This window comes from Python bivittatus, unplaced genomic scaffold, assembly GCF_059951505.1.
Source record: "Python bivittatus isolate LINGU-HERP-01145 unplaced genomic scaffold, Pbiv_v1 ctg000610_np1212, whole genome shotgun sequence".
NCBI classification, from domain to species: Eukaryota; Metazoa; Chordata; class Lepidosauria; order Squamata; family Pythonidae; genus Python; species Python bivittatus.
Genome location: NW_028277088.1, coordinates 24582214 through 24653485, shown reverse-complemented (window position 1 = coordinate 24653485; position 71272 = coordinate 24582214). Strand labels below are relative to the sequence as shown.

Below are 71272 nucleotides of genomic sequence, written 5' to 3'. Positions count from 1 at the left end.
TATATATATTTGTAATATTGGTCCTGTCAGCCAACCTGAAAGGGCAAGACGAAATGTATTAAATGTATTGGTTTGGTATTTTTGTTTTGTTTTGTTTTGCTTTTTATTTGTTTTTAACTTAAAAAGAAAACAGGAACAAGAAGAACAGGATAGTATGTATAATCATGCACAGTGTGGAAAAAATTGATAACGTTAACCTGCAGAATTCATTGCCACTAGATATGGTGATGGTCATTAAGGTAAAGAGTCTTAAACTAGGCATAAAGTCACAGACAATAGAACTATTAGTCTTAATGAGGGCATACTACCTCCAAAATCATATCCTAAATATTATCTTCATTTCTGACATATCAACTTCCTGGGTGCATCTTGCTTGCCACTTTGTAGCACAGGCTGCTGGATCTTTTATTTGATCTAGAAGGGATCTTTGGATACTCTGAAAATATTGCACCACATATTGGCCAATGTAGCAGCAAGGTGAAGTATTCTTAAGGTGAAACATGTTCTGATTCCTCACCTAAGAATTGTTCGGCTTTTGGGCCTCGCTAGCTTGGAAAGACTAAAAGGCCTTCCACATAAAACTGGACCAAACTTTATTTATTTATGCAAGTTATAGGCTCTCCCAAAGCTTACAAATACACAGTAAGAAAACAATGCAAATACACACACACAAAAAATCAAAAGTCCAGAAAAATATCAACAATCATTTAGAGAAACCAAAGCATCACACAAAGGGTCCATCACCTACTCTAACTCAGGAGGGGATAGAGCCAGGTTTTAGGGACTCATTTAAATAGAACCAGGATGGGGACCGGACCAATCTTGGTGGGGATTGGTGTTCCACAGGGCAGGCCCCATAATGGAGAAAGCCCCTTCCTCGGTTCCACTAGGTGGCCTTGTTTAATTGATGGGTCCAGAGCATGCCGACTGAGTCAGACCATGTGGGATGGGCAAAAACTACAGGCGATAGATGTTCTTCAGATAACCAGGCCTTATGGCATGAAAGGCTTTATAGGACATGAATAATAATTTCATTTGATATTTCTGATTCTTGACTCTTGGCGTAGGCACTGTTCTCCTTGACTGCCAGGGTGAAGTAATACACAACATTCTGGCCTGATTTAGATTCACAGTGAATGACCCTCTAGAAACTAGCTTTCAGAGCGTGTGGCATCAGACAAGAATTCTGTGAGACTTGTCTTTGGCTGCAGTTAAAATATTACTAGTGAATTGGGGAATAAAATTAGATTCAGAAGATGATTTCCCTTGATCATTAAAAAGCTACCAGTTTATTTCAAGTCCAAATCTGTTATTAGGAGCAAGGCATCACTATCCTCATCCAACCAGTCCAGAAGTACATCTGAACACCAATTATTTTGAAGAATCTTCTAAATGAAGCTGCATCTTCCAAGGGAAAGAGTCTTAGGTGCCACCGCAAAGAAGTCTCTTTATCATATTCTGCACCTTGGGATTTTGTAAAACCAATATACTCTTGCGTATGACGTGAGATTTCATATCCCCTAACATTTTTGCTTCAAATATAACTGCCACATGTCCATAAATAGGACAGCTAGGCTGTGAAAACTTTTTATTTATTTTTTCATTCCCCAAGTTACAATGCAGCCATTCAGCACTAAAATATCAAGAGGCCATGTTCACCAGCTCAGTACATACATACACACACATTCCTGCTTTGTTCTTCAGCTTTTGGAATGCTGTTGGTAAAGGAATCAGAGAGAAGCTAGCTTTGAAGGGACTCTGCTTCACATTTCCCCAGCTGCTTGTGCTACTGCAGTTACAAACAAGATCCTCAGTTAAATTCAACCCTGAGGCATATAGAATGGAACCTCACATTTTGCACCAGAATCCTCTGTAGCCTTTCCAAAATGATGATCAGTTATTACTATTCTATTATTTTTATATCAGTAAATTCCAAAAGTTGAGGAAAAACACACAAGGCACCAATCACTGTTTCTTATTGCTTGCTTTCTAGCTTTCTCCCTCTTCTTTTAGTTTTAAGAACAATTCAGCATATTGAGAAATTATGTCACTTCATTTGGTGACATCATTATAATATCAGTTGCAGTCCACTATCTTGTGCCTTTGACTACGCAGCGTTTTCAGTAGGGAAGGCAGGATAATCAGCAAGACTGCAAGGCACACTCTGGATGTCTTCAACAATCAAACTGCATTTTGACTATGCATAGATAGTGCCACTATAGTTTAATCACTAGGTGAAACTCAAATGTAACTGGATGGAATCTGGTACTTTCACTTGTTAACCTGTTGTGTGACTTCCTGTTAGTTCCAAGCTTCCCATGAAGCCACATTTTAAACCATTCCCTAAATATTATATTTGCTTGCTTAAATCTTATATATTAATAATAGCACTGCAAATGACTGCAGTAATAAAAGCAGATTCCAAGAAAGTTCTTTTCAGGATAATGTAGCTCTCCTTTGTCAATCTAGATTTGCCCCCTGGTTTGTGTGTGTATATGTATGTATTTTTTGTTTGCTTGTTTGTTTGTTTGTTTATTTTGTGTGTGTGTGTGTGTTCAAGTCATTTTTGACCCCTGGCAACTGCCTGGACAAGGAATGACTGGCCCAAGGTAACCCAGCTGGCTTTGTGCCTAAGGTGGGACTAGAACTCACGGTCTCCCACTTTCTAGCCTAGTGCCTTAACCACTACTCCAAACTGGCTCTTTCTAATGGGCCCTACACATAGTAAATAAGGACAGTCCTGTTGGACAGCGATCCTAACCAAGCTGGATTGGGATTAGCAACATGGCAGAACATTTAATGCTAGAGTAGGTAGATGACTCTGATTCAGCCACAGGGAAAGGCCCAAAGTAGCTAGAATTACATTACTATGAAGTCAAATGTATTAAAAGATAGATGTGATTTCTTCAAAGAGTTGATCACCTCATTATTTCCCCCAGAGTCATCATTTCCACTGAATGCCAGCATTTCAACTCTCTTGTATATTTGCAGAGGGAGGGAGGGAGGGTGGGCAGAATTCTACTACTTCTATATTCTAAAAAATAGGTATTTTGTGACTTGCAAGAAAAATCATGGCAGCCATTCTGTAAATGTGACAGCCTTCTCATGGTACTAATTTTACAAGTACAGATGCAACAAATTCTCAAAATACCAAAAGTATCCAGTGGCTTAGAAAAGTTGCTTATGTCTATAGCAGCTTCTATTACAGAAGTGTTTTTTTTTCCTCTCTCTCTCTCTTTAAAATGTTATTATATCAAAGGCAGAGAAATAAATAACAATGTTTTAAATACGTGTATTTCTGTTAAAATATGATAGACAAAAATTAAATGAGAAGAAGTAGGGAAGGATTGGAAAATCATGTCCTAAACAAACAATTCCAAAGTCTGACCACACTGCCAGAAAGTCCTTTCTTAAAAAAAAACACCAGTGTTGATAAACCATATAGATATAGAACTGTAGTTTTCCAGTGATATATAATAATTACTTTATTCAATCCCCATGCCTGAAAACTGCACAATTCCTGAGGTCCTGACAGATTCAACTACTGTACTTATCTCCAAGACAAACAGATGCATCTTTGACATGAAATTATCTCTTCTCTTACATGTAGCTTTCCCCAACCTCTTGTGTTACCCTCAGCACCACAGCCACCCTGAGGCATAACAGTCACCCTCTGGGGGAAATAGGTGGCATATAAATGAAATAAATTAATTAATTAATTTAAACAATTTAAAAAAACATTCTCTTGCTATAGAGCGCGGCATAACCTATTTCACGTATAGAAGCATCTCTTATGCCCAACAACAACAGAAACTTTAGTCCAATTCTGGGGGAGTGGAGGGATCATAAAAGACTTATTGTTAGGGTAACAAATATTTAGTTTGAAGCATACATGCAGGGTCACATGTTAAAGTTTCATACAAGGATATGAGATACAGTGGTACATCGGTTCACCAACTTAATTCGTTCCGTGACTCTGGTCACGAACTGAATTGGTCGTGAACCAAATCAAATTTTCCCATAAGGTTCAATGTAAATACAGTTAATCCGTTCTGACCCCTCCGAATTTGGTCGCCAACCGATTTTTGATTGCTTCCGGAATCAAATTTCCCCATAAGGTTCAATGTAATTACGGTTAATCCGTTCTGAACCATATGTTGTTGTTTTTTTAACTGCAAAAATATGACACAAAGTACAGTACGAAGAGAGAGAAAGCTAACCTTGCTCGACGCGACTTCTGGCATGGAGGACAGGAAGGTGGGTGGGGAGGTGGTTACTGCTTGGAGGGAGAGTCCCCCTCCCTACAGGAAGCCGCGACCACATGTCACGGGAGGGAAAATGGCCGTGGATCCTGTTCGTCACCCGATGCGGAGTTCGCGAACAGAGGCAAAATTTTGCGACCGGAGCTGTTCGTGAACCAAATTGTTCGTGAACAGAAGCGTTCGTGGACCGAGGTACCACTGTATGGGGAAAGCAGGTCAATTTTTAAGTTTTTCCCTCTCTAAAAAATGAAGTTGAATGGTGGCTGGTTCCCCCGAGAAAAAGGAAGGGGCTTCTTCATGCAGTGCTATGGAATTAATGATTATAAACCACAGTGGCAGCTTTAAACAGGGTAAGCAAATGCATGTAGGATCACACTATTAATAGCTACTAGTCATGAGGATTTTATACTAACTCCAGCATCAGAAAAAATATGCCTCTCAGTGCTAATTGCTGGAGAATGCAGGCCATAGGGAGCAACCTCCTATCCTAGTGAAGTCTTCCCGCATTTTAAGTTGGCCTCTGGGAGAGCAGAATGACTGCTGTACAGGAGCATCCATGGGTGTGTCGGTATGTGTCAAAAAAGTCAAAGTGGCAGCTGAAACAACACAATTGAAGCCTAACTCCTTTTTTATGAGTGCTGTATGTGTGATGCATATAAAAAAGGGCCACGGCTTTGATAGCACAATTGTGGCGACCACCTTGAATTTTTTGATCTACCCCCTCATAAGCATACTTGCTGCTGTGCTAGGCTGGCCTTTAGTCTGATCCAGCCCAGTTCTTTCACTGTTCTCCCATCTGTGCTGGATCACATCTTCCCATTCATAAATCCAACCAATTTCCATTAGTAAATCAATTGTATCATCTGTGATCTTTGGTCCAAACATAGGCTGTGAGTCTATGTTTGCCTCTGTATGATCAATAAGGCCTGTGTGAATTATGTACTTTGATCTAAATGTCAGCTGGGTTTAGAAATTTCTTCAATTCAGTTTGAATTGGCTCTGTTTTGTTTGGATTTCCAAACTGACTGGGAAAAAGTAATACAGTAGAGTTTCGTTTAACCGACCTTCGCTTATCCGATATTCCGTCTTATCCGACACTCCTAAAAAAAACACAACACGCATAAATCGGTGACGAGAAAAGTGTGCCGCTTGTTTGCAAGCGTGAGTGTACTTTCTTGTTGCTCCTGACGGTGTGGTGCCGCAACACAAAAATCGATTGCAACAGGTGCAGCGGATCGGGGTGTTTTTTTTTTTTTACCGCACTCAATCGTTACTGTGTGTTATCCGACATTTTCGCTTATCTGACGTTCTGCCAGCCCGTTTATGTCGGATAAGCAAGACTCTACTGTATCTGTGCAGGCACAGTATTGTCTAAATTGATTAGGAGGCATCCTGCTGGATTCAACAATTCAAATGTTCCAATCATCTGACAGAATTTAATTCTGAGATCTAACTGAACTGCCTTTGATGTTAATCTCTATAGCGGCTATTCATACAACCCTAACATACATTTCTACATGTGTATCTATATCTACCATCACACACACATTCACTGGTTTGTAAGTGGAGGAATGTTTAAAAGGAACTCACACTTACTCAGGTATGATTCCTTTAGAAAGAAGAAGCTGATCTTAATTGATTGATTGATTGATTGATTGATTGATTATAAACACATGGATAAAAGAAATGGAGACATGGTTTAAACAATCTAACAACCAAATCTATTACCTCACATCAGATACCCCAAAGGCTCCAAACTAACAGAACCAAATACTGACTGCTTACACAAAGGCCTGTGCAAGCTCTGTGTTTCCCTGAAAAACTGCATTTCAATTACGTCCAATTACATTGCCTTTAGCTAAGACTTGGGGCGGTGGGGGGGGGGGGAATCTTTCAATCTTTGAGAAAACTTGAGGAAGACCCAGCTATTGTGAGCATATTGCTATTTCCCTAACAAAAAAGGTGCCTAGCAATGTAGTCACAACTATTAACATAATCTGTAGTTACACTTTATAAAACATTGTAAGAGAAGAGCTGTGTGAGTCTATAATAGCCGAAAATCAGAAATTAGTCTGAAAAGGTACTATTAGACACTTTCTGATTTTGATATTTATTTATTTGATTCTGTCAATCTGAGCACATATGTGACTAGCAATTAATAAAATGAAAAATGCAAGTTGAAATAAAATAGAATAGAATAAATTAATCAATGAAAATATTAATTTAGCCTGGTGAAAGAGATGTGTGAGTTATTTTGCTAGTTGAAGAGTGTGTAGGACAGGTGCAATTCCCAAGAAAATGCATTCCACAGCCTAGTTCCTACAAGGTTGACATTTTTCCTCTCCTGATATATTTGAACTGTGCAGCTCCTCAGATGTTATTCCTAAAAGGTGCTTTGGAGCATGCCAGAGCGAGAATCTCCACTTGTCTGCAACTCTGCGTCAAGGTGCAGTTTCTTACAGAGTGGCAGACATACCTCTGTATGCTCCAGAGTCGCTTTCTGAAAACAAATCTGAAGTGTTGCAGAAACCTAACATATGCCTGTGAGAGCACACAGATATACATTCTGATTTAATGTCAAATTATATGCTCTACTTCATTCTTTCAACAGTAGTTGTTCCTGTATTTCATTCTGGAAGAGTATATTTTGTAATATAAAGTGATTGATTTTAACTGACAAGCTTCTGGAGGATTATATTTGAAATGAAAGCCATATATTGAGAAACCTCTTTTTAATGGGGAGAGGGACCTGACAGTTCACAAATGCCCATTAAATATAGAAGTTGTAGATTTTCTGTCTCTGAAGGTTTTTAAAAAAAGGCTCGACAGTTGCTTCTCAAGCGTGGTTTAATTGGTTTTCCTGCACATTCCAGAAGGGTGGACTAAATGCTACTTGTGGTCCCTTCTACCTCCACAGTTTTATGATTCTATGAAATCTGATGGAGGATGCTATTAAAAATCAGAAAATCTGGCAGAACAAAAATACAGGTAGTCCTCAGTTAATGACCACTCCTTCAGTGACCATTTGAAGTTACAGCAGTGCTGAATGAGTAGTACTTACGACTAGTCCTTGAAGTTGCAGCCGCCCCAGCACCCCTGCGGTCACATGACTGCAATTTGGGCGCTTGGCAACCAGCTCACACTTATGACGGTTGCAGTGTCATGGGATCGCCATTTGCGACCTTCCCTGCTGGCTTCCCACAAGCAAAGTCAATGGGGAAGCCAGCAGGTTGCAAGTCACTCCAGTAAGTTACTCCTGCTCCCACCGCTTTTTCTGCCAAGGAGCCCCCAGGTGGCACGGCAAGTGTGGGCCAAGGCAGGTAGCCACCCGCCTGGCCACAGTCATGCTGTGCCATGCACCTCCTGGCCTTACTGCACTTGCACTGTGCCACAGAACCCCCTTCCCCCACTGGCAGCACTCTGTAGCACTCACCCCCTTGCTGGCCTGCTTGCAAGCTGCCTAAGGAAAGGTTTGTTGTGACTGGGACTTGTGCTTTCTTGCCAGCTTCCCTATTGACTTTGCTAGTTGGAAGCCAGCAGGAAATTGCTGTGGTTGCTGTCACTAAGCGATGCGGTCACGTGACATCGCGCTTTACAACTGCATCGCTTAGCAATGGAAATTCTGGTCCCAACTGCCGTTGTTAAATGAGGACTACCTATAGCTTTTGTTGATGTTGCAGCAGGCAGTGATATATGAAGTAGGCAACTAAAAATCAGCCAGAATATGTTTTAAAAAATACAGTGGCTACTGAGATCAAGAAACCAGTTTTCAACTACAGCCACGTTTCCATGGGTCAGATTGAAACAGAGATTCAACTTTTCTCTTCTCAGGGGTGGGCTAAGAGCAACCATCTCAGGTGAGCTGCACCTAGGAGACATACTGTAGGTCAACCCAGTAGTCAAGATTAGAAAGCAAGCCAGGAGCAAGTCAGAAGCCAGACCCACCAAGGAAGAACTAAGGATGCAACAACAGCAATATATACAGTATGGTTTAATTGGTTTTCCTGTATGTTTTGCATATGCATTTGTTTTATCTTTATTATTGTTTGCTGGCCTGAGTTGTTGTCAAGATGGATGGCTATATAAATTAAATAAATAAATAACAAAATAACAAAATAATAAAAATAACTATGTTGCTGGGTAAACAATGCTCAGCTGGACTGAGAATTTGACATGCTTTCCTATCCAGGCAGATTCAAGGATCAATATAAGTAGTGGAGTCAATGTAGGACTTCACTAAGAAGCTCCTACCTGCACCACACAAGCAGATCCAACAGGTCCTGGCAATTCTTTAGCAAAGCACTTCCCTTAGCCTGGGGAATAGGCAATTTCTGATCTTTTAGATATTTCTGAACAGTGACTTCCAGCATCCTCACCAAAGATCATGTGGTCTGAGACTGCTGGGAGCTGAAGTTCTGCAACTTCAGGTGGGTCAAAGTTTACCAAGCCCTGTCATAGTCAAACACTTTCTATACTGTACTGATTACACTAAAAGCACACATAACCATACCAACACACTCTCAACAAAGGTTCTTTCTAGTATCAATTGAATATATCCTGTTTATATGTTCTTCTCATTCTATTTATCCTAGTCAAGAGGCTGGAGGATTTGTGAATAGCTACTATATCTTTCATAAGCCAGCCGGCCTGATAGGCTGAGACTGTGAAAACTGTTCAAAACATATGAAGACTTTAACATCTGCCAAAGCTCTCCAATCCATATGATAGAGAGAGAGAAAGAGACAGACAGACAGACAGACAGGATGGGATCTGGAAAGCAAAAAACTGATCTTCTCTCTCTCTCTCTCTCTCTCTCTCTCTCTCTCTCTCTCTCACACACACACACACACACACACACACACACACACACCACCAATTCATAGAATCACAGAATTGAAAGGGACTATTTAGGTCATTTAGTTCCATCCTCTTTTCAATGCAGGAATCTAAATCAAAGCAATCCCATAGGGATGCTTGTCCAATTTCTGTTTGAATATATTCAGTGAAAGAGAGACCCCACCCCACGCCCCTTACTGGGTATTTGGTTCCACTGTTGAACTGATCTTACTGCTAGAATTGTTTTCCTTGAGTTTAATTTGGAATCTGCTTTCCTGCAATTTAAAACCACTATCCCATTCACTGTATTCTGAAATAATTGAGAAAATGTCTATCTTCCCTTGTATGACAATTCTTCAGATACTTGATAATAAATAAACTTTTTTTTCTGTTGTTCCAGTATCTCAAACATCCTTGTTGCTCTTCTCTATAGCTGTCTCATTTTTCTCTGAATCTTCCCATAAAAGATTATGCCTAGGATTGAACATCATACTCTAAGTGACGTCTGACCAATATAACATCCCAAGATATAATTCTGCTGATAAAGATTAAAATTATATTTGCCTTTTTTGATGACACATGGTGCTGCTGACTCTTCCACTGTTTAGTGTGAAATTGAGGAAATGTGTGTTCTTTGAGCCAGTCTCTATTCTTCAGCCCAACCTACCTCATAGGACGGTTGTTATGGAGGAAAAATGGGAAGATAAAGTATGTATATCATCTTGTGCTCTTGTTGGAAAGGTGAAATCCAAGTCTAAGGAATAAAATGATGAATAATGCTCTTGAAGATAAAAGAAGGCAATTCTGACAGAATATTAGGAAAAATTTCCTCACAGTGAGAGCAGTTGGAATTCGTCCTGCTTGGCCACTCTTCTCCTGTTCCACCTCCACCCAAGAGAAGTGGTGGGCTCCCTTATCCAATGGGTCTTCGAGCATGAGGCAGAAAACTGGACCTTAAATGTCTTCAAACTATAATTCTGTGATTAGTTGTGGTGATAATGCTGATGGACAGTCTTTTTTTGTACCTTTTTTTTGAGAGACAGGTGTAATAGTGATGGCATTTTGTGACTTTCCATATTATTTTGCTCAGATGCTATTACTTTACCATGGCATCAATAGATGTACCTGCTGTCATCAGCGAGAGCAGAAATGCTGACATTTCTTACTGCTCTTTCTTCATTTGCAGTTTACTTGAGTAAAAGCATGATCTGGCAACTCAGTTATCTCCCTAGATAGCAAGCCATTGGCTTATCCTGCTCCTTATTAAACAGTTTTATGCCCGTCCTTTGAATTCTGACAAATAACCAGGTTTTGTTCCTGCTTAATCCATCACAGAGCCAACATGTGTAAAGTTTATTCCAATTCCTCCCTTTGGGGAGAGGGATGTTCATGTGACCAACCAGCCTTGATCAACCCAATGGTAGATTTCGAGAGGAAGTGCTTAACTCGGGGGCAGAGAGAAGAGTAATACATGCTATTAGCTACAGTATTCATCAGCCAATCAGCCTCCTCAAGGTTCCCCTCCGTAAAGGAAAATACATTTGTTAGCTAGGCAACACCGCAAGCAAAGTCAAGGCAGCTATTCTGGCAAAATAGGATGTCCATACGGTAAAGCAAAGGCTGACCTGTGTTGTGGATCCCTTATAAGGAAACCCGCTAACAAAGGACTTTGTTTATTCCGCACTTCCGGTGCTTCCCCGGAGCACGCAGGAGCGGTTCACCGCGTGACCACAAGATGGCACTCTTAGTAAAGACTTCAACGTCCAGCTTTGGTGGTGCTGAAAAGAAAAAAGCGTGTTCCTTGAAAAAGGACCATGACTCCCATTTTTCCTACGTGTCATGCCGTTCGGATGGCACTGAGGTTCCTTCCCTGTCCCGAGTGAGCGCCTTCTTTGCGGAGAAAAACGGCGGCGGCGGCGGCGGCGGCGGCGGCGGCTCGCCCCAGTAAGGCAAAGTACCGACTCAGCAGAAGCCGAGCTGGGGTTGCCTTGAATGCTTTTCCAGCCCAGAGTGCCGTCGCCACAGGCTCCTGCCTTGACCACTTCAGCCAGCAGCCCCCGCCCCCGCCCCCGCCCAGGATCCCCGAGCCCTAAACAATGGGTGGATTGTGCAAGATCAACCCGGCTCTGGCTTTCTTGCTGAGAGCTCCCTGGACTCTCGGCTCCGGATGTGCCAAATATAAACCGCGTAGTGAAGCAAACGAAAAAGTCCAGAAACCGAGTTGGAGAGGGGAGGAGGGGGAACAGGAGAAGATCGGGCGAGCAGGGGGAATTATCAAATTTAAGCGGAGGACTGTTGCTGTGTCCTTCTGAAAGGCCCTCGTGGCTTTTTTCCCCCGAAGAGTTCTACAAGAAAAAGCAGAGCAAACAGAGTTCTCCACGTTACATACAACCTCCGTCCCTCCAGGGCCTCTTCAGAGCCAAATTCTCCTTAAACGACATCGACCACTTAAGCCGGGGTAACAATCAACGGAACGTCCGGATCTGGCCCCCTTTTCCACCCCGCCCGATCTCCTCTCGCGAATCCGCGCCCGACCGGCTCTCTAAGCTAAGGGATGGCCAAGCTCAAAGCACGTGCCACTCCAACTCTGTCGCCGCTGCTCGGACGCCGTTCCTCTCTCTGAAATCTCCCCTCTCCCCGGAGAAGAGTGTGTGAGGTTCAGCTTGAATCCAACCTTGTCCCACCAGGTAGCTTTGGGACTGCTGGGCAAAGCAGCCTTCTTTGAAAGCAAGGCACGCTGGAACCTCTTGAGCTCTGGCCCCCACAGTGATTGGGACCCGGCTGCATCCAAGCGATTCAGAGACGTCGTAGCCGGTCCTTGGGGACAGTAAGGGAAATGCCCCAGGTGGCTTAGAAAGAGCGACTGGACTGAAGCTGCAGAGACCAGGAGTTCAAGCGCACACATCAGAGGTCTGTTTAAAGCAGATTTCCCCAACTTGGTGCCCTCCAGATGGGTTGGGACAAGAAATCCCCAGATGCCCATTCAGTAAGTCCCCTCCCACGTTGGAGGGCACCACGTTGGAGAAGCTTGAGTGAGAATATCGGGGGCAGGCCAAGGGAGTGTTCCTGTGCAGTTGTGCTCTGGACTTCAGTTGCCTGGCTGGCTTCTGTCCCTTCCTGTCTTGTGTTGGTCGGTGCGAATTCCCTTCGCCAGGATTTATGATATTCGCGGTTTCCCCAGCCTCTCATCTGTCCCATCCCACCTTCCGCTCTGACTAAATGGGTGCAAAGTGGACATTTCAATAAACTTCGCTGTCATAAAGAGGACTGACCGTCAATTGGTGGGTGGGTGCCTGTGCGTTTGGTAAAGTGATTTTCCATTTATTTAGATCAAGTGATTCCTATAATTAAACGATTAGGGATTTGCTTAATGTGATTTTATAAGGGCTGTGGCCATTTCCAAAGCAAACAAGGCGCTCGAGTCTCCTGCACACGCAGCAGACTCGCAAAAGTGCAGTTACAGGGTCTTCGCAGAGCAAACAGTCCTAAATCTGGAGAATAAACAGCTTGCAAAAGAATCTGTCGCTCCAGGCCACTGAAAACAGCGCCGGATTTGTTTGCCTGATGTTGAGTTTAAAAAAAAAAAAAAACCCATTAATTTATACCACCTTCATTTCCATCTCCTTCCTCAGCCCTCTTCCAGGAGATCCCTCAGTAACTATACAAGGTATCTGAAGCAATTTCTGAATCGCTGTCCAAACCTGGTGCCCTCCCCACCACAGATGATGAAGAACATCTACCATGAGCAGAAAATTATGGCTGCAATGGGGAAGTGGCAGTCCTAAAGATGTGGCTGAATGAAGCTCCCACCAGCTTTAGCCAGGAGGGTCAGTAGTGGATGCTGAGAATTGTGTTCAGTACACAGTCCCAGCCCTAGTTCTTCAGTAATTATGGGTCCCATGGTAGATTTTTGGTTAGACAATCTCATAGTAGGTAGGAAGTTTCAGACAGCCTTTTGTGCTTCTTTAGAGGTTGTTCCCTCAACTGCAAAGGGCCTCCACTGATCATGCCTAGGATCACAATATAAGTGGGCCTTATATTGAAAATAGTAATATTGAAAAAATCCAGCTGTTGAAGGCCAACACATCTGGAGAATATGAGGTTGGGGAAGGCTGCTGGCTGTAAAGAGGGTTATGGGAGTTGTAGTCCAACATACATGGTGGGGTAGACTGGAGAAAACTGTCTTGGAGAAGAAGAGGAATGTAAAGGATGAAGCTGGTGAGGTGGGTACCAGCAGTGTTCAGCCCAGACAGAACGGAGAAGAGAAGTCGGCATACCTTTGGCTGCAGCAAAGCCTTGAAGGGAATGGCAAAGGACCATTGACTAGGAGACAGGGAGGAAAATGCTTAAGACTGAAACCCAGGGTGTTGATGGTGGCCAACTGTTGTAGGCAGATCTCCTATGGATGGGTGTTTCTGTCTTGCCTGCAATAAAGCAACTAATCTGGGAAGCTACTTCTGTTACTGAATGCAGGGCTGAATTTCTGGAGAGTAAATGTTTTTTGCCATGCCTGGTGAAGACTGGCAAGGAGGAGAAGGAAGAGGAGGAGGCAGAGAACCTCCTTGGGGTATACAAATTCAGGTTCTCACCCTGCATACTTGAAGAACAGCCCACTTCCAGGACTCTGGGCTAGATGGACCTCTCCTGAGCATGCCAGGGACTGCCTTCACAAGACTTGCAGAACCACAAATAATTGGGCCATATCTTAAATTAATCTCCCATGTAGATAGGGTTTAAAGTGCCCTGAGGGAGTCCCCTCCCTCATACATGCATTAAATAAGTCCTGGTTACTACTTTACAGCAAGTATGAGTCAGTTTCCTCTACTTGATTCAGGAATAAATCTAACATTAAAATAAAGAGCCCTGCTGGCACCAACATTCAGCTCAAGATGAACAACTGGCTAAAAAAAATGACTGTTATTTGGAGGGGCCGAAAGTTTCACCACGCTACGTGATTCTCTAACAGAAGCCCACCCGCGCCTTTCCTCGTGGTCACCCCGCATTGAGATGGGAAGGTTATGACCCCAGCTGACCTCAGCAAGCCAAGGCTGGCGATTCTGGGGATGGGTCTATCTTTACACCAGAGTCACTGATGTCCCTCCTCGGAGGAGACACCTTCTGAAAGGAATAGCACCATTGGACTCTTACAAGCTGATTTGATAAAAGCCTCTGAAGATCCACAGCTTCCAGGAAATAGGTGCAGGAGCACACCAGAAAGTAGAAGATATCCCGTGCCAACTAGATTTTTCCTCCTATTGACTCCAAAATAAGACACAAATACAGCATTATACTATGGCATCCATTAAGAATATGGTCATCGCCTTTGAAATGAAACTTTAGTTCATTTCACAGAAATTTCCCTGCCTTTAAAAATAATGGGAATAAACTTGGGAATACATTATTGAAATCCGGAGAAATTGCCCCAAAGACTCCCTTGTTACAATATTCCTGCACTGAGCCATTTCAGCCTTGATCTGTTACCCTCACGATTAGCCCCATTTTGTGGATAGGAAAACTGATGATGAGCATCAGAGGCTTGTCCAATGTCATGCCTGTAGGAAAGAAAATCTTATTTCAGTTGTGACCCCTTTCTACCTCCAGCCCGCATATCCTGCTATGTGTTTGTGCAGTTTGCATCTCTCTCCCTCCTTCCTTCCCTCCCTCCCTCTTTCAAGACCCATTAATTTCACATTTGCCAAGAATCACCCAAGGGAAGGGTGAAGGCTTCCGCTCGCGTTCTGAGAATTGACGTGCACCTCGTCCATTCCCCTTTCTTGGACCTGAGGCTGCACAACGATATGGAAGGACGCGGGCCAAGCGTTCACACGTGGGGAGCGGGAGAGAGAAGCCCTTAGCCCCCAGGGCACTGTTTTCCTTGTCTGTGAATTGCACAAACTTGACGGTTTTAAACGCCATTCCTGCCCCTCCCCGCCGATGGGCTACAGGGCGCAGAACCCCGAGATAATGGTGACGTTCGAATGCCCTCCCCTCCGTTTTTTAAGGGAGCGTGAATGGAACTTTCAAAGAAAGCCAGCCAGCAGAGCGCTTTGTTGTGCTAAACTAGTTGGACGAGTTAGGGTGTCGCTGCTCCTGATTGCTCTGGCCAATGGAACCCGATCCACCCCGCTGTGCGTAAGAGCGCAATTAAGGATTTAACCAAGCCTCTACGCTCCCTGCTAGCAGTCTGCCAGAGCTATAACCAGCCCCAGAGAGCTCCCAGCCGCCGCCGCCGCCTCCCTCCCTCCCTCCCTCCCTCGCTCCCCCCGCCATGGCTGCCTAGAAGACCCAGCCGCCCGCCCGCCCGCCCGCCGCTTGCCTGCTTGCCTGCCAACCAGCTATGACAGGGGTCTTTGACAGAAGAGTGCCCACCATCCGATCTAGCGATTTCCAGGGCCCCTTTCCGAGCAGCGCGGCGGCCGCCACCATGCACCACCCGCCCCAGGAGTCGCCCACTTTACCCGAGTCCTCGGCGACGGACCCTGACTTCTACAGCTCGCCGGGAGGCGCCCCGCACGGCTACGCTTCGCCTTCCTCGGCGTCTTACGGCAAAGCGCTCCATCCTTACCAGTACCCCTATCAGGGCATGAACGGAACCGCCGCCAACTACCCCGCCAAAGCCTACGCCGACTACGGCTACGCCGGCCCCTACCACCAGTACGGCGGAGCTTACACGAGGGCGCCCAGCGCGGCCAGTCAGCCAGGTGAGAGGCGCCGCCGCCGGCAGGGGACGGGGGGCGGGCGAGCGGTGCTTGGAGAGGACGAGGGGCGCGCCCGAGGAGCTGGAGCGGCAGGTAGGGGACGCGCCGCTCCTCTCGGGCCGTCGGGGGTCGGCAGGGAGCCTTCGGGGCTTGGGAGGGAACCGTCTTCCAGCCCTGCCCTGTGGCTTGCTCCCGCCCGAGGATCCGAGGCTGGGGGAGTGAAGAAGGGGGAGGGGGGTTGAGAGAAAGAAGCTTTCTTCGTCGTCCCCCAAGTCCGGACTGAAGGCAGCGAATTCGGAAAACGGAAAGCGGGGGATCAAAGGATTCCCACCTCCTCGTAGGGCTGCAGCATTAACCAAAAAAAAAATAGGGCTGTAAATGTAAAGAGTTGGGCTATTCGGGAGAGAATGACCCGATTTCTACCTTCCTCCCCCACATTTTATACACAATTTTTATCGCAAAGGGACTGGAAAACCTCCTAAATTTCTGCAGGAAGACGGGCCGAGTTTGAGGAGAGAAAGCGAACAGGGGGAGATTCTCATTTAATCTTTTTTTTCCTTCTTCCCCGCCTCCCTCCTGTGGGAGGAGGGGGAAGGGAGGGAAGGTCTGCTGAATAGCGCTAATATGAACTTCCAAATTCGGATGAGGGTTTGCTCCCACACACGGAGAAGCGCGGTTGAAACGGTTTCCTTGTGGTTCCTCGGGAAGCAGACTCAAGGAAAATGAAGCGCTTCTCCTGGAGGCAGTTCGGTCTCCCTCCTCTCCACCCCCACCCCACCCCACCCCGCGGCCCAATCTTTGGGAAACCGCGGCGTTGCCTTCTGCGAATCGAAGGCGGGGGAACTTTTGCGGCCGCTTGCAGACCTTCGCCTCGCCTTCCCTGTACTTTACGCGGAACCTGTGCATATCTATGTGTCTCTCCGTGTGTGCGTGTAAGTGTGTGTGTGTGTGTGTGTGTGTTATACAAACACACACATACACATACACACATATACAGAAAGAGAGAGAAAGACACCGATACAGACACGCACACACATTTTCCCCCTTCTCCGTCCACCACCCTGGTACTTCTGACTGTATATTTCTTGGGCTGGCCGTCGCTCTCATCAAAATAGAGGAAAACTGCCAGTGGCGCGTTAAGTCTTCGTAAAAGAAACCAGACGCAACCGCGCCTCTCCTCTCCCCCTACCCCACCCCCGGCCGATCGGCGGCGAGATTATTCTGTATAATCGACTCTCTGTCTGGGCCGGATTTGGCTACTTTCGGCTCAGATGGAGGGAAACGCTTTTTTTTTTCCACTTGTGGTGGGGGCTTTGAACTCTGCAGACCTCAGAAGTTCTGATCTCCGGTCAGGGTTGAATTCATGAAGCTCCCAGTCAAACGGGGAGAGGGAGAAAGAGGGCGAGGTGGGGAGGAAGCAGGATCTGGAATTGAGAATGCTGCAAACTTTGTTGATGCCGTGTACTCAAAAGGCTGCTTTAAGACGACATCTTAAACGACCACCTCTTCTTCCAGCCCCATGCGGACACGCACATCCCTGCCCCTAGCTTCCTGCGCTCTTCCTTCACTAAAACGCTCAGCCAAATAAACACCATCCCTGGAGATCTCTCTTTCGGCAGAGGAGACGCTGCTTAAATGTGCTCTCTCCCCCGCCGGCATGCAATTGGCCCGTCGGTTTCCACCACCCTCCCGATCTTCCAGGGTCCCTGCAGGCCAAACGCTTCGCGTTTGCCTGTAAACTTGGCTAGAGCCAAGTCCGGGTCAGCGGGAGAACTGCTGGCCCATCCGCCAGATTCGGGGGAGGGGGAGGGGGCGTGGTGCCTAGTGTTCATCTCCTCCTCCTCCTCTGCTTCCTAAGCCTGTTTTTTCCTCCCCTTCCCTGCACCCCGACTGTTTAGAAAAAGAGGTGGCTGAGCCAGAGGTGCGGATGGTGAACGGCAAGCCAAAGAAAGTGCGAAAGCCAAGGACTATTTACTCCAGTTTTCAACTGGCGGCGTTACAACGGAGGTTCCAGAAAACCCAGTACTTGGCTCTGCCCGAGAGAGCCGAGCTGGCCGCCTCTTTAGGCCTGACGCAGACTCAGGTAAGGACCGGCGGCCGGCCCTGGGCCTCCCTCTTCCCTCGCGGCGGGCGAAACGCCCCCAGGAACCCCGAATTTGGAGTGGTCCTCGTTTCGTTGCGGTGCTGCTGAGGAGCTCGTGGGGTGCTTCTGTAGGCCGGAGGGCACGAGAGAAGGCAGGGGAGGGAGTGCGAGCGCGCGGACGTGTGTGGGGTGTTCGTTCGTTTCATCTTCCCCCGCCCCCGCCCGAGCATTTCTCCTGCGAGATTGCTGGTGAATCCAGCTTCCGCGCCAAATGGGCGCCTGATTCCACCGTCGGCGGCATCAGCTACATCTCTCCGGGGGCGGGGAAGAGGATCTCAGGGCGAATTCAGAAAACTCTGCCTCGCCGAGTGGAAATTAATCGGGCTTCACTTCGTGCGCAGGGCGCTCCGATTCGATCTCCAGGTGCTTTGTTTACACCCCGCCGCATTCGAGGGGTGTGCTGTTCAAAAGCCCCCGAGCTTTTCGGCCTTCTCGGACAAAAGAGGGGAGGGGTAAAGTGGGAGGATCTTCTGCCTGATCAGCTCAAGGGAGGTGGGGGACGGCTTGTCAGAGAGCTACGGCGGACCGTGGAGGTTTGGATCACAAAACGGGTTATACGTGCATCAGGTGTCAGCTCCGTTTTGTTAGGAACGGTGTTCACCAGGCGCCCCCTTTTCGTTTATTTTTTTCCCCCTTTCTGTTTTCCTCCCCTACCCTCCATGTTTTCAAAACTATTTGGGGCAACTGCTCAAGGGTTTAAAAGTCAGCCCCATGTCCAGAGACGCGGGAAAAGGAACGACACTCTATATTGTATCACATTTTTAATGTTATCATCCCTTTAAGGCGATTCGTTTTTCTTTTACATTTCACATTTTCCGTGTTTGTATTTGGAATAAAGTGTGTTTACTGACATTCTCGCCTCTGATGCTTTGGCCCAATGCGGTGGCTGTTTTCGCCTGACCAGGGTCTCGATTCTGCCCAACAGAGACAGGTTCGAGCAGGAAGAGAGGTTGAAGCCTTAGCCCCGCTGGGAAGGATAATTGGCCTTCGGCGTTCTTAAAAGAGGCCTTTCGTGCGGTACCTGTGTTAGGATCACTCGCAATTGGCCTTGAAAGCTACTTGACTTAAGCCCACTCACGGCACTCTTCATACCCGCAAAATCTCTTTGCTGACGTTCGTGCAAATCTGTGTGGAATTGTTCCCCGACTAGCCCCCACATTCCTACTCATTTCCACTTTCTCGGAAATAAGCGCATTGCCAGTGGCCGGGCAAAGCTCAGGCCACTTGGAGCCGAGGTTGAGATCCTAAGCCGGCTGGATAGAGAGGGCGGCTGGCCATCTTCTGCAGGCGTCCTTGGGCGGCGTCCCACCAGTTAAGTCCCGGTCGGGGGAGGAGGCTTCCCGGGGAAAGGTCCGCCTGCCTGGTGCTTCCTTTGCATTTGTGCTAGTACGTTCGGATCAATCCCACCCCTCCTCCCTGACTTCTGACGCCTCTTTTTCTTCCTCAAGGTGAAAATCTGGTTCCAGAACAAAAGGTCCAAGATCAAGAAGATTATGAAAAATGGAGAGATGCCCCCGGAACACAGTCCCAGTGCCAGCGACCCGATGGCTTGTAACTCTCCACAGTCCCCCGCCGTGTGGGAACCGCAGGGCACGGCCAGATCTCTCAGCCACCATCCTCATGCTCACGGGACAACCTCCAACCCATCGCCCGCATCCACTTACCTGGAGAACTCCTCTTCCTGGTATTCCGGCGCAAACGCTCTGAACGGCCACCTGCAGTCTCACGGCTCCCTCCAGCACTCCTTAGTGTTGGCTTCCGGGACAATCTACTAGAACAGGCGATCCTTTTTTAAACCTTCGTTCCTTCCTCTCTTGTTTTGGACTTGATTGCTTTTGTTCATGAAGGGAAATAATAATAATAATTAATAATAATAATAATAATTAATAATATGGGGGACTCTTCTCTTTAAGGAAACTATAACAGGATGAAATGTGTAAAGCTTGTGCATGTAATTTATTGCATTTCAAAGGAAACTTCCCCCCCATGCTTTCCTTACGTTGTCTTTTATTTCTGAAGACGGACTTTGGATTTGCGTTTGTTCTCATCAGCCTGGACACTTTCAAAGGTGCCTTGAAATCTTATGACCTCAACTTTTTTCAAGAGACTTTTTTTCAATGTCATTTTAACCCTGTACATACGTGTAGATAGAGGAATTAAACTGTATATTCTGAATAAATAAAATTATTTCCACCGTGAAGACAAAAACAGGAGAGAGAGAGAGAGATATAAAAGGACAGGTTACCAATTTTTCCCCCTTTCACTTATCGAAATGAAGTAGAGGAGGGTCCTGACTCTTAATAACTGCTCACTCCTTCCTTCCTTCCTTCCTTCCTTCCTTCCTTCCTTCCTTCCTTCCTTCCTTCCTTCCTTCCTTCCTTCCTTCCCTCTTTTTCTCCTTTGTGATCCATCCTTTGTTTCGAGTGCAGCCCCCAAGGCCAGGCCAGTTATTCAGAAGCAGCCCTTATTTCTTCCTAAGCCTAAATTCGGAGCAGTCCTGTCTCGTCCAGGTTCCTTTTGGGGTGAGACCCGATTCTCCCGCCCGCCGTAGGGAGGCTCCGAGACTCCGAAAACCTGGGATCTCTACCGGGGTCTTCGAACCTGCCAGAACGTCTCGTAGGTTTGGAGGTGGGGGACTAAAGCAGTGACCTCAGTCTGCTCTGCCGAACGAGAGCAGCAAAGGCGAAACGGTTCCCAGGGAAAAACGGCCTGAAAAAGACGAGAGGGAGGGTTGCAGTTGGTGGAGTCTGTCCCTGAGTAAGAACGCGGTATTTTCACCTGGGTTTCTGCTTCCTCGTGTTCTCTTGAATTTTCGGGAAGAAGCCAGAAATAGTAGGCGGGCACCGCAACACGGTGCATTTCCTTCCAAAGGAGCTCCGAAACTGGGCAGTGGCCGACCGAGGCGAGGGCACGGACCCTCTGCGCCTCCGGGCTGGAAACAAAGGCGATCTGCGAACGAGGCCGGCTTTGAACGTGTCTTCGTCCCCTTTGCCTCCCCTTCTCCGCGCCACCAGTTCCGAAATTAAATCCTGAACAAACCCCAGAAGGCGATCGGATTCTGGGCAGGTAGCTGGCGAGGGAGGGGTGTGTGTCCCGCCTTTTGCACCTCCCAAGCCAAGCGTGGCCACGGCGGGGCAAGTGAACGGCAGAGGGGTCGAGGTAGGCGCCTGGCGCGGTTTCTTCTTGCTTTGTGCATCACCCCCCCCCCCTTTTGCGTCTCCCTATCCAGCACCCACCTCCATAACAAGGCATCCTTTCGAAATCTCTCTCATCCATGCGGCAGGGGGTAAGCTTTAGATAGCAGCGGGCAGCTTGAGCTTAGGAGTTGTTTTTATTTTGGAAAGAAAATTAGAACATTAAGAAACCTTGTAAAAATTACATCCTGTCATCCGAGGAGTTCAGCAAGAGATGTTCCAGGACTTGGAGACAAAACCTCAGAAAGGTTTTGCTTTCCTGGTGCCCGTGTGCCTGGGGGCATGACACAAAAGGGCGGGTGTCCCCTCTTTTAATCCTGATCCCCTTCCACAAAACATTGTTCAGGTGCTCATCCTGGCAGTCTTTTTACAGCTCACCCCACCCCACCCCCATTCTTTGCCCTCAGACAATGCTGCACTGTTGACTCTGCTGAGGGCCAAGGCAGCGAGCGATGCCGAGGGGCAGATAGGAGCTGTAGCCCCGCGGATGTTGGGGATGATGGGAATTGTGCTCCACTGCCATCTGGAGGTGATTCAACCTATCTTCTACAGCTTTAGATTGGTTAAGCATCAGGGGTTGTGCATGTTACTAAAACCACTCGATTTTGGCCTATCGCTTGCCATCAAGGTGACCTTTGGAAGGGCTTGCACCTCTTCCTTCCTTCCTTCCTTCCTTCCTTCCTTCCTTCCTTCCTTCCTTCCTTCCTTCCTTCCTTCCTTCCTTCCTTCCTTCCTTCCTTCCTTCCTTCCTTCCTTCCTTCCTTCCTTCTGGTAGAAAAATCCTGTTAGAAGTATATTCTCCTCTGGCTGTCTTTGCTCAATAGATCTTTTTAGGTTGTGAGATAATCTTGGGGATGCAGGGGTGTTTATAAACATGTGCATAGCGGTGTACCGTTTTGATAGCTTAAGACGATTCCCCCACCCGCCCCCTTGTGCGTATCTGAGTCGGCCTGGGCCCTCTTTCCTTTGAGGTTTGCTCCGCTTTTGTCCGGCGTTGTTTTAGTGCCCGAGGCTAAGGAGCGGCTCCTGCAGAGGGACCTCTTGCCCTTTATTGTCGGCCGTCCCAGCTTCATCGCCTCTTTCCCCGGGATTTTATTTTCGCCCCGCCTTCCCCCCTCTCCTTGGAAAAAGGCGCTAGCCCTTAGGATCTCTCTCTGTTCTTTGGGACGGGAGCGAGGGCCTCGTCCTTCCTAACGGCCCAGCCTTCGTCCCGGCACCCGCATGTGTGCGCGTGGGCAGTTATGGCTGGAGAAGAGCGCTCCCTCCAGGGGCCGCGAGGGAGACCAGACTTTGGCCGGGGGGGGGGGGGGGGGCAGGAGACCAGGAATAGGAATGACTCCACCAAGCTCCTTCTCTAACAAAGATATATATAATCAACTGCGCTTTTCAACTCCATTCTTAAAAGGCAGTTCCTCCCCTTCTAAGCGATGATGGGGCAGCCGCAGGGGGCGGGCGGGCGGAGAACCGGGAGAAGAGCATTCCTGTGGGTGCCGAATGGCTCCAGGGCTGCGCCGCAAGGGCTGCCGAGAGAGACCCAGACCGGAGAGAGCGAGAGCCCGCAACCTCCGCCGGCCTTGATCTGGGGCCGGAGCTCCACCCAGGAAATCCCCCCCATCCGCCCCCCAGACACCCACAGGCACATCCACCCAGCAGCTCGTCGCGCGCGCTCCCGGGACGAGGCAGCCGAGGTCACGCGCTCTCCCGACGCGGCACGAGCCGTCGGCAGCCGGGAAAGTTCTCCGTCGGGTCCGCTCGCAGCGTTGCCCGGGAACGTCGGGGCTGTAGCCTGGCGCCTTCGGCGGGCGCGGGAACAGAACGGGCTGCCTTCCTCTTTCTCGGCGCTCGCCTCGCCCTTCGTGGGACTCTCTCTGGCTTCCTTGGCACATCTGCTTCGGATGGCCCGCAGCTCCTAGGCTACTCTACTCTGCCTTGGCGTTTGCAGACCCTTTGCCTTCCCTCCTTCGCCGCCGAGGAGCGCCCTGCAACCTTCCCGTTTCGCTGAAACCCCACTTCGAAGACCTTTTAACTATGGGAAAGGGAGCAAAGCGTTTCACCCCCACCCCCAAACATACTAGAAAAACACAGGCCGTTGCAACGGTTTTTAGGCAGATGGGGAACAAAGGCGCCCCACGCATATGCCTGAGTGGAATCGGCCAACCAGTCCGAGCTCACCCTCGGCGGCGGTTTCCACCAGAATGTGGCCTCCCTCTTGCATCAGAGTTCTGCAAAGTTAGAATGGGTTAGCTTTCCCCATCTAACTATGAGTGCTGGACGGCAACTCCCATCGTTCCCAGCCATCGTGGCCATGTCGGCTGCGGGCGATGAGGGCTGTAGTTCCATCCAGCTGGAGGCCGCCCGTTTCGGGTTTATTTCACCTGTTTGAAATAAAACAGCCATCAAAGCCCACGAATCTTAGGCCCACACCCAGGCAGGGCAACTGTCGAGAAGTGGGCAGGTTTTACCACTTCAGAAAAGGCCCGGCAAAGGTGCAGGACCCCCTTCCTCCAGGCAGCTGAGCCGGCGTTAATTCGGTTATTTGCTTCGTGGGTCAACCCCGAGGATGGAGGCGTGGGCGTGTGCGCACATGGGTGTGCACACGCTGGGAAGCTGATGGCGCAGTAGCAGGCACAGGAGTCATCTTCCTCATCTTCTTCCTCCTCCTTCTCATAGTAATATCGCCTGGCCGAGCTTAATATTAATATAATCGTCTGGCAGAACTATCCTTCTGTCCTTGTGGGGCTCGGTCCTCGCCCCAGACCGACTTTTATGAGCAAATAAACGCCAGCCGTGAAGACCTTCAACCAAAGGAAAACACACCTCCACGAGCCCGGAGCTTTTACGCCTTCTCCGGGCAGGAGGGAGCTCCGTTTGGCCGAAGTCAATGTTCGCGCTCTGCCAGATGGTCCGCAGCGTTTTTTGGGAAACTCTTCATTGGCTTAAACCTGACCGAAGGGCAGCAAAAGGTGGGAAGGAGAAGCGACGGTGAAGGGATCCGAAGACACCCCCCCGCCCCGCCCCCCCTTCCAGCTGTGCTTTGCCGGCGTTCCATTCAGGGCCACCGCGCCCTTCCTGGGCGCCCTTCGGCAGCTCAGGGAGCTCGTCTCTGCACCGCCGCTGCGGCCAGAATCCCTGCGGGCCTTCCCTGGGCGTGCGCCTGGGTCCCCACTCCTGCCGCTGACACGCTCTTCCTTTTTCCTCCAGGTCTGAGCTAGGAGGGCAGCTCCAAGGGAAGGGGTGTCCTCAAGGAAGGCAGGAAGCAGGGACCCCATTCGGAGCCGAATTTTGGAGCCCACCAGCAACAAAGAGACCCAAGGATCCTCCCGTCCTTCGAGAGGATCCACTACTCCTGGTTCAATGGCGGCCACTAAAGCCCCACACGAAGTTGGAAAGGGGAGGGGGGGGCGGTTGTGTTGGAAGTGAGAAAATTGCTTGATCCCAGTGCAGATTCCTAAATCTCAGGCCTTGGCTCAGCATTGCACATCAGTTTCACTTATAGACGATTCATGCCTGCACCTAATTTAGGCTCAAGTAAAGCTGACATTGCCACCCGCCTACATTGGTTAGATAATTTCTCTGGGTCTCATTCTCTCTGGCTCCCCCGTAGGACTGACCCTCGCAGTTTTAGACAACAGCCCTAAGGACCTGATCTGGTAATTTTTTCTTCCTAGCAACCTGCTTAGTCAAAAGGAAGGCGATGTTCTGCCCTTAATGTTCTTTCTTAAATGTCCTCATTGTTATGCCCTTGATTTCACGGGAGCCGTTTGCAAGTCTAAGTGGATCAGGTTCGCGGTGTTGCGTGTGAAAATGTGCAAGTATGCAAACAACGTGGTGGTTAGATCAAGTACCTCCTTTTGATGGTTGGGAATAGCCTTTGCATTCCGCATTTATTCATTACCCCAGACAATAGAAGAGAACTCTAATCTTCAGCAGGCTGCTTTGTTTAATTAATTGCAATTAAGACCTTGCCCGAATAATTGTCCGTTGGGCTCCCGAGGGCTGGTCCAATGAGAGAATGTGCAGGAGGAAAACGGGTCTTTGGAACGTGGAGATAGAATCTCAAGGACATTCTTTCTAAGGATAATAACACCGCCAAGGCGAACAATAGATACCACTGTTCAAATGCATGCATTTGCTTTAAATAAAACCGAATCCCTGGATTATCACGGTCTAATCCTAAACAGTACTAGCGGGTCAGACTGCGATCCGCTTAGGTATGGAAATAAAGCCCCTTCCCTTCCTGAAAGTATGGTTTATAGGTGCACCTGGAGAATGCAAGGACGGTTGGCCAAGAACCATTGGGATCTATGGCAGTCTACGGTAATCGGAATCTCGCATTTGGGAAGGGCCAAGCAGCGGTGAGAAAGGGGGTCCTTTGCTTTCCTGTCTTCAGTGGGCGCTTCCCTGAGGTATCTGACTGTCCGCGTTTGGAGGCAGGATGCTGGACTCTGATCCAGCCCAGCGGGGCTTTCATGCGGTGGTGCCGTCAGAGCAAGACTTTGGGGCAGAAGTCAAGGGTCCTATCGAAGGAATGGCGGGGGAGGGGCGGCCCACCGAGCAGGGCCGGGCTGACCACGCTTCGAAGGAAGAGCCTTCCATTTGGAATCAATAGTACTGAGTTCAGGTTTGACTCAGTGGAAGCAAGATGATTTCGGCTCAGGCCCGGCGAGGAAAAGGACCCGAAACCTGCAGAGACTTTCTCCCTCCCCCCGCCGTTCATTTTCACGGTATATCCGGAATGGAGCTCCGGCGGAGGGTTTCACGCGCTCTGGCACGGGCGCGAGTCCCAAAAGCCACCGCTGTCGTTGGCGATTCCACAACAAAGCTCCAATCGCCCGCTCGCTCGCCCGCCCAGCCTTGGACCCCCGATTTGCTCGGTTTTTAACTCTCGCCCTTCTTCTTCTACCCTGTATCAGCCCAGACTCCCCCCTTCTTTTAGCCCTCCACATTTTGATTTAATCGCTCCCGTTCGCATTTCACTTTTGTATTTCCCCCCTCTTCCTCTATCATTACACATTGAGTGCCCCGTGAAATTGCAATTGTACATTTTCTGCTCAGCAACCCATTTGTAGCGAAGGGGGGAGAGAGGAGAGGGGGAAGAGGTCTAAATAATGGCCGAATTAGCCCTACTGGACAGTTTCAGATGTAACACTCTGTAATAATTATATTGCAGGCTGGATTAGGATGCTATTATCATAATCTGGACGTTTACAATTATCCGTAATTTGCAAAGATGCGCCAGGTCTTGATTACAGCGGTTTTTTTTTTTTTATCAAGCTAACCATCACTAAACAGTGACAGTAATAACAGCTAATTTTGCTGGCAATATAAGAGGTGCTGGGGTGTGCAAACAATTTCACACCTGGATCTGCTCAGTCAACCAAGAATCTAGAGAAAGAGCTTCTGCCCTGAGACACAGAAAAAAATATATCCTCCACTGCTTCTCTTCACTCTAGATTTCATTAGACCCTCATCTCTGCTTTACAGGTTTGCAAAGGGGTAAGTTGTTTGTCTGGGTTGGGTGAGGTTTCTTGGGATTTTAAATCTTCTCTCGACTTCCGCATATTCCTTCAGCTTTTTCCCTTTATATCGAAATGATGGTTGCTTTAAACAGAAAGAAAGAAAAGAAAAGAGTAGTTATTTAGTCGTTCTATGGTTGCTCCCTTCTCCGAAGTAGACCTTACCAAGTCAAGTGAGGACAAGGAGCGTTTGTCTGTGGTTTGTTTGCCCGCCTGCCTTCTCCCCTGATTGGGACATTGGAAGATCGAGGTGGGTACCTCCGGAAGGCAGCCTTCTGCCCACCGCTCCGTTGACTCGACATTGAGGTGCTCCACGATTCACGTGGTGTTCAGAAAGAGTGGCTGCGTTCCCACGACCCACTGAATCCCGAACCAGCCAACCACATTTGAGACTAGGGCCATGGGAATCCAGCCAGCGTGGTGAGTTGATGGTTCAGCGAGTCGTGTGAATCCAAAACGATTGGGTTAATTGAGTAAATCCTGGTTCAGTCCTGCCAACGCAGTCGGTATGGATTTGTGGGGGAGGGGAAGAGGAGTATTGGGGAGAGGAAGAAGGCGCCTCAAAACGGACAGGAGGAGGTCACTATGATTTCAATAGCAAGGGAGGGTCGTTTGCTCAGGAGTTGCCACTTTCAGTTCCGTAAGATTTATATTCCCGATCGGCATTTCGGGGTCCAATCCAGAGTAGCCCCATTGTAAAAGATCGAGTCCACCGTCAGCCGGTGTGCGTGTGCGTGTGTGGAGCATGTTTACAGCTTTCTTATAGTTTCAATGCTCTGCGGATTTATTTCAGAGTAAACCTTACGGAGTTTTTTAGGCATCCTTAATATCTGGCTGTAAATGCCACGGGATTTTTTCCCCAGCTAAATGTGCTTAGGGACGGGGTGTTGAAAGAGGAGCGAGCTGTCATTCCGGATCCTTTTTTTTTCCTTCTTAAATTCTCAGTTATAATGCTCCCCTGCTCCCCCCCAGCCCCACCCACTCAGATACTTTGAAGATGCTGAAATCTCGATTCTCTCTTAAACTGCAGTTCCCTTCTACTCCTTGTTCGAGACTTTTGAATAGGAAATCATTGCCACTCATTTCAGCGGCCTTTCGGCTTGCATTCTTCTCCTGCTCCAAGCCTCTTCTCCGCTGTCAGGCGAAAGTTAAAGGCCGCTTCTGATGGAGGTCATCAGGCAGGTGGCGCGGAATCGGGTTGGTAAAACAAGTTCAACAGATTGCAGAAGTCTTTTTGGTTTTGTTTTGTTGTCGGAAAGTTGGTGAATCTGGCTTGGACAAATTCAGTGGGCCTGGCTCACCTTCCCCTCCCCGCTCTACCCCGCCCCCCCCCCCCCGCTCGATTTCAGTGGAGATTTATTGAATGCTTTTGAGGAACAATTGCTACGCAAGAGCGAGCCGGATTCACAAGGGCGTTTTGCCTTCGGTTTCAATGGAAGACCCATTTTCTTTCCCCGCCCTCAAGTCGGCAAGTTTCCCACTGAACCTTCCTTCACAGCGTTCTTTCCTGTTCAGAAGAATTCTGGAATTAGATAGAGTTTTCTAATTTTTCTGATTCCGAATTCATACCTGACAACTGAGAGGGGCTTCACTACACGGGGAGGGGGCTAGCGTGGGATATAAAGAGGCTGCTGATGGACAGCAGGAAAACTCTGTTCTTGAGGAGTCTTATGTTCTAGTCGAAGGCAGGCTTGTCCTACTCCCTTCTGCAGAAGCCTCTTTAGTGGATCCTGCGCTCTCCCTCCGGCTCTCCCTCAGGGGCAACCTGGGAATCTGTTTGGTGGGTAGAACCTGAATCTCACCAAACTCTTGATGCTAAAGGCCCATTGCAGATTTCCCTGTATCCGCTCCTGCTGATCTAACAGCCCCTTTAAAAAAGAAGCGCATGATATTTCCCACATCCCACTTCGAAACAGATTTAGCCAGGTGAAGAGTGCAGACAGGGGAAAAGGTGCACATCTTTCTCCTTTATTTCCACTCCAGTGAAAAAAAAACGGGAGTTTACCACGACTCCAGTGCTAACCTGATATGTTACCTAGAATAGCCTTCTGTTTTGGAGGAAATAGGCTGCTTTGACTGTGGAGCGGCAGGCGGTGGAGTGTGTGTGTGTGTGGGGGGGGGATATTATTCGTGGCTGGCTGGACCAAATAGCCCTCTCCAGAAACCCGTTGAGGTGAAAAAAACCAACAACATGGCATGAAACTGGTTAAAGGCTGAGGTGCAAAGGATGATCATTCCCTGCAGGGAGTTACGTACTAATTTCAGTAGCATGAATCTGCGCCTTGTATCACCTTGATCCCATAGATATATTTATCTAGCACTGAGGCCTATCCATCGCAGGGGCAGCATGTGAGAAGCTGGGGTCTTTGCTTCCCTATTTCCCTGTGGCTCATCTGGTTTTAAGGATTGTTCATGAACAGGAAAACTTTGGGGATGGGATAGCTGGCTCATCCATCACAGGCATGGATGCCCTTGGTTTAAATGCTTGATAGCTTTTGCTCCCTAACACAAATCAGAACCAGTCAGTGAACCCCACAACCAGCTGTACCTCAGAATTCTCTTCCATTCTTCCTAGCATTATAATTTTGGTTAATTTTCAATTTTAGGTCCTATGTCTCTGCAATTTGTGTATGAATAACAGAATAATTTCCCTCTTTTGTTTCGCCTTTCCTGTTCCTGAATCTAAATAAAGATGGCTTTTTAGTATTAAAAGTGGAAGAAAATTACAGGTAATTATCTTTGACGGTAAAAACGCTGTAATCAGCGGGCTACATGAAAAATTACTCTAATTATGGCTGCATTTAAGAGAATGGGGGGAAAAAACCTTCTTATGGATAAAAACCTTAAATTGTCCCCAATGTCTGCTTCAAATTGGATGGCACTGCAGCTGGGGGCTTTGTTCACAATTGATCCTGGGGAGAGCTGAACCCAAAGTTTCACAGTAGGCATTGGGAGGGGGGAGCAAAAAAAGAAAAGAAAAACATTTTTCCCCCTCCAAATGTAACAATGCGAATGGTAGAAAATGACAAGACTTGATCGGTTTTAAGCCATTCTGAAGACTGACTGAGCGTGGAAGTTACTCAACAAAAAACCGGCGCTGGTATATTGGTAAGTAGTCTTGGCTTTTGTGTCTAATTATAGTGACTGTCCTTTTGCACAACTGTATGTAGCTGTCATTATATGCAGCACTCCGAGAATCTCCATTGACTTCTGATAAATGGCTCAGTGGTTTCAAGGTTCATAATTTGAAGGATGCCCAGGGCTCTAGCCATTAATTCTCGCAGTATGGGGCATCCTGCTTGTGTGACGAAAGGGGCTTTTCATGGTGGATGATTTCTCGCTTTGGCACCACCTAGCAAGGATATCATTTGCGGCGGACCCTGCCTGGAGAAGCCGGGAGTGCTCTCCCAGCCCCGTGGAACAGGAGGCAGCCGTAGCTGTCTGCCCGGGGAACGACCGGCCACAAGGCCATTCCCCCGCACACCAGGGCAGGCGACCGTGGGGCGCGAGTTTGGGGCGAGGGCGGGGGGGGGGGCAAATCAACATCCGAGTAGAACTACCGAAAGTCTTGAGACGGGTGGCCCTAATGTCGACAAGTGTGCGCGTCCGCAGGTAGACCTGGGAGGATCGCCGTGCCAGGTGGCTTACAGGGAGAGAATCCACTCTAACCCAAGCCTCCCTGGAAAGCTAGTCTGGACCGGGGAGGATGGCATCGCCTTAAATCCACCCTCGGTGGATCTTGACAGGCTTCCCACAGGAAAAAATCTTTACCGATAAGAGTGGGCAGGTAGGAAGGCGCTGCGGTCCCCAAAGAGACCCGATTTTTTGACTGGTTTGTGCGCGGGTACGCCTGTGTGTATCTGCCTCCCCACCGACCGCCACTTGCTGCGGGGGTGATACCTCCAGGTAGACCTCCTCATTCCTTACCCATGGCTGTTCTGGCGCTGCTCTGCTTCTGGCGCGCCGTGCAAACCGTCCCTACTCAGGCGAACTCCAGCTGAGCCGGGCCGCAGAGGATGTGGACCGAGAAGCTGCAGTCCTGAATAGGCTACCCCGGAGGAGTAAAACCCCAGTAGAAGGAGTCATAAAGTATCCATCTACATTTAGGAAACGGGGGGGAGGGAGCGGGGCGGGGGGGGGGAGTTGTAATCTTTTCCCCTCTGAAAAACCGGGAGAATGGGAAGCCGAACGAGAAAGAATCTTGTCACCGCACAGAACCAAATGAGGACTCTCGCACATTTTGTGGCTTTTTACTCTATATATGAAAGGAGGAGACAAAACATACAAATATATATGTACAACTAAAATTCAACAATATGTACAACGTGACTGTTCGGCAGCTGAGAAATAATGCAGAAGTGTATGGGGAGGGGGGCTGTGGTCGGAATTTTAGGCTTTGGACTGGGTAAATTTTTGTTACTTTCCCCGGTCCTTCCCTCCCCCCCCCCCCCCGCGTAATCTATTGGAAAGGTTCCCTTCTGGAAGCCCCCTTGAAATAAATAAAGGTGGCGCAAAAGCACAGCTCTAGTTGGTTCCAATGGGGCATGCGCAGGAGAACTTCTGGTCATTTTCAGATGCTTTAATTCGTTTCAAGTGGCTTATTGACTATAGGAAGAAAAGAAAGGGGGGGGGAGAGATTGGGAAAGGAAAGGCTCCTTCATAGCCAGCAGTTCCGACCAAGATGCAAGACTGTGCTGGGGTGTGTGTGTGTGTGTGTAAAATATTCTTATTAAACCAGATTTTCTCCCCTCCTCTCCCCCGCATGCTCCAACCCTCAGTGGTATTTCCTTCTTCCTACAGAAAAAAATCTTCTTGCTGTCCAATTTATTTTGTTAATCTGGGTTTGGCGAATAAAAATAGGATAGCTGTGTTAGTTTCTTTTTCATTCAACAGGATCTTTTTGAAGTTGCTGCGTGGTGGACTAGTGGGGAAAGTCTGTAATTGTTTTTTGCTTTGACTTGTACTCCCAGTAAGGCTTGGTGCCTCTGAATCCCGACAAAATATCCCAAAGAGAAGCATCTGACGTGGGACACGACGCAAATGGTCTCTTTCTGCTCAAGATCAATCGCTGAGGTTAAAGGCGAGGGGAAGACAGAACCGCCCCAGTCCGTCTTCCTTGCCACGCGCTCCCAATTCACCCCAAGACCCACGAGCTGGCCCCTTCGGCCAAGCCCAGCGGTTGTTCTTGGACCACATTCACATCATTTGTGGTCTCTGCATTGTGTCTTGATGTGGAGAAGAGTACCAGTGAGAATAGCCAGACATGTAGCTGTTGGGAGGCATGTTGACTCCTTTGGCAGAGGCTGAAACGTCCCAGACCGGAGGCAAACCCGGAGAACGAGGCGAGAGGGTAGCCGAGCCGGGCAGGGGGTCGTTCTCATGGGGGTTGCTGCCTTGCTTGAGCAATTTCTTAAACTTGGAACGCTTATTCTGGAACCAGATTTTTACCTGCAACCAAAAGGCAGAAGTCATAGAAAGGCCTATAGAGCAGCCAGGGGAGGGAGGACAAAGGAAAGTCCCTCTGAAATCTCCTTCCTTCCCTCCCTCCCTTGTGTTTGGAGCAATAGGGTCCAGCTACCCTGAGCCATAAAGCCCAACATTCTACCCTCCCCACCCCATCTTTCATTCTCATTGCTGCAGTTACCTGCAACGAAGGAGGCTTAGGTAACTGAGCTTTTCATTTTCATATGTTTATTTTTAAGGGCCTTTTCCTTCTATGAAACCATTGCAATGCACTCACTCATTCTGCTTGCTTATTTTGTATCCGTCCATTGAGGGCATCTACGCAGGTACATAAGCTACGACGTGGACGGACTTGATATTCATCAGTATACTACACTGCATAATTAAAAACATGCAACAATCATTTTTAAGTACAGGGGAAGGGAGGGAATGCTCAGGTTTTTTGTTATACTGGGCAAAAGTGACTATCCACAATCTAAATCATAATATGAGTGGTGTAAAAAAAAAAATCTAGGACCTGGGATGAGGGAGGAACTACAAAAGTTAGAGCAGACTTTAAAAGAAGAAAATAACAGATGGAGAACAACAAGGCATGTGTCATTCAAATGGGGTAACTGTTATAACTCTCAGGGATAAAGCTGACAATATCCCTCTTTTCTCTGGTAAGATTAATTTTCTAGTACATTTTAACCTGCTTGATAGAATACAAGTTCCTGTTTTTCCTGGCCACCAAGATCATGCTTATTACCTTACGATATGAAATCTCAATTCTCTGTATTTATCCTCTGTTTGACTTACATTCTTAATTCCAAGTGCTGGACACATATATGATTGATCCTCCCTCCCACCCTCCTGCCCAGAATATAAACGCTGCCAGAACTTAAAAAAAAAAAAAATCAAAACTTTTGTTGGCATTCATGAATTCAATTAATTGCTGTATTTCTCTCTCCCAAGTCAATAGTACTCCATGTGTCATTCAGGCTTAAATTTGCAGAGAAACCAAGAACACATCAACCACATTTAACTGTAGCTTAACTTGTTCTAATTTTGTACACGCTTCCCTTTGATCGTCAGCCTCTATCACCACCTTTTGTACATTTAGCCTAAGGGCACCCACTGGATTCCAGTTACTCATCCAGGATAATTTACTATTGAATATCACTAAGGTAGGTGTGTTTTATTTGGGCCCAGAGGCTGTTCAGCATAGCCAGTACATTTCTACAGTATCAGACCTGGATGGAAAGCCTGTTCTACTGTTCCTACATCTAATACTTCACACATATACTGTATTTCTAAATGATCTTCTGAGTTTTCATCTTAGTGATTATTCTATACTTGATATTTTGACTATATTAAAATAGATAAACAGCTACATTCTGAGTTGGTGGATGTGCCCTTTTCTAAACATACCCTGGGAGGCTTCAGGTAGATCAGAGACAAAGGAAAAGTAGGGAGATAGATAAACTAGATCTAGATTTCCAGATATCTCTATATACAGATAAGTGATATATCATCAATGTATCTTAGCTGATGTTTATGTAGTCCACTGATTCCGATATGATGTTCTCCAGTTTCTATTCTTAGCCAAAGGAAATTATGCATTTCAAAAAATATCTTATTACTGCCACCACCACCACCACATCAGTCCTGACATTGCCTCCTCAAGGTGTCCAGGGCCTGGTCTTCCCTGGGAATTACCTGTGTCTGAGTAAGTCCCAGTGAAGCTGCCAGCTCTGCTCTCTCCGGAAGTGCCAGGTACTGGGTCTGCTGGAAGCGGTGGTTTAATGCCTGCAGCTGCAGACTTGAGTAAATGGTTCGAGGCTTCCGAATCTTCTTCCCCTTCCCATTAAATCGGATCTCCCCATTTTCGATCACCGTGGTTTTTTGTTGATCTGCAATCAAAACGAAAAGCGCGTTGGAAAGGAAGAAGGGCAGCCAAAGACGTCCCACACCTACCTTAGGGTGCTGTTCATGTTGGGAGGGGGGATAATAGCATCTAGTGATAAAGCTGTCCCAATATCATTGCTAAAACTCTACAAGCAGTGGGGGGAGGGCAGGTAAATAAGGCAAGCAGGCCACCAACATAGTAATCTACACAACCTTTTTAATGGTGGATTTGCTTTTACCTGCAAAATAACCTACTAGCTTTCCTAACATTTCTGCAAGTAAAAGCTTGTTATTAATTAATGATGCTTAGTAAACTGCATAGAGATACCCCCCCCCCCACAAGTAAATAAATACTGCTACTTGTGGGAACAATCCAGAGGTCTTCATTCCAGGACAAATTCAAGAATTGCAATAAGGAAATAATTTTAACAAAACACCCATTTTAAACTAGTTTATGATTACTATGGTTATCTAAATACCACTCTAAACCACATCTTTTTTTCTGAACAAACAAGCATATACTATCTGGACATTTCATTTAATATACTTATTCATATGCTTTATACAAACACAAGTTAACTTATACCCTGTCCATATTTCTCTCTCAGTAAATAAATGCAGAGAAATTCCGAGAACCGTTTGGACAGACAGATGTCCACAGTCAAATATAGGAAAGAACCCTTTCATATTGACAATACTGTTGATTTGGTCACTGTCATTGGTTTCTTAAATTATTTATTACAGGTTAGCTGAGTAAATAGATGGATAATGAGTACATATATAAATGGAAATTTTACAGAGTATTTCCCATGGCTGGAGACACATCTTCCCTCTGCTACAAGCCACCTGAGGTCATTTGTGACCTAATCCTCCTCCTTTTCCTTCCTTCCTTCCTTCCTTCCTTCCTTCCTTCCTTCCTTCCTTCCTTCCTTCCTTCCTTCCTTCCTTCCTTCTTGCCTCCCCTCCCCATCTCCCAGCAAAGGAGGAACTGCCACGGCCCATCTGCCTTTGGCTGAGGAGGAATTCCTTTTCATAGGTAGCCTGTCACTTTTGCCCAAGTCTGTTACAGTGCCCACCACTGCAGGAGAAGGCAGATGGCCCACTCTTCTTTCCAAAAGAATTCTGCCGTGCAGGCCGCCGCACGGTAAGGACATCCATGGGCTAAACAAACATTCCTTAAAAACGAACAAACAGTTATGATTCTCCTGAACTGCGGAAGGTCGGTCTGGTCCTAGCGAATGGTCTGCAGGAATACAGGTTGCAGCCCGCAGTCCACTTGACAGTGTTCAAGTGCTTGCAGAGCCCCCGAAACAAAACGCACGCTTCAACATTCTCATGAGGGTTCTGGCTCTCTTACAGGCACTCGTGTGGATCCGAGAGTGAAAGTCCGCGAGCTGACGATCTGGGACGGGCCGGTGCAGTAAAGGAAGTCAGGAAAGGGGGAGGGGGGGCTGCAAATGGCAAGCACACTTACTTAAGAGTAAGTCCCACTGAACTCCTTGCGATTCCCTTCCCGGAGAAACAGGCTCCGGATCGGGCAGAGGAGATGTCATTTCAAAGAGACCTGCTGCGCGAAAGCAGGGAGAGAAACAGCCGGGCATCTCCGTCCACAAACGACGGAATTGGAAGCCAGGTCCCGTGGATTGCCTGGGCGCTCACTTGCCAGGAAACGTGCATCCGAATGGGGAGGACGAGTGAGAAGAAAGCGGGGAAACAGTGAAAAAGAGAGAAGCGAGAAGGAAACGCGCTGCAGGCAAGGAGAAAAGGGAAGCAAGGAACAGGGGCTCCAGAAAGAGGGAGGAAGGATAGACAGAGAGAGGGAAGGAAGGAAGGAAGGAAGGAAGGAAGGAAGGAAGGAAGGAAGGAAGGAAGGAAGGAAGGAAGGAAGGAAGGAAGGAAGGAAGGAAGGAAGGAAGGACAGACGGGAGACAGGCCATCGGGGCGGGCGGCGGAGGCGCGGGGGGCCTTGGCCGAGATCCGCGCGCGCGTCCGTGTCACCCACCTGCGTCGTCCGGCCGCGTCTGGCTGCCCGCGCCGCCGCCGCCGCTCCCGCCGCCACCGCCGCCGCCGCCGCCGCCGTGGTAGGACTGGAGGTAAGGGCTGTGCTGCGAGTGGCTCACGTAGGGGTAGGCGGCGGCGGCGGCGGCGGCGGCGGCGGCGAGCGAGCGGTGGCTATAGGAGTTGGCGCCGGCCGGGCCGGCCGGGTAGGGCGCGGCGTGGTGGTGGTGGTGGTGGTGGTGGTGGTGCGGGTGCTGGTGGTGCGGGTGCGAGTGCGAGGCCGGCGCCGCCGAGTGCAGGCAGTGGAGCGGGTAGTGGGCGCCCGCCATGGCCGCCGCCGGCGAGGTCTGCTGCTGCTGCTGCTGCTGCTGCTGCTGCGCCGAGTGTGAGGAGCCGCCGGGCGCCTGTGCCACTGGAGGCGGCGGCGGCGGCGGCGGCGGCTGGGGAGGCTGCTGAGGCGCCGGCGGCGGCGGCGGCGGCGGCTGCTGCCCGAACTCCATGAAGGCGGATTTGGAAGAGTCCTGCGCTTCCAGCCCGTCAGCCATCGTAGTCATGGTCATCATCCAAGTTGGGCAGCCAGCGACGAGCGCCTCTGCCCGGCTCGGCGCCCCCTCGCGCTCCCGCCACCTTCGAGGGAGCCTATTAGCCTGCGCCGGGCGGGAATTAGCGCCGGGGCTCGCGCGCTATATTTTCCCCCCCCTTTTTCCCTCCTTTTTTCCCCCTCTCTCTCCCCCCTTTTGGCGAGTGTGTGTATCTTTGGGGGGGTTGAGGTGGGAGAAAGGAGAGAGCGTGCGAGAGCAATAGGGGGAGAGGGGCCTTGTTAACTGAGGGAGGGGTGGAGGGGAGGCGTGTGCGAGGCGCTGGGGAGGGAGAGGAGAGAAGGAGAGGGAGAGGAAGGGAAGCGGGGAAGGAGGGGGCAGGAAGAGAGGAACGCGCTGCCGAGTCCCCTTTCCTGGGGCTTCCCCCCTCTCCTCTCCTGCCCTCCAGCCAGCAACTTGGGGGTTTCTCTCCTTCCCTCTCCCTCCCTCACCCTTGGTTTCTTCTGAGTTGGGGTCTGTTTTTACGCCCTCGAGCCCGGTGTCTCTGTGCTTAAAGCTGGTGGAGTTTAAGGCAGAGATTTCTTTCCTTTTTCTTTTTTCTTTTAAGGTGGATTTATTCTCTTAAAGTTGAGCTTCTGCTTTTAGGCTTCAGGCAAGAAAAGGTGGGGGTAAAAAGGAATACAACACGCGCGCGCGCTCGAGCGCACACACCCTCCAAATAAATAAATAAATAAACGCCCCAAGTCGAATGGTTTGTCTCCAAAGGACAGCGGCTCCCCATTGGTCACTCAACCCCTGACGTCACCAAGCCCGGGCACTTCTACTGGCGTCTGCGCCAGCCCACCTTCTGCACAACTTCAAAGCTTGGAGCCAGCTAGAAGCAGCCAGCCAACCAACCAACCAACCAAATGTGTGTGTGTGTGTATGTGTGTGTGACTGTTTCACCGCACCATCACCGCAACAAAGCTGCGCTCTGAAACAGCACCCTCGCTTAGAAAACCAAGTACCTATTCAGTAAATATACCATGATTTGCCCATACCTGTGTATGCTTGAGTAGGTCTGCGTATAGGTAGGTACACATCCATAGTAAGATACCACTCTGTCATTTCATTATACTTCACCTTATGCCTGTGCGTTGGAACCCGCAACAGCTTAAAATGTCCTCTTCAAAACCAAAGCGCAATCGCCCTTGCCCGGTTGATGTGGCCATTGGATTATAGTAGCCCTAATTCTGCACAAAATTAATAACGTTTTCCTTAGTGGGTATTTCCAGAACGAGTCCTCAGGGGAAGCATTCAATAAAAAGGACTCGAATGTTGAAGCATTCTCCTTCATCTGCACAATAGCGTTTACATTTAAGCATCTTGATCCGAAGGCGAATCCTTAGAGATCTGCCAGTAATACATTTTCCCCCTATTGAAAACAGAAGCTCCTGTAATACTTTCAAATATATGCAAATGAGACATGCGGTTAGTGGTTTGGCAAATCTTGATTGCAATATAAACTACCCGAGGAAAAGTGCCTTCGCCCTAAGTTTGCCTTTCGATTACAATTCCAGTTGATTTTATTTTATTGTCAACATTGTTAATGATAAAAATAGAGTCACTTCGCAGTTATTTTTACTTTCCGAAAGGAGGCAATTAGACTTCTAATCAGGAATACACACACAAAAAGAGGGGGAAAATCTCCCATGATTAACTGCACTACTTTGTTCAAATTGCAGCTATAAAATTCAGAACAATTTGCCTGTAATGATTATGGACTGGGTTTATTTTGGGAGGTGAAATAAAAGTGGATATAGCATAAATTATCCTCTAATTATACACCAGTGTCGCCTCAATTATCCTCTTATCAAAATGGTTGTCTAACTGCCGCATTTAGTTTCAATTCTCTCCCATTTTTTCTATAAAAAGAACTTCATACCTTGTTATTATTAATCCATTTATTATTTGCAAGGAGATTTATAGCTGAACAGCCAGGTGGTATTGCCACATCTCTCGCAAAGATGGACTGGGGAAAGACATGAACTGGGAACCGGATCTGCACTGGATCTCTGGCGATCTCTTTCGGGACAAGTCAGCCGTTCCCTGGCGTTATTTTGTTCTCCTGTTTGGCTTTGTTTTAATCTGGCGTCCACTAAGGCAAAAGAATTAGGATCTTTGGCGATTTACAGACGAGCCAGGTAGGAAAATGGAGCATTGGAAAAAGCCAGAAAAAACTGAAGACTGAAGGAAACCGGGGCTCTCGATATAGAATATATCGGTAAAACGGCGGGGAGGAGGAAAACTATTCAGATCAAGAAAGTGCGTGGTGCTACTTTGCAGAGAGATTAATTTTTCTTCCCGATTTAAGATACCGCGTTAAAAAGGACAGATCTCTTTTTTTCCTTCCCTCTCTTTTTCTTTCCTGTGCTTGCGTCTCTCCGACCACCACAAGTCTTAAAAGCAGGCTCTAAAAGGGCTGTACTTTTGCACTCTGCGTTGTGTAAACAGGGGTTGATGTGAATTGTGGCTGGCAAAGCAGAGCCTGACTCGGTTGCAGGGCACCTTGTCCGCGGGACAGTCAAAGCGGTGTGTCTTTTTCAGAGTGGATGGATGTTTTCCACCCCACCCCCACCCCCACCCCCACCCCACCCGTTTTCATCCCACTGCTTTTCTTTCTCGCCGTTTAACTCCTCGAGCTTCTGGAGTCGGTTCAGTAACTCTGAATTCAGCTCTGAGTGTCTTGCCTTGTCCTCGCATTCTTTTGACAAGGGTTCCACTCTAACACGGAGGAGGGTAACTCGAGCAGTACATTTACAAATCTACAACAACTTTTAAAAATGCTCCTACTTATAGGGGGGGGGGGAGCGTGAATGTATGGAAGGGGGGGCGGGTTGTGGCGTGTTCGGGGGAGAGACGTTAAATGAGGTGTCTCCAGCGTTCTTCTGCCAGTTTCCTAAGATGTTTTGTTCCTAGGGGGTAACTAGCGTACAGGTAGATCTGGCAGGTTTATTGCTTTATACCCTGCAGCTGCTTGTTAACAAAGATCAGGAGAGCGGCGGTGTGCAGGTGCCGGGGAACTGCTGTATTCTTCACGCTTTGCCCGCGGAGAGCCAAAGGGGAACCGGCGAGCTCCGATCTCCTCTCCTTCCCCCGACTTCCAGTGCCGCTTCTGACGTTTTCGGGACTCTGATTCCTACGTTCTCTTTCCCGGGAGTAAATCTTACCGAGTTCGATGGCATTCCGTTCCGAGGAATCAGGCATCGTTTTTAAATCAGGAGTTGGATTTTTGAGAATGTACTGATAAGGGCGCTTTCACGGAAATAAATAGGAAAAATAATGTATGTGCGTGGCGGGATTGGGGTGGAGGGAGAGTGTCACACATGAGAACTGCCAGAGCCAGAAGCAGGCGAAATTAATTTGCCATTTAACTGTTCTGCTTCTTCACCCTCCTCCTCCTCTTTTTCCTCTCCTCCTCCTTCCTCCCCTTCTCCTCCATGGAATTCCTATGGGAACTATTTACTATGTGGACAGGAATTTATATGAAATGAATCATTTCTGTTATTTATTTATTTATTTATTTATTTATTTATTTATGCCTATTTCAACACACACACACACACTTAAAAATGGTCTTTGTTTTAAAGTGTAGCTGTCTCATCTCTTTGCGCATGTTCCCACCCAATAAAAAGTGATTTCAGCTATAGGCCCAAATGAGTTTTGGTATAAACATATGCCAGCTTGCCAGCTACACAAGATTCATCAGAATGAACAGTGTGTGTACCTAGAAAGCTTGTATAGCTGGACGTCTAATAAATAAGAGGATCCCATTTAATTTATGGATCTCATTCCCTGTACTTTGGAAGGGACAGCAAATATAGCACAAAGAAAAGCTCACAAATGCATATCATAGAACAGGCTTTGTAGTGAGATTAGTGTGAAATTCTTATTGCTTCAGTTTCCTTTCTTAACAGCTACATGGAGTGACATCCAATACCACAGATCTGATCCAACACCATCAATATGGAATTTTTCATACCAAAATTTTTCTGTTGCAGGTCAAACCTTTATTTTCTAAAATAGACCCTCTTTCTGTCTCTCTCTAACCCATTTTTCATGTTTAGGTCTCCCTCTTTTTTAGCATCAAACTCAGTTGAACACCACAAGTGTTATACTGGCAATTTCCACCAATTTAATTAGCCAAATCCATCAGGCTGTGACTCTTCATTGGCTGGGGTTAATGACTCTTGAGCTGGAGAAGCATCGCTGTTGGGAGTAAATATTTATTGTGTTCAATTTTGTTGTGCAAGAGTCCTTCTGTCCCCCCTCTTTCCCCCTCCACCACTGGTTTGTACCTCTAAGCTGGACCACCATTTCCCTTACAAACCATGGTGGTGTCATCTGGTTCTCGGCCTTCTGTCCATGTGATCTTGTTCCTACAAGGGGCCTCTCCCCAGTGAGGCCTATCCAGGAAGATACCCAAACCCACTTGTTATTCCTATGGAGGTGAAGCTATTCTCATTCCTCCTAAAATGTAAGGCCCCAGGCTTTGGTATGGATAGGTGAGATGGAGAGAGTGTTTTTCAGGGAGAAGCCCCATTTCTCCTAAGGTCATCTCTTTTCATTCCCCTGTCTTTAGAAGAAATGTTGTTTCTTGTCCCTTTGTTCCCACCCTTCCTTCATTTTGTGCTTTCATATCTAATAAATGTAAAGGGAAAGGTTTGGAGTAAGGCTGGTGGTGGGTTTGCTGTGACCATTTCTACACAAGTGATTTATTGCATCTTTACAGTTCCCCAACATCTTTGTGGCGATATAAAGCCGCCTTCATTATTACTAAATCATTACAGTGATGGCTGGAAGATGCTATAAATCACAAGTGAGTTGTACAGAGAATCTTTTAAGGTGAAGTAAATCGTTCCTGCCTTACCATATCCTCAGCCCAGCAGTGATTTCCTCTGAAGTATGGAACTCCACTGGAAGTTAAAACCCATGAAAATTAATTGTACTAATTTCCAAATACAACCACAAATTCCTTATGAAGGAGAAAATCCCATCCAGCATTTGTTAATTCTCCTCAAGGGGTCTTAATTCCTTTGGACTAGGATGTTCTGTGTTTATGATGGGGTGTCTGTCGGAACTATATGAACCTTCATTTCAGTTTGTGAGACTGGACTATGAGGGTGTTTTTTTTTTTTTTAGTATTGTTATTATTTAAGTACTTGATTTAACAAGGTGCAATGGTAAAGAAGTAAACTACAAAGAATTAATAAAACTCAGTATTCCAAATCTTTCCTTCCTTCCTCTCTTGCACATTGACTCTGGCCCCTCCACACTTTTAGTTCAGCCATCCCACTCAATATTGCAAGAAAAAGGTCCAAGTGGGAGGTTTAGTTGCTAAGATGAACTCAGTTGCAAGGCTGATTCTGATGGAAATTTACTGTATAAGGAGTATTTGAATCTGAAGGGATATCATATGCCCATTTTCAGATGATTTGATGATTTCAGATTTGATCAGATGATCAAAAAAATCACCGAAGGTGAAGAGGCCTCTGCAAGTTTCAGGATTTTTAATGCTTTTGAGGAGGCTGGAAAGAACTGAACATGACAATAACGTCCTGCCCCTAACTTGTATTGTTGTAGCAATAACAACTGCAACATGGATGTGCTCATGTAACTATCAAGAATCAAGGTCTACTGGAGGGAAATGTTTACTTACAGAAGCCTTCTCTGTATTTCGTAGAGTCCAAGATTTAAGAACTTGGAAAAAAGCTCTTTTATGATTAGTAGCATAGCAAGCAACCTTGTTACAAGCCAGAAGAACTTACGTTACTTTGACCAGCCTGGACTAGCTTGGAGCCCAAGACTAACCAGTCCAGGACTTCCTCCCAAAACACTTTACCGTTGAGGGAGAGGAAGGAAAGTTTATATCTGCATGCTTAGATACTCTCCTATGTAACACGAATGTCTGACAAGGGGATCCTAAGACCAGGATCTAAAACTATTTGACTAAAAGGCGGCGGGGGGGGGGGGAGGGGGCATTCTCAGTGCTACCTGGAGAGACTAGGATTGAACATTTTGCTTGCAAAGCAGTATTCCATCACTGATTTATAGTGCCTTCTTATCTGGATGAGGTGAGTATCAAATGAGTGCATTGGGGTGTGCACATGTGAACACAACTTCTATTTTAATAATGTGGTAAAGTTACTTCCATGGCTGGAGAGAAAATGCAGTTTAGTTTTCAGTCCGAGTTCTGCTTCTTTTCTTTGCCACTAGTCTATATTCCCTCCATGTATAGAATGGTTGGCTCTTTCATTTCATATTAATGGCCTCAACATTTCCAGTTTTTACTTCACCCTCCTTCAAATAAAATTCCTTTAGAATAAGGTAATTAAGGCAGAAGAGGCAGCTTTCTACCTACAGTTGCAAACCAGGGGCTGGTTTCACTTTCTCAACTTTTCTTTTTGATGTGGCTGCTTCTGTCTGGATGTCTTTGTAACAGCCAAATCTCCTGTCAAGGCCAAAACCGTGTTTGTTGTGTTAGAGCCACAGAACCTTTATTGAGGACAGGTCACCACCGCTGCTGACTCCCTGGTGTTTCAGATATTCAGAGGCAGAATAAAACAAGTGGAAATCATTGATTTAGTAGTCCATTAGGACTTCAGTAGGAATCTGGCAGAATCTGTTTAGGATTGCAGGGACTGCAGAGACTTTTCCACCCAGAGATCCATCACCAACACCTTGAGCTTGCAGGTGGGCCCTTTCTTGCCAGCAAAAAAAGAAAGGAACTCAAAAATATGCTTCGTATGAAGCGTAAACTGTGAGACACAAGTACTGTGCAGCAGATTTGACTCCTTTTCACCAAAGAGATGGTTGTGTATGTGCCACCCAAGGTGTACCTTTTTCTCTCTCACACACCTCCACCCCCCCAACCCCATCCTCTAGCATTTGCAAACAGGATCCCCTGCTCCAAAGGAGTGCAAGGAGGAGGGAGTTCTATTGGTTCTGATGTCCTTGCTAGGTGTGCACAGATCGACACCACCACCTCTATTTTCTCACAGAGTCGAGTATTTCTTGCTGAGATCATGCACTTGGATCCTAATCTGGGGGAGAGAATTAGATTGAAGGGAGGAAACAATGACAGCCATAGAACTTGCAGAAAGGTGGGCTTCAGTTGCATATGAATTTCCCAGTCTAGAATGGGATGAATCCCAAACATTTCTGCTTTTGAAGAAAGTTGGCCTGGCAGCCACCAGCCACCAACACACCATTTAATTTAAGGACTCCATTGATGCCAATGGAGGTGCTGATTCATTAGGAGAGCATCTCCAGTCCAGTTTGCTAGAGCAAAGGGGGACCATTTTCCTTCCTCAAGCACAATCCTTTTCTGCACAGAGTCCAGCTTGAGGAGTCTGAAAACGGAATGCTCTCAGCTCCTTGGTCTCCGCCCCCCCAAGTTTTGCTAACACCTTGCATTCCGATAAGAACACCATTTTTAATGATATTTATGCAGAGTTGGTACAACTCAACCAGGCAGGCTTCCAAAGTTCCTAGGTGCACCACAGTGGTTGCCCAGAAACATGCCTCATTACAAACATGTTTTCATTTCCACGAGTAAAGCTGGTAGGTGCGAACTTGGCAGAAAAACCAGTTCCACCAGCCTTTCCTTATCTTTCTCCAACTTGGCGCCCTCCAGAGGAAGGGCTGGATTATAGCTCTTGTCATTCCCATCCAACATCTCTGGAGGCTTCAGGTGACGAAGTTGTAGGGGTTGGGAATATGATACTGGAAAGTTCTTTTCGAAATTAATCAAAACATAGCAACATGCATACAGCCAGATTGCATTTTAACAGATGTGTGTTTTTATCATCACCTTTGTGTTATTCTTTAAATAGTAACATTACAGTTAATATTCCAATGGAGAACAGGTATTCCCAGCTTTGGTTTGCATGACCGTTTTTTTTTTAAAACAACCCCCCCTCGACTAATTTCCAGAGGGAAAGGAGTCTGAAAAATATTCACAATACTTCATATCCTCATAAACTTGTTCATTTGTTAAGGAGTCCAAAATCTTTTGAGATTGTTTTCCGTCTACATTTCCAAACAAACTATGTATTCTGCTATTGCTTTCTATGAACTAAAAAATAAAAAGGAAGCAAATAAAAGGGGGAAGCACTGGTAGAAAGTTACCTGCCAGTTCTCATGATCGAAACTGCTACTAGAAACTTTAAGAGAGGCTCATGGAGCTGCTTTAACAACAAGCCATCCATATCTGAAAGTTCTATGGAAGTCAGTGAGGCTGAGGTATAACCAGGTATAAATTTGCACCTCAAGTCTTCCATATTCATTTCTAGGACATCCTTTGTTTCTGGGCTTGCTTTCAGCTCCAGGACACCTTCCCCCACCCCCAGCCTCCCACTGCTGCCACAATGAATGAGAAGGGAAAGTAATTTTTGAAGTTCTGAGTGTCTTCGCAACCAAATTGTGTTTTCTCAGAAGGCAAATAATTCATTGAAATTAGTCATCCCCAATCCGGTGCTGTCCAGATATGCTTGGGCTATAATTCCCTCCCTTAACCACCACAACCAATGAGTAAAAATAAAGGATTTTGACCATACTGATTGGATGGATAAAGAGGCAGCGAGACATTAAAGAGAGAGGGAGATACAAAGGTAGTGCTAAAATGGGCTCAAAAAGCTAGAAATGTTCTTTTACATCAAAATGCTTTTATTTTCTTGTCTTAGTCTGAGTCCATATGCTTGATATTATTACTAACTATGCATGAAAAATTGGATTTATAGTATATCTAAGTTACAGTTTCCTTTGTATTTCCTTTCCTTGCCACTCTAATCTAGAGTAAATAATGTTTGGACACTATTTCTTATTCTGAAGGGGAATTTTTATCACAGGGGGAAGGGGAGGAAAAGGGGTGGCACAGAGATATTGGTTGGATGGTGTGGGTATAAAATGTCCATTTGCCCTCACATTCACAGTAATGCCCAATCCTCTGTTGGTGTAACCTCAGGAATCCTGTGATTTATGTCATGCTCTCTGCCTAAATAAATGGTGTACAAATGCAAACAGCAGGTACCTGCAGGGTATGACTTATATACACTGTATGTAATGGATGAAATATGCACACCACTTCTTTGGAGTAAGATCTAGTCATTCTTCCTGAGGCATTGCTACTTCTGCCAAGGAAGGACAATTTCTAACGATTGTGTATAGATTGGAATAGCCTAAGTTCAGAGCAGTCCAGACGTGCTTTTTCAGAATAAATGGGAAGTGAAGTGAAGGCAAGGTGTCTGCTTCATTGTTAGCCACTATATTTATGTTGACAAGGTCAACATAAGCAGTTGGGTCTAGAGGAAAACGGAGTCCGAGTTTGACCTACCTTCCTTCCTTCCTAGCCCATCTGCTCTCGCTGTGTTTCCAGGAAGTCCAATTGCCTCCCCTGAACACCAAGCGAGGGGGAAGCTAGAGAGATGAGCTCCTCCGTATAAAATGAAGCTCTCTTAAGGGAAAGTTCAAATCTGCCAGTCCGAGAAGAGAGACAAGAAAGCAGGCACCCCCCGCCCCCGCCCCTCCCCTCCCCTGCTTTCTGGATAGCAATGGGGACAGACTGGGAGGCGTCAAGCGCTTTCTCGACTGCTGGTGTGAAGGAAGTGGTGAGCGGGGAGAGAGAGGAGCTGCAGAGGGGCGCACCCGCCGCTTCGCCGTGCCGCCCTTTGGGCCGAATAATCGAAGGCAGAAGGGAAGGATCCGCAGCAGCCCAGCCACTGTCTCGTGTTCAGATTTGTCACGTAATTTAAACCGGATCCCCGGTTCAGATGAATTCAATGTGTGCCGCCGCGCAGGCTTTCTGGTTTTAAACCGGCAACCCCGTATCAGAAGTGTGAGTGTGTGTGTGTATTAGGAGCAATGAAGACTCCTTGACCGGGTCTAGTCATGGATTGGTGTGGGAGAGGTGAAGTAAACCCGAGACCAGTCCAGCCGCCCCCACCTCCTTGACCACTAGATGTCTTGAACTCAACCAGCATAGCTACTGGTTCCGGGTCTTCCTGGGTAGAAAGACGCGAGCAGCAGAAGATATGGGCCCCTTGAAAGAAACGGGATTCAGCTTAGTTCTGCTTAACTTGAGCCCCATTGATTTCGATGCGTCTATTCCGAAAAAGTGAGGAGATTAAGATCCATCCGTGTCATTAATAATAACGGCAGGAGGAGTGTTGGCTGACATAACGCAACCCTTCGGTGTGTCTGCTCAAACGAACCGTTCCAGTTCTTCCTTTCTGGTTCTGCTCGAGGGAGCTCCCTGGAACGGGATCGAGAAAGCCCGTTCTCGGGGCAAAAGAGCCCTCCGCGAAGTCGGGCAGCGTGGCTGTAGAGCCTCGGCCGAGGCCAAGAAAGGGTGCTTCTGACCCTCTCGGCTCCTGGTGCGTCTGCAGGGACCTTCCAGAGTCTGCTCTTTCATCCAGACTCATTTTGAATTGGCTTCTGTCGGAACGCCAGGGACCCGTGAAAGATTGGAGGTCTGGCGCGCCTGGGACCCAAACGTCCGGGCAAACTGCTTTGATTCGTGATCGCTGGAAACCTCGCAGGACTCAGGTGGAGCGATCCATCGCCAGGCCTTGAAGTGGCTCCCGCTGATGTGCAAGGGAGAAGCCATACTGAAAACAAGGGCGTGCACTTCACGAGATCGGGCGCAAATCCGATGCGGTCACGCAGCGCTTCTCTTCCCCCGGCGCAGAGCGAAGTTCGTCCCTTGCTCGTCCTTACTGTATCCTCGGTGTTTGCCGTAATCCTGATTTTGCTGAACCAGGTTGAGCGTCATTCTAGAGGCCTTGGCCTCAGTTTTGATGCCATGCGCCTTAACGCTGGTTGACATTGTTTCCCGGCCTGGGCTGTTTCTTCAATTAAAAATAGGGATACAAAAGGAACCCGCCAATCAACTAAAACCACCATCCTTGTTACTTATGCTAGCTTCTGTTTCAAACCTGCACTACCCAGCGTTGTTTCCTTCCTTCCGAGTTCACTACAACCTACTGAGGTAGAAAGCTTGGTTCATACTCACTTCGAGGGATTTCTGGCGAACCACAAACAAGCAGATAGTTCGTCGTGATTGTGGACATTCCCCGCTCCTCTGTTTTACCGCGAGGGGCTGCGTCGCCATCCCCCCCCCCCCCCCGCTTGACTTCCGACCTTTGTGGCCGAATGTGCCCCCGGGATCAGGTGCTCCAGCGGATGTCTGCGTGCCCGTAAGTTTGCTTTAGCTTTGCAGACAAGAGAAAGGAGGAGGAGGAGGGGAGCCTTGCCCCTCCTTTCAGGAGACCGCTGGACTTTACTTACGAGGAAACGGCTGCAGGAGTTGAGCTGCCCGCCTCCCAGTTCAAGCGCTCCCCTGCAGGTCAAGGGAGGATTGGGTTGCGCTGGAGCGCAACTCCCTCGGCCCGTCTGTTCGTCTCAGCGCCCCCCCCCCCGGGCCCTCCAGAGATGCGCCGCACGACATCCCTCATCATTCTCAGTCCTCACGGTCCTGCTGGCCGAGGCGAGAGAGAGCCCTGCGGGCGCCAATTCTTCCAGCCTCTCCCGAGCGAGCGGCATAGCCGCGGTTACAGCAACTCGGCCTCCGTCTTCCAGCGTCTCCTCGGACCAAGTTGCCGCCTCCCATCAATATTTCAGGCGCGGCAGTCAACTTCTCTCGGCTGCAAGGAACCAAGCCCCGCTGCTCTGCATTTCTGGACGAGGGAGTAGGAAGACGAGGAGTGGATCGCCCGAAAGAGCAATGGGAAAGGGTGGGGAAAAAGAGCAAGGTTGCAAAGGGAAGACAAAAACAAAGTTTTCACTGGAATTGATTTAATTAGCCAGAACAGACTCGGGGGCTGTTCTCCAGCGCTCTGACTCCCTCGTTCCCCTCCCTTCTTTCTTTACCCAGAAGAAAATTCTCATTATCTGACCACACTAGGCAGAACTCTCTGGCTCTCAGACAAGTTTTTCTTTCCTCGGCTAGAGCTGTTGCTCCCCCCGCCCCCGTAGATCTCAGCAGACCACAAAACGAACGTGAGAATTAATTATATTGCAAGTGATCCATAGAGAGGTATTACCAAGCTACCCAGGGAAGGGAAGCAGAGTTTGTGTGTCAGACTATGAATGCAGGTGTGTGAGAGATCTAAATACACTCACACCATTCTTAACCAATCTAATTAAAGAGCTACCAATAATAAGCAATCCACATCCCCATTTGACAAAAGTCTTGCTCTCAGTCAAAGACTCCAGTTGGACTAAATCAGACCTCTCGCCCCTTTTACAAACTACATTGATACATAATGTTTATACAGATTTTTTAGCCATGGTTTGTTGAACAATCTGATTAACATATAATGCTAAACATCAGTGAATGGTTTTTCATAACTGTTAAGCCAAACCCCACCAATCTACACATGGGTCAAAATTAGGCGTGAATCAGGCCAAATATCTACTGGCTTATATGCATTGATTAAAGGCTTTTCCATTTCCATTGACTTGATGGTCAGCATAATGTATCCCCAATACATCTCTTATTTCATTTGTTCCCTCTGTTCTTTGCTGGCAGGTAGACAGGGAAGGGAAGCCCAAAGTATATCAACATGTCCAATGAAGGCATTGGGAGAACTGAGCTTGAGACCCAGGTCTTTTAGAAATTACTTTGCTGCAACTTCTAGTAGTAATTTAAATGTACCATCAAGCAGTTTATGAATCTATTCTATGCAACATGGGTATAGTAAAGATTACATATCAGCAGCTAACCACATAGACAATATATCACTTCCATATTGATCCATCCCCTTAGACAGCAAACACATAGCTACATTGCTAATAAACTGCTGTTTTCTACTCAAGTGAATTGCAGTGATTTCAGAGTGATTTTTGTAAGTTTGCCTCTACTATGTGAAAGTTTATTTGGAGGACATTCCCCCACTCCAACCCACCTCACCTATTCAGCAAGGGGTTGTAAAGGGAAGGCTGTATTTTCTGAATGGGTTCCAGATGAGATCATCATTTGCATCCAGTCTATCTATAGAGCTGTACAGTATTTTATCACCTTATATCTGAGTTGGTAGAGCTGTTGTCACTCTCATCCTCAGCCAGGTGCTCTGGAACTGAGTGTAGTTGTCCTTCAGCAACATCTGGAGAGCCCTTGAGCCCCCATCTCTGTATTATATCCTCACTGTTAAGAAAGTGCTTCCCTTATTCCCACCCAGTCCTGGAGTCATAGAACTAGGGTGCCAGAGACAATAGTTGCTTTGTATATGTAGTTAAAGTTGACCCTGGACACTCCCTTCTCCACATGCAAATAAGGCACCCCATTTGCAAGGAGCTCATGTTGTTCCTTGTGGTTTCATGCTAGGCTCCCTTCTGCAGATTGTTCTAGGCCAGAAGGTAGGTAATTCAAACCCTTCTTTAGCAAAGGGACCTTCAGTGCCAAGTTTACCACAGGCCACGGCTGCAACTCTGCCAGCCCTCTCTTCTTTCGGTAGCCATTATCCTGCTTCTCTTTCACAACCCAATTTCCAGAGGGACTCAGCCTTAGGCCTGTTCCAGGGAAAGAAAAGCAGAATCTGTTTTTGTGCTCGGGAGAGGCAGCTAACTCATTTTGGTCTCTAAGCTTCGTTAACTGGCCTCTTCCTTCATATCAGATGACATAGGCTTCGTGAGATATGCCAAACTGTGATGAACTGAACTAGGGTTTACCCAATGAGCAACTTTTTTGAGTTTCTGCCTCACACCCTGAATCATAAGCTAACCATAGCAAAGTGGGTCACTTTATCAATGCCCAGTAAGCATAGTAAAGCAAGACATAATCTCCCTGATTATTAAGGGAAAAATGTATTTCTATGGGCTTGCTTGGGAAGGTTAATGAAGCCTTGGGCTTGGAAGCTAAATAGGGTCAGGCCCAATTAGTATTTGGATGGGAGACTAACTGCTTACGGCATCTTCTGGAGAAGGAAGATGTTTTGGTGATGCTAAAGCGATGTTAGATGTTGGCAGTATTGAGTTAAAGCGCTGTCCATCCATTCTTGAACTAGCACCAAACAATGTCAGTATAAAGCTTACTGCCTACATTGGCAACCCCTGTCCTGACTGTGTGGTGTCTGTGTCACATCCAAAAGCTTTTATCCTGATTTGTGATTGTGCCATTCATTAGAGACAAAGTGACTGGTTTTCTTTTCTGGCTTTGCTGTGGTCCACTTTCAACAGGTCACCAAGCAGCGGGAGAAACATCCACCAATCAGTGTGTTGCAGCAGGAATGGGGAGGGCCTGGCTTCTGTAGAGAACTTTGTTTGTCCCTCATCCTACACTCCATTTGGGCATCTCTCAAAATAATGTGAAATCAAGAAACATGTGGCAAGATCCCAGGATCAAAAGAACCCAGAGTGGAGGAAGGCAGACTTTGCCACAAGTGTGCAACTGGCTAAGTTCTGCAGTGGGAGAACTGAAACTGACTCTCCATTGGGCAACCGTTTCTCTAGGTTCAGGTGAGAAGGAAAGACTGAAGCTGACAACCACTGAAACTGACAAATAAACAGTAAAAGCCCAAATCTCCATCCCTCATTATTTTCATGACATTGCATTAAGAAAAACTGGGGCTGCTGCATCTTACAGAATACTGTTAAAGCAGAAGACTACAAAAACATCTTCACTTTTCCCCAGATAAAATAATGGTCTACTTTTCTCTTTCTTGCTGGAAATGTGGAAAAAAGTTGGTGTTAAAAGTGTGTATGTCAGGAAATGATGAGTACTAAAGGAACTCTGGAAGCATAGTGCTAATAGCAAGAGTAAACATTGGAAGAGAAATAGTGACAGTGGAGGCTAGTTAGTGACCAGAATATAGCACTCCCAAAACACATTTCTGATTACAGCCACAACAGGTCAGCTGATAATGGATGACAAACCATTCCAGATTTTATACATCTTAAAACTCTGGCTTACAATAAAAATGCCACTTAAAAACAGGCACCTCCAACAACAGCGTAAGGCTGTTTTGCTACTGGGTTTGGAGATGAAAATAACATCAGAGGACCAAGGTAACCACTAATGATGTACAGCCTGTTCTAACATCACTCAGCCATTGTTGATATGGCTTGACCTTTGATTTTGGCACTATGTAAGTTGAATGACAGAGATGCTGTAAGTCACTAGTGAGGATCCTGACCAAGTGGGAAGACTCGTGCTGTTCCTTCTGATCATGGTTGCACCATGGTAGAATAAAGTGCACAAGTGGAGACAGTGCCTATCAGGGAATACAAAACACCCCAGGAGAAGACAATGACAAACCCACTTCAAAGCTGTTGTCAAGAAAATTGCATGGATGTAACCATAAGGTCACTAGAAGTTGAGTTCAGCTTGGAGATTTTACCTCTTATTTCTAAAAATAAGTCACCATGGGGCCCTGCACAAAATATCCAGGAGTTTGGTACTTTTGATCTCTTTCCCTCCTGTCCTATAATTCAGGCCCTGATACAAGGACCATCCTATGTTGGTGCCTATCCTCAGCCAGCAATCTTAAGCCCCATTTATTTGGGAACAGCTGGATCTGACTTGTCTAGAACTGGCCCTCAATGCACAATGGGTGAGTAGGATGATGCATGCTTAAGGGATTAAGGTGAAAAGTAAGTGCTAAAGAGTGGGATTAGAATGAAAGTTGCACTTCTCTATTTCAAGCCATTCCCTGTACTATTTTAAAATAATTTTTAACCCAAAGAAAACAGTCTCCACAATTCTCCATATATAACTATACATCCAAATGGATTGAGCTTAACCCTCCGCAACTGAGTACTGGCCTTCACTCATGCTGATTCTGGATTGTGGGAGTTGAAACTAAGCACAGCTGGAAGGCATGGGTTGTGAAGTCTGGATTAAGGATTTAATTTATATTGGTAGGAGTGGCTGGGAAAGCCCCATGAATGTTTTCATCTAAGTCAAAGTTGCAAACTCCCAGTGTTTTGAACTTAGCAGAAGCATCATTGGAGTGTTTCTAGTAGGCAACTGTATATGTGTGATGTCAGAGAGTAAACACATCCAGAAGTATGGCTGCAACTGCAGTTAAGTGTTGGGAGCTAATAGAGAAGAGGGACTTTTCTCTGAATTGCACAGACATTACTTGGACTTTTCTCTCCTTCTTAGTAGATTCAATCAGGATTTATATGGAACACCCCTTAGGTTTCAAGTGTGGTTTCAAGCAGGCTTGGCTGAATTTTGGCACAGAAGAATCGAAGCTTTGGCCAGGGTTTCTGGAGTTTAGGAGCAACGGGGATAACTGCTCTGAACCCTAAACATGGAGGTGCCCCTATCCAAAGTATGTATTACTATTTGGAATGATATCTATACCATTAATTCTTAAAGGAAAGGATATGAACATATAGATACATTGTATGTAATCCATGTTTTGCTTATGATTGTAGATCCTAGTTAGTTATGGGGATAACCCCAATTCAACTGCTGAAACTACTTCTGTACTTTTAAAGACATATATAGAGAATTCAAACCGTTTGGAAAACTGGGTAATTTTTGAAAGAGTATTAACCATATTTTGCACGCACATTCATTATTATGGAATTTCCATTCATTATTATGTGTTTTCAATTTTCAAATTCAAAATTTTAATTGTAACCAAATTTTTACTCCTACCATAAAAAAGCATGAGAATCAAAACAAAACTCAATGGATTACTTTAGCCTAAATCAGGCATGGACAGCCTGGTGCCCTTCAATATTTTATCTCTGTTGTCCACAGTCCTTGCTATTGGCCATACTGCCTGTGACTGATGGATTAAAAGTCCCAGACAGCTGGAAGCCACCAGGTTCTTTATTCCTAAGCTAATATTAAGGTATTTTGATTAACTTCACTTGCACCATGTGCGTTAAGAGACAGTTAAATAAATAAATCCTAATGAGAATCTTTTAACTTAGGGATTTTATTTATATTACTTACTAGAATTAAGAAACCAGCTCCTTCCAATGGACTATAATCTCATTAGCCAATATGGTTTCAAGAAATATATCCCAGTACATCTGTAACAATCAACTTTGGACAAAATCTCCATTACTTTCAATAAAATTTAAACTTGCCATCTTAAGTGAACATAAAGTTGAAAAGATTAGCTGCATTCATACCTTATGCCAAGCACTGAGTGGTTTGTTTGATTTTGGCTCAGTGTGTTGCTTGAATGTAATTGTTACTTACTCACCAAATGATGGTTTAGCATGTGGTATGAAACCAGCCACTATGTTATTAATTATTACTTGTGAATGGTCACTCTTCCTGTATAGCGTTGTGCCTAACAGGCTTTACTTCTTGTCATAGACCTTCGTGCCATAGGCCTTACTTCTTGTTTCTCTTTGACACTAGGTACTGCTGTTTATATTTTCCCCTCTTTATCTCTTTGGGTGCATATATTGCTTTTGTAGCAGTGGGCCAAAAAATCCAAAAGCAACAGAGAAAGCCCCAAAACCTGCTGCTGCACAATACTTGTTAGTGGAAATCATTGTGTTTGAGTGACTCATTTGGAGTTCAATTCCAAATAAGATGCTGAGTATGAAGCACCAGGAATTTCTTTTCCACTCCACCCTTATTTCTATGGATAGTGGTGTCTGCAAGGAAGTAAAAAAAGTTAAGGTGGCAGCTGCAACCATGTGACTAAAGCCTTACTTCTTTTTGCATGCAACATATGGAAAAAGAATAGGATTTCAGCTGCATGGTTGTGGCCAGCATCTTTACACACAAGCACCATTTGTGGACTCCAATTAGGAAGGTAACCTTAATTGTCCTTCAGTTTGAGAGTCAAAGGAATAGACTAAGCTTGTATTCACATAATACTCCTACCTGGGTTATGGGCAGGGCTAGGGGCAGGCAAATATCTAAAATCAGTCAGCAGTGGGACTGGAAGAGGTTAGTTTTGGCCCCAAACAGTCCTAAGCTTGTTTTAAGCTAAACTCATCTTCCTCAGTCAACCACATTGATCAACCACAGACAAGAGTCTATATTGAGGATTAACACTCTCTTTCTGCTGCTGGTAGAGAGGTGAAGTCCTAAAGAAGATCAGCAAAAACAATAGTTCTAGAGGAACTCTGCTTTTCTTCTCCATGTTACTTTCCAATTTCTTCAGCCATACTGGGGAGGGGGCATAGCTGAACAAGAGAAGGAAGGAGTAGGTATTTCTCCTAGGTGAAGTCAATGGGACTTAAATCAGGGATGACTAACATGCTGTGGCCTGTGCTTCTCGACAGAAAGCTAGACAAAGGCCCTGTATAGCCGTTCTATCTTAATTATTTTTTATGGAAATAAAATGAGAATAGAAGTGGTAGGAAAAGGTATGAAGGTTATGTTCCTGTCTGGAGCTCTCTTAAAATGTAGTAAAGAAGGAAAGACGATTGTGCTTTGTCTAGAAGTTCTAGTTTGTATTCATCACATTGGTGGCAGATGTGAAGACTGATTAATCTCCATCAGATCTGTTTCTAGTCCAAAATACACGGAGATTAGGGAAAGCAGCTTTCCTCTATAAAATAACTCAAGTTCCAGATTTCAGTGCAGTAACCACTACAGGAAGAAATCAGGTATATTCCCATGACACAGTTACCTCTGGTTAACTGACTATCATTTTCTCAATTTTCTGGATTTGCATGACACCCTGAACCATAACCCAACCACCCATGCTGGGTTTGGTATAGCATACTAGGTTGAAATGTGGTTCTCTACTTTTTGGTCTGTTTTTGCAAAAGCGATGTATATATAACATTTTACAGGGATGTGCAGCCATCAATGAAAGTGGGATTTACAGTTTGATCTGGGCAGGACAGCAGGGCCTAAGTTGGATGGCAGTAAAGTCTGAAATGCAGAGCCATAAAACAGAAATCACTTCCAGAATAAATAGTATAGTATTTACCAGAGAGGAAGATGACCCTGCATTTGAGAGATCCTTCATTATCAGATCCTTAGCAAATCTAAGAGAAGCCTCCCGTTTGAAGGGGTGAGTGGAAAATTTACTTAATTTTGGGGTAACCACAGCAGCCTCTTTCTTGGAAATCCCAGCCCTGCCTAGCCAGGAGGTCCAAGTTCCTCGGACTGACTTCCTTGGAAGTGGCTGATGGTTCGGCTGGGGTTGCACAGTCAGGCCCAGCACCTTCAGCAGCGCTGCGTTTCCGCGCTCCTTTCCTTGCGAGTAACGTCCCGTGGCCGTCTCTGTGTTTCTCTTTGCTGTAGGCCAGCCTTCCGCAACCTTCCCGTTGCGCTGAACTCCAGCCCATCTTCTGCAGACGGCACGGCTTTTGCCCCGCAGGTTAGGCGCGACGGAAGCCTTGATCCAACGCCGCCATCGGAAGGGGCCAGACTGCGGAAAGCTGCTCCAGCCGTGCATTTCAAGACCAGCGGCCGCCCCGGCGAGGCCCATGGTGTGGGGGATCAGAAGGGCCTCTTTCTTCCTCCAAGACCCGGACAAGGGAGTTTTTCTTAGCCGCAAATTGCCGAGATCCTGCTTTGGGGGCGTTGTCCCAGGCCATTTAACGACCCAATATCTAGCGATGCCATTTCCCTGGGACGCCCCCGCATCTTTTAGGAGACCCGGAAGCACGAATGTTGCTGATGCTGCCCTTGTTTTAAAGGGCCTCCCCCTTGCAACCTCATTCTGAAGGGGGGGTTGCTCCCCTCGCCCCCGTCCCCCACCCTCCACCTTCCATGCATGACAGGGATGGTACTGTATATTTAAAACCGCCAGGTCACCTTTACATTATTCTTCCTAACCTGCCTTCCAGGATCGATTTGGCCACCTGCACAGGGAAACCAAGGATGGACAGGTCCTCCTTTGGATGGGATAGCAAGAATAGGGAGCATCTCGTGTTTATTTCATTTGCAAGCCAGCCAAACAAAGATACATCTTTGCAATTTGGGTCCTTTCCTTTCTGAAAGGAGGTGGTTGAGGATGGGGGGGAGGGAGGAGTTCTGTGTCATAAATGGGAACATTGTGCCTGGATGCTATTTCTCTCCTCCTCCTCCTCCTCCCCCCCCCCGCTTCTTTATTACAGAGACATTATTAGCTCTGACAGCATGCAGCTCAGGTTTGGAGGAGAGGGTTTTGTAATGGGATGACAGACGGGAAGGGCAGCAATCACGATCTTCTCGGGCTAAAGCCCCCCCCCCCAGCCACCACACACACACTTTTTTATCAGAATGTTCTGTTCGATGCCATTTATCCTTGATGATAGAAAATTGCTCTGTTGCCAGGACGCTGCTGCTGCTGCTGCTGAAATAGAGGGCAGGAACTACGCTTCCATTTTACAGCTTGAAAGCTATTCAAATGAATTCCTCGGGAATGGTGTGTGTGTGTGGGGGGGTATCTAGCTGGGTTGGAAATCTGGAGATAAACAAATGAGCGGTGGAGAAAACTCGCACTCCCCTTGTCTTCCTTTCTGTTTTCCTACCTCTTTTTCTTTGCATACACAGGCACAAGCATGCATGGCAGTTTTATTCAACCTTCCCCCCCACATTGTGCATGTGTGTGAGTATCAGGGAATGGGAATGGAGTTACATTATTTCACTTCTGTATGGAGGATTTTGGTCAGTTGTATTGAAAACGCAGGCAGATATGGCTATCTGTTAGGAGAGATGATGGAATTCTTTAAGAGGATGAGATTTCCAAACTGTCGTGCTTTAAACACATGTAACAATGCAGCACACACATGAACTCAATTAGAGTGTATTTGTCTAGGCACCCAATCAAATTCCCTTTCTTTTCCTAGACGCGGTTATTTGCCGTATTCTTTATATTCGGAAAGGGGTTCTCAGTTTAAAGAACTGAGTGGTTCTTTCACCAGTTCGTCCTGAGTGGCTAAAGGGGAGGATGTTTTAAAGGAGGGGATTTTAATTTATTTTTTAGCTGATGTTCAGAATATTTTAATAGTGTGTTCTGGCTCTCATATGGGGCTAAACGATGATTTGCTCCATTGAATAACAACCATAGAGGCCGAGTTCACATGTTACTCAAAAACAAAACAAATCACAAGACAGCTTAAACACTGTCCTGTCTAAAAGTCTCATCCACAATTCAATTACACCTAATAGTATGGCCTGAATTGCTTAGCACCCTAATCCTGCCAGGAACCTAAGAGCCTGGTTGATTTGCATCAGGCAGCAATCCTTGGCACCTTTATCAGCTAGCACATCCCATGGAGATCAGTAGTGAGTTGTGGATCACTGTAGAAAGCAACAAATATTTAGGGCCAAAGATATCAGGTTGCTTGTGAGTGGGTTCACACAATACCTTAAACCATAAAGTGGTTTGCTTGTTTGTAGCTCAGCATAGTGTATGAATGCAGCCAGCTGTAGCTTGTTAGATAAATTATGGTTAAGCAAATTATGACTGAGCAGTCATATAATTCTGTACATATTTATCTGGCAGGAAGCTCCATTGGAGCCAGTCCTGTGGCTTGAGCTCTGCATTTTAAAATTTAAATCAAAATAGGCAAATAGCCGTCTTCCTGTAACACCTAGTATCACACATGAGGAAATATCCACCATTTGATGTCTTTGTACAAAATTCCCCTGGATTAATAATAAATTGCCTGGAGTGTGAGGGTTCCTGGAGGATTGTAGGAACTCAGCCAACTGTGTCCTGAGGAGACTGATATCACTTTATCTGAATTGAGGGCCACTTCACGAACCTCAATGGTAGATGTCTTCTGTGTTTGGATATCTTATCTTTAGAGCTTCATGAGTAAGGTTTGGTAGCAATAAGCTGCCATCCAAGGTTAAGACTGGCTGTTCCTCTGTGTTTGAATATACACTCAATGGCCTAACTGGGTTTGCTTTTGTTAGCACATGCAATGGTTGAGGCTACATTTACAGTCTGATCCTGCGCATCGTGACTTGAAAGCAATTTTCATTGGCTTCACAATCAGGACTACCTGGCTGCAAAAATCTGAATGATGACTAGACGGCAGCAAAGAGGTGTGTTGCCATCAGACTTCTGCAGCTCAGGTATGGAGCCTTACCCCTGAACATGTATACCTTAGGATTGCACTTTTGCCCGTATTCTTTTTGGGGGAATCTCAAAGAGAAGTCTTCCAGTAGTAAAAATGTTCCAAATCTTGCTTATCGCTGGAGACTTCTCAATTCCTGACTTCTGGGCAAAAAAAAAAAAAAAAAAGCTGGCTGAATGTTAAAATGAGGCATCTTGAATGGATTACTCTCCCAGTAATGGGCTGGATGATTTGGGAGAGGCCCAGTGCTTGCTTTTGGGGTACAGAGACTCACTGAATTCTGTTGCTGGGGTGTTCTAGAAGCTCTTGTGCTGAATAACTACATTTATCCCCCCATTGAGATAAAGGGGAAGAAAAGGAAATGCTGGAGGAGAGGAGTAAAAAAAGGAGTTTTTGTTTGTTCAACATGTCTATATATCACATATTCCTAGCAAAGCCAGTCCATGGTGGCTTGCAACAAAATGCAATAAATAACAATAAATCCAAATGAAATCTATCAAATTTCATAAAATATAACATCTTAAAGGAATAAATAGTAATTTTACTGTTATTGGTGGGGAGGCAGGAAGGAGAAGGAAGATGTGAAAAAAGAGAAGGGAATTTAAAGTGATTTTTTTTAGTTAAAAAAAACCCCCACTTCACTATGCACTGATGTCTTTGTAGCAGCAATAAAAGAGGAGAAATGTAGTCAATTTAGTTCTTCACAACATGGAAATGCAGTTGGGAAAGGTCCTAAGCATGTCTGTATGAAGCAGCTACCAAAAGCACAGCTCCTTGTGAGAAGTAAAAAAGAAAAAAAAAAGTTGGCCTAGCAGTTATATAGCTGCTAGGTGGGTTTGTTTGTTTTTTTTAATTTTCTTGGGCTGCAATGGCTTAACAGTAAATTCAGTGACAGTTTGTGAGACTCAAGTCTGAGTCAGTGGGCTTCAGTGTTGGTGGGAGAGGATACCTCATTCAAACAGTAACAGATCTGAGCAATTCTCATTTCATTTAAACACAGTGATCTGTAACCTAAAGCCTTCTATATGAGTGAGGACTGCATCTCCTGGAATATTCAGAGTGGTCCTTGGTTCTACTGGGTGAGAATTTTGGGAGTCACATCTCAACACATCTGAATGGCACAAAGTGATGGAGAGCTGATCTTATCATTTTGCTGCCAGACTGCATCCCACAGACAACTTCAATATTCTCTGTCTCAATTTTATGGTCACGTGTATATCAGTCACCCTAATACCCTTTCATATTCCTGAAGCTGTGGATGGGGATGGTTCAATCAACCATAAAAGTAGGTTGAAAAGTAGGATATGGTGGTCATAGTAGCCTTTGCCAATCTGGAGACCACTAGGTGTGGTGGAATTACATTCTCAGAATTTGTGGTCTCAACAGATCTGGAGGGCTCCAAGTTTCCAAATGCTTCGATACATTTTGTGTAAGTCATATCAGACTCAATTGGACTTGGTTTTGATCACGAACAAAAACAAGAAAGAGGAAATGGGTAAGAGCAAGATGTTTCCAGGATGGAAAAGCACCATCAATATGTTGTAATTTTAAGATGGCAAGAGGGAAGGGTTATGCAGATTTGCTGCATTTTCCAGTATATACTTATTTCGAAGTAAGTCTCACTGTGTTTCTTGGGGTTTGATTCTAGGTGAATATGTAGGATCGAAAAAATATACTTGCTAAGTGTGTAATTGCAGCCAAGCAGTGCAGCAGTGTGAATATTTATTCAGAACTGAGTCCCACTGTATTCAGTGAGGCTTCCTGCTTAACAAATGTGTGTAGGATGGTCTACTCACATGTCTGTTTAGGCTTAGTTTTACTGTTGTAGCCTTAATTAGGAGAGATAACAAGAACAATAACAACGCTGCACCAAATGCAACCTAGACACAGGAAAGGAACAGCTACTTTTCCTCTAAAGATAAATTCTTAACTTTAGCTATATCTTCGGTACTAATTAGTACCTCTCTTCCAAGTCAGAGCAAAAATCAAAGAAAAGACATTGGCCTTTATAATAGCAATGCTAGAAATCTTGCTATTGTGGTCAAACTGGGTAATGGCTGGGATGCAAGGACATTGTTTTAGATTAATAAAACAGATACATTTGCATATATTTCTAAACACTGGTAGTAATTACTCTGTTTCATCATCTGCATAGAAATATATACAGTAAATAACAAAGTATGTCAAACATCATAAAATGCCTCACAACAAGCATTCATCTGTTTGCAGTGATGGTCTCCAGTTGGTGTTTTCTTTGTACTTCAAAAATGCTGGTCATTTTCAATATATCCCTAGAGGCTATTGATGTGCCAGGCAAACACTACAATAATAATGAAAAAAATCTTAATCGTTCTTTTATTTATAAAGGGTGATCAAAGCAGCAATCAGGTGATCACACAATGGGGAAATAGCTTTTGGCATAATACCCCCCTCTGTTTCTTAGGACCTCCATTGCCCTGTGCTAGAGCGTTCAGTATAAGGAAATAAATGGACATTTAAGATGAGAGATTAAGGGTGCTGCAGTCAAAGCATCGACAATTCACTTATAAGAGTAGAGCACTGTGACGGCACCCTGCACTCACCCAACATGAAACAGATGTTCTTGTTCATTCTTTTTCTTTTGCTGCATATGTGTTTATATAGCCAAGATAAGTTAACGTACATGTTAAATGATATATTAACTTACCCTAAATGTATGTGTGTGTTTTTAAAGATAAGGTAATGATTCTCTCAAGTCAAGCTTGACTCCTGTTCTTGGCAACTCTACAGAAGTGGTTTGCCATTTCCTTTTTCCATGAAATTTTTTTGACTTCCCAGTTTAGCCTTCCAGCCCTAGGTTTTCCTGGTGGTTTCCCATCCAACCACTAATCAGGCCCACCCTACTTAGCTTTGTTTAGATCAGCCATGGCTGAGTTGGTACGTCTGCCTGCTTAATCCCACTCTTCTGCACACATACACCGACCACATTATATAGATATAAATGTTTGGTCTCATAGACTAATTGGATGTGTAATGTGTGTGTGCATGGTACTTTCCAATATAGAAAATGCTACACATTGGGATGTATACCAGCTGCATTCAGATGTAACACTATGATCGACTCTGATTTTGGAGGAAAGAGTGCATAGTCCTCTAGAACTGAATAACCAGCAGCCCTTAAATTCTTTCCCAACCTTGATGCCATTCCATTGCTCTTAAAGGGAGAAATAATAGCAAACCTGTCTTATAAACATCAATCTCTCTTCACTTCTTCTTGCAGGTTGTCATTGCTAGAATATATGACACTGGTAGCATATCTTCCTCTTTTTCTGCATTAACTAGACCCCACCTTGCATCCTCTGTCCAGTTCTGGGCACCACACTTTAAGAAGGATTCAGACAACTGAAAGAGTTTCAGATAAGAGCAGTGAGAATGATAAGGGGACCATGAAGTAAGATTGAAGGAACTGGGAATGTTTAACCTGGAGGAGAGACAGTTGAGTGGTGGTAAGGTAATACTTCTGAATTACCTGAAAGAATGTCAGACAGAAAATGGTCAAAATCTGTGGTGTGGCACTTGTAATAATGGATGTAAGTTATAGGAAGGCAGATTCCAACTGAATGTTAGAAAAAAACTCCGAACTCCCAAGAGCAGTTCAACAGTGGTACCAATTACCCAAAGAGATGGCAGACTTTTTTTTCCACAAAGTGTCTTCAAGTGGAGGCTAGACAGTCAATTGCTGTGGAGGCTTCAATTTACATTCCTGAACTGAGCCTAAATGGACCTCAATGATTCTAGGAAACCTCTAAGTCTCCAACTTCAGAGTGACCTAAGATTAGAGAAATTGGCTTGCCCATCATAGTTTGGTATCATGAGCCTAATTTTGCAGTTATGCATTCCTGCCTCCTCCTTTGACATACATGTCAGAAAGTGATTAGAATTGGAAACTAATCCACTTTTGTTTAATTATAACTTTAGCATCTTGTTCAAATTATGAAGTGGGTTAATCCCCACCACTGGGAGTGAAAACATGCCAGCTCTATAAAGCGTGATTTGCAATCAACATCTTTCTGGTAATTACAGCGTGAATAAGTTGGGATAACATAGCAAGCTATCGGAATCTAAAATGGAAGTTGAAACTTCCAAACTCGAGTTTGTATTCTTCCCAAGATGTAAGAAGTTTCAAGCAAGGGCCATGCCCCCAAGTGATTACATATAACTAAAGAGATTATACTCAGCCTCCAGAATTTAAATTGTAGGGGCCTTGAATTTAAAAAATGACTTAATCAGCCTTTCTTGTACTCTGCCAATGTGTTGGACTACAACTCCCAGAATTCCCAGACTGACATATTTACAGAAATGATGGGCTTTTGGCTGTTTGGTCAAAGCTATAGCTTTCCAGAGTTCATTTTCTAAGAGTTTGTGTTCATTTATTTGCATATTACAATAAAAACACCTAAAGGGTATAAAATTTATAGTTTTATTTTAGCCAAGATGCCTGAGGTAAGGGCAACTTGACAGAGATGCCAAGATTTCATCAGAATGACAAAACAGGCATTTTAATATCACAGTGCAAGTCCCTCCCTTTACATACTCGTGTGTAATGTTGTGATGCATCTACAGAAGAGGCAGAGTTTGCATCACAATGCTGCTGTGCCCATTTCATTATATGCCCCCCACTAAAGACACCCATGAAAATTTGAGGAAAGCTAGAGAAATTTTAAATATATCTCTAACATTAAGGGGGGGGTAGATTTGCTTTAAGCAGGCTTTTAAACATTTGAATCTGTACTCTTGGAATATTCTCTTACCACGTTCTTTTAGCTAATTGTAAAATCAAATGTGAGGGGCTTCAATGGAAGTATTTTTTTTCTTATTACATTTTATACATTTCACTCTTTCTCCAAAGGCATAAGAGGCAATGTATTAACTGATAGGGTTGTGCAAAAGTTTGATCTGGAGATTAGATTCAAAGCTATTATTCATAATCAGTTTGGAAAAAAATCAAATCAACTTCAGTTTATGAATCATTTCCAAACAATGGTCCAAATCACTAATTAGAATTGGATTGGAGACAAGTCTCACACCTGTACAAATCATTATCAGTGATATCAGAGCAAATCTTTACTTATATTTGGGGAAATAAAGATATCTGGCTTCATTTTGCAGGTATGTTGTATCATTAAAATATTTCATTAATGGTAAGATATGCAAAAAGTGAAAAAAAATCCCTAAGCTGAAATACAATTCACATAATTCTTACAGCAGATGCACTTATACTTTTTTAGGGTGGGGGAAAGCCTTAAATTTGGACACAAACTGATAGATTTGCCATTTGGGGGTTTCTACTTCTTATTCTAGTTCTACAGACACTAACCTTGAGCAAATTCACTATTATCTATAGCATATGTATATATATAAAGAAGGCATGTTTATGTTATAGTGATATGAAATGTGACCTGTTCAGCTGATCTGTTAATAAGACACTGTGTGACATCCCTCCCCAATCTGTGCAACATCTAGACATATGTGTATCTCCAGATGAATTCTGGTCCATCCAGAATGATCTGCAAGAGGCATGGTAGCTGGAGGATTCTAAAAACTGATGTCCACTGATGGTAACTAGGTTAAGAGGTTGAGATAGAATGATAAAACCTTTCAGCACCATCAGATGCAATGGCCTTGCCCCATTGTGCTTCTCCAACTGCCAGAAAGCCTTTCCCAAAGTTGTTGCTGAATTGTAAGAATGGTAAAGTATCAAACATATGGGGAGTGATCAATTAAATTCACATAAGTAGTAGAATCTAATCTTTGGTTAATTTAATTCCAATTTAGTTCTGTCTTTGTTTCACCCAGTTTGTGTCCTGGCATCTCTACTTTCCAAGCATGGCTTCCAGTATACCCCTCAAAAGCCGCAAGTAGTCCTTGGCCAAAAAAAGGCTTGTGTACCCCTGTTTTATGAGGATGCTGCTCCTGATCAGCTGAGATTCTCATTCCCACAGAGACAGCTCTATGTATGTAGAAATGGCCTACCTCATATTGATGATTTGGTATCTTCTAGATTACCATGTATGCATATGAATGTAGGAATTAACAGATGGGTGGGAGCTGCATGTTATACCCCAGTGAATGGTGATAATGGAAGAAGCAGGGATGAGGTTTGGGAACAACTATGTAAAACTCTGAATGAAAGTGATCCAGAGAAAAATGAGATAAGACAGTACAGCAAAAGTGACTGGCCATTTGGAGACCAAAGAATGAATGAGAAAAGTGATACTTTTTGAATACCTTTGTGAATACCTGTTAAAAGTAAAAAATGTACCGTATTTTTCCGACAATAAGACGCCCCCATGTACAAGATGACCCCCACTTTTCCAGCCCAAAATTAAAAAATCAATATTTTAAAGATAGTGCAGAACACATTTTTATTTAGTAATTAGTTAACATTGACCTGATACACTCAGTGGGAGGAGGTCCAAACCGTCTCTCTGCAGCTCTATTTTCAGGCTCTTTTGCTTAACTGATTACATTCAAGCACAAGTGAAACTGCAGATAGCTTGTCTCTGCAAACAGCCTTCCTCTAATTGGTTTGTTTAGCATCAGCTGACGTCAGTTACATCAGGCTCGTGATTGGAGGAAGTCTGTTTGGGAGACAAGCTATTTCACTCGTGATTGGAGGCTAGCAATAGGAAGAAGCCTCTCTGCAGAAACAAAGTATGGGCAGTTTGGAACTGTGATTCTTGGCTGACTTCCTTGAATAAGACGCCCTTCAGTTTTTAGGGTAAGGATTTTAGAAAAAAGTATCGTCTTATAGTCAGAAAAATATGGTATGTTTTAAATATGTGTGTTGTGAATGTGTATTCTCTCAACTCTGATATTCATAGCCGATTAACCTCATCCCATATAGTCAGTCTGCATCTATGAGAGAGGCATGGCTCATGGTCATATACAAAATCAAATTGTCTCAGCTGTTTCCTCTGCCAAGTCAAGTATTATTCTTTCTTTTAAATTTCTCTGTACAAATTATATAAATATGGAATGTGTATTTTCAGCCTTGTATTTCATTCTGTGGGCTAGGCAGTAAGATATCTTCTTATAGTCTGAATATTAACTTACATCTTCTTCCTTCTCACAATGATAAAGTTTTCATTTATAGCAGACCAGCACCATTTTGTTGTGTGTCTGGAGTACTTCTCTTGCATTTTCTTTTGTGTGTTTAGTTGTTTAGTTGCTGATACTGGTCAAGAGAACTCTGTAACTCATTTTCCACAATGTTGAATGTATGTATTTTAAAGATTAAGGTCAAAAGAGGAGACATATTTCAGATTTGCTTCTTTTTAGATAAAATTTGATTTTCTTTATCTCTGGTGAGATTGGTGTTTCTTTGAATGGAGGAAGATAGGGTTGAAACTGTTAAAATGTATCTCTAAGCTACATGACCAGGAGGTTACATTATAGAACTTATTCTCTTTTTTCCATTGTTACATTTAATTGCCAGAAAGGCAGCATAGGACATGAGAGCCCTCTCTCTCACACACACAAAGGGAAGATAGGTAGTGGCAGTGGGAACTACCTAGCCCCTATCTTAAAGAAGGAGGCAGGGCCAGGGTGTAGAATTAATAAAAAAACAATAATTTGATTGCTTGTGGTAAAATATTAAGACAATATTAAGACAATATTTTACCACAAACAGCAAGAATGATGCCAGGTTCTGAATATGGGACAAGCCATTACTTGTTAATGTCAAGAATGGATCTTGGGAAAAATTGACATAGAAGAAAAGGAAAGGGAGAAAGAAACTAGACTGAAAGTATAATGACTGCAGGAAGAAGAAACTATAAGTCTTGCATTAGAAGGTAGTTTAATTTCCCACTGGAATGAATAGAAATTGGACATAAGGAAAGATGAAGTGGAAGCTGCTTGGAACAGTGTGAAAAAGAATTATGTTACAGAATGATACATAATTGTGTGGAGTTAAGCTAATGGGAATAATGAAAAAAGATAATTGATGGAAAAATGAAGTGAAAGGGGCTGTAGATGAGAAAAATGCAGATTACTGCAAAAATGAGGTTAAGAGAAAGTTATTATATAATCTGTGTTAAACAGAGAAAGAAATGGTAAAGATAAAAAGGGGCAAAAAAAGTGCAGAGCAATTCTGATGGATATAAATCATTTTGCAAGTAGGTGAAAATGTCTAAACCAGGAGCCTTTAGCAAAGTGAATGAAATTTAAAAAATAAAATTAATGAAATTATTTGGGATGGAACTAAACTGAATGAATGCTGAAGAAGCATTTAAGAGCTTTGCATGGGAGAAATAGTGATATATTGAAGAGCATAATTGAAATGAATGCTATAAATGCTAGAATCCAAGAAAAAATGGTGAAGAGAAAGTCCATAAAATCCTGGGAGAATATTGAGAAAGGGTAAGGCTGCAGGTATAGATGGTATAACTGGAGAAATGTTAAAACACTGGTATGGTTTGCTTGTGGAGTGTCTGTGTAACTTAACATTTGTGTGAAGACTCCTTCTGTGCCTGATAATTAGAAGAATGCTGTTGTTGTTCCCCTATGCAAAGGGATAGATGCAAAAATTAATTCCAGGTGGATTAATTTGTTAAATATGCCTGAGAAAGTGCTTGGCAAAATTCTAATCCAAAAGGTACAAAATGAAAAAGTAACACTATTTGTGGAGTGCAGTGTAGCTTTATACCAGGTCAGGGTGTTCAGACCAGATTTTAGCTCTTTATATAATTCCCTAAAGTATGTGTACATTTTTTGCAGATGCTTTCTTGATGACTTGCCATTTTAAGTTCAACAAGGTTATAACAATAGTTCCATTAATAATTTTATTGGGTGTGGAAGTATATTTTAAGTATGTTTGACCAGAATTAAAACAGTGTGAGATTTTGTGGCACATTAATTAAACCACAGGGTAAGAGATGACAGTACACGGAGTATCTCATTTAATGTTGCATAGACCTGAACCAAGTGTGAAGAGCCACGTTTTATCTGGAAAGATCCAAAAACATTTCAGTTATGGGTGTATTTTTCAAGATAACGATGCAACTTTTCTCAACTGTTCTCTCTCCAGATTGATGGACTATAACTCTCGCCACCCTAAACCAGAATAGCAATATTAATTTAGCATGGTGGGAATTGTAATCCAACACATGTGGAGGATGCCAGGTTGGAGAAGGCTGTCATAAAGACTACTTTGATTTATCATAGGTTCTTACAGAGTTATGTATTTGGCTCTTGGCAATTCTCTGGAACTCATCAGCTGTCTTTCAGTCAAACTAGTTCTCTTTAGAGACTTCTCTGTGAAGTCTAAATCAAAGCTTTGAAGCTGGCTTGAACAGGATATTTTTTCCTAGTTCATCCATTTCCCTGTCTTTTGGAGAAAAGAATGAATCCCAGCTTATCTCTTGTAAGATAAATGGAAAACTATATAAAGAGGAAGCAGAAAGTTATATGTGTAAATGTTGGGAAAAGATTCAAGAAGACTTAGAATAGGACCACCACCAAGCTGCCACCATAGTAAAGTAACAGTATCTACTTCTGGCTTACGACATGTTGTACTACTTACAATTTCTGCTGTTTGAACCAATATTTGGATCTTTTATTGGAAATATCCATTTGAAGATTTTGGACTTTTATGTGGGAATCCCATCCAGGGCTATATTATTTTTTCTGATTAATTTGCTTAAACATTTGGGTAACAGTAGCTGTCTGATGCACCACAAAGTTTCCATTTCTTTGGGTGGATCCTATTTAACACATATAGCAGATTAGGGTCACATTGTTAAGCCTTCTTCTAATGTGCAAATAATAAACTAATGTGCAGTAAGATTAATGGTTGAGAACAGGGAGAAACAAGTATCCAGTACACTTCTAATCTGTCCCACAGTTGACCTACCATGATGACTCATTCTACACCTGCTTCCCACAGGTCTATACTTGTTGATATGGTAAGGAGCAGTTTGCACTGAGCCCCTGCAAGGCTATGCAGTATACGTGGTGGGAGATGAATAACAGACAGTAAATATTTACTTTCATTTAAAGCAGGTTGTTTTACTGGATACTTGCCCTTTTAGTGTAGCACATGAGCAGGATCTGTTCATGGTTAGAATGTTACCTATTAATAACAGACATCCTCTATAGCAATAGCTGAGTGAATCAAACAAGCACAAGTATTTCCCACTGCATCTGATCAAAAGCATTGATTTAGGGTGAATATTATAGGTGACAACTTATCAAGTAGTAATTTAACACAATGTGCATATAACAATTTTCAGCTGGTCATCTGTATCATTGTAGTCCTACCAAATGGTAAGAAATGTCTTACCATTTCCCTTTATCTTCAATTTTTTGATCAGGTGAAATAATACGGCAATATTTTTTTCCTGGTATAACATCAATGACGACTAATTCAGCAGTACACCCATAAACAGGTTACCTGGATCTTCTCCAGAATCAGGGCAGGAAGACAGTGGTAGGATTCTGCTCAACATACGGCAAGCCTAAATATGTAGCAGCCCCCAAACTGCTGACCAAGTGGTTGCATAGATGATGTAGTAAATTATGGGTTTGAAAATGATGGTCTGTACTCACCCTTTTTTGGCTTTGATTTAAGTAGCTAAAACTGCTCTTCACCTCACTCTGCTTTACGTATTGGGAGAGTGCAAACTAAGCATGTACTGTGTTGGGAGAGAACAGAGCCCTTTGTCTCATAATAGAAGTTTACACAGCTTGTAGAAAGTAATTTCCCTTCCCATTTAGATCCCATTGCTCCACTATTTCATTTTTATATTTCTTTCGCTAGCCCCAGCCCTCTTTTCAAAGCACCAGATTGGTAGTGTAATAAAACTATGCATCGCTTAGTGCCAGCATTCCAGAAAGAAAAGGAAACACACTGATTATAATATGCCTGCAAGGAAAAACAAAGGATTTTTGGCTTTGAAAAGTGATGTCTTGTAACAAATAAACTATCTTATGGGAGTTAACAATAGTTCTTAATGTATTGTGACCTTCAGCTTGGATTGTAATGAGATAGAGTTAATATCCTTAGGCATTTTTTTGTGAACTTCCATAAGCGTCATAAGTTGAGTACTGTAGGGAACAGGATAGTGGACCAGAAAGACCTAATTCAGAAGGTTTCTTCTTTCAGTATTTTTTCCCCAGTAAATGAAATTTTAGCAAAACATTGACTTTTCAAAAGTTTTCCAAATTACAAATTTTTCAGGGCTCAGTGAGTCTTCAAGACTACATTTGGACATCTTCTCTGAGATGATACAGAAACTATGGGTTTTTCTGGGTGAAAAGCAAGTCATATAGCATCTACCAAAGTTTCTTATGGCTATTTTCTAAAGCCATGAGACGTGGCACAGGAAATGGGGTCTCAGAACATATCTATTAGGGATAATCAGTATTTAAAGAAAAGATGTACTCAATCCAATCATCTGACCTCTGCAAATCCAAGTCTATAGAAGATCAGCCAGGTATTTCAAATATATTATCTGGAGATTTGACAGCTTTCTCAAAGAAAAGAAGAAAATTGTGAAGTCTCCAGACAATATTGGTCCTTTCCCTAGCTCAGGGTTTCTTAAAGGGTGGATTGAGGACCCCTGATGGTCCCCCAAGACCCTCTCAGAGATCCTCAAAATCAAAATTATTTGTCAGCCTATGTTGAAAAATAATACAATATTAAAATGCCATCAAACAATCATGAGAAGTGGTAGCTGCAGCAAATGCATCAATTTTAATTTTTAATATGGTAAATATTGATAAATATAATCCATACAAACAAAAGCTCTTTTGGGGTCCTCCATAATTTTTAAAAGTGGGAAGGGGTCCTGAGAGAAAAAAAAAGTCTAAGAAACACTGCCCTAGTTGTTCCTAACCACAGCACAAACATATCCTAGCACATCTTTTTTCCCTTGTGACCCCCATCTATTTTCCAGTCCATGACAGACTTGTCAACCATAGCATGTTATTAAAGTAATACTTCCCTCCCCACTCCTTATTCTAACACTATTCCACAGTAGCCTGGGGGAGGGGGTGTCTATTAGGCTTTATCACCTATAATGTTGGAGAGAAGTCAGATGACTGGCAGTGAGTGAGAACTCAAAGAGGCAATAGGAACTGAGCGACTTTAAGATGTGTGGAATTCTCCAGCATGCTGACTGGAGAATTCCAGGAATTAAAGTCCACACATCTTAAAGTTGCCAAGGTTAAGAAACATTGCAATAGAGGGGAGGATAAGAATTGCCCGCAGGAACAATTTCAAAATACATTGTCACATGCGATCCTAAAATAATCTGAACCTAAAGAGAATCAGTTCTGGACTATAAATTGTTTAATTCTATTTAGAGTATATTTATTCCAATGGGAACTTTGCTCTTACGCTTAAGAGAACAGTGGGTAAATCTTATTCATAGTGTTGAGCCAGAAATTTCTTCTGCATTTTTTTTTAACCATTCTCATTTAAAGAACAGAATATCAATAGATATTTCAGGCTAGATAATATCTAAAACTTTTGTAGATCATATATCCTTTTGCAGAAGAAATGTTCATTGACAACAATTTTGGAGAGTGAGACATAAAAGTCAGTAGGTGTTTAGGTAAAGCAGCATCTGCAAGGTCTTTTGAATGACAGAAGCAGTATTGCAGTGTCATGCCACAAGCTCCGCCCCTTTTATACATATGTGCAATGTGTGAAAGAAGCAGGGCTTCTATCATGATGCCACAATGCTCTTCTGTCAGTCTGACCC

General features: G+C 45.1%; 2 protein-coding genes across 3 annotated transcripts; one reads left to right on the top strand and one right to left on the bottom strand.

Annotated features, from left to right (window-relative positions):
- The first annotated feature begins 15156 nt into the window (after positions 1-15156).
- On the top strand, positions 15157-20127 carry DLX5 (distal-less homeobox 5). The gene is made up of 3 exons (XM_088150249.1): positions 15157-15799; positions 17695-17879; positions 19388-20127. The coding sequence occupies exons 1-3, from the start codon at positions 15436-15438 to the stop codon at positions 19712-19714; spliced, it is 876 nt and encodes a 291-aa protein (XP_088006375.1). The 5' UTR covers positions 15157-15435; the 3' UTR covers positions 19715-20127.
- Positions 20128-31845: 11718 nt separating this feature from the next.
- On the bottom strand, positions 31846-36560 carry DLX6 (distal-less homeobox 6). 2 transcript variants are annotated; one of them, XM_088150381.1, is made up of 4 exons: positions 36411-36560; positions 36002-36362; positions 33811-34004; positions 31846-32097 (listed from the first exon to the last, which is right to left on the bottom strand). In XM_088150381.1, exons 1-4 carry the CDS (start codon positions 36558-36560, stop codon positions 31846-31848), a joined length of 957 nt encoding a protein of 318 aa, XP_088006507.1. The 2 variants fall into 2 exon arrangements, with proteins under 2 accessions (XP_088006507.1, XP_088006506.1); XM_088150380.1 differs by having other exon boundaries at positions 36002-36560.
- Between the last annotated feature and the right edge of the window lie 34712 nt (positions 36561-71272).

What these genes read in the sequence shown, in the direction of transcription:
- DLX5 (XM_088150249.1), top strand. Translation starts at nt 15,436, where the DNA reads ATGACAGGGGTCTTTGACAGAAGAGTGCCCACCATCCGATCTAGCGAT. An exon ending in CAGCGCGGCCAGTCAGCCAG is followed by an intron (nt 15,800 to 17,694) that starts GTGAGAGGCGCC and finishes CCGACTGTTTAG; the next exon opens with AAAAAGAGGTGGCTGAGCCA. An exon ending in TAGGCCTGACGCAGACTCAG is followed by an intron (nt 17,880 to 19,387) that starts GTAAGGACCGGC and finishes TTCTTCCTCAAG; the next exon opens with GTGAAAATCTGGTTCCAGAA.
- DLX6 (XM_088150380.1), bottom strand. Translation starts at nt 36,560, where the DNA reads ATGATGACCATGACTACGATGGCTGACGGGCTGGAAGCGCAGGACTCT. An exon ending in GACGCGGCCGGACGACGCAG is followed by an intron (nt 34,005 to 36,001) that starts GTGGGTGACACG and finishes TTTTGATTGCAG; the next exon opens with ATCAACAAAAAACCACGGTG. An exon ending in TGGGACTTACTCAGACACAG is followed by an intron (nt 32,098 to 33,810) that starts GTAATTCCCAGG and finishes TTTTGGTTGCAG; the next exon opens with GTAAAAATCTGGTTCCAGAA.